Source organism: Cynocephalus volans, chromosome 13, assembly GCF_027409185.1.
Source record: "Cynocephalus volans isolate mCynVol1 chromosome 13, mCynVol1.pri, whole genome shotgun sequence".
NCBI lineage: Eukaryota > Metazoa > Chordata > Mammalia > Dermoptera > Cynocephalidae > Cynocephalus > Cynocephalus volans.
Genome location: NC_084472.1, coordinates 27,312,254 through 27,384,342, shown reverse-complemented (window position 1 = coordinate 27,384,342; position 72,089 = coordinate 27,312,254). Strand labels below are relative to the sequence as shown.

The 72,089-nt window shown below is 35.1% G+C and overlaps 1 protein-coding gene and 1 non-coding gene across 3 annotated transcripts; both read left to right on the top strand.

The window, feature by feature from the left end:
* Window positions 1-29,969: 29,969 nt before the first annotated feature.
* On the top strand, window positions 29,970-62,567 carry DSC1 (desmocollin 1). Of its 2 annotated transcripts, none has more exons than XM_063076879.1 (16): window positions 29,970-30,038; window positions 32,768-32,852; window positions 34,114-34,316; window positions 35,649-35,768; window positions 36,668-36,823; window positions 39,526-39,670; window positions 41,762-41,928; window positions 43,100-43,234; window positions 44,702-44,887; window positions 46,456-46,715; window positions 46,867-47,009; window positions 57,974-58,189; window positions 58,640-58,882; window positions 60,174-60,295; window positions 61,043-61,297; window positions 62,036-62,567. In XM_063076879.1, the coding sequence occupies exons 1-16, from the start codon at window positions 29,976-29,978 to the stop codon at window positions 62,231-62,233; spliced, it is 2,697 nt and encodes an 898-aa protein (XP_062932949.1). In that variant the 5' UTR covers window positions 29,970-29,975; the 3' UTR covers window positions 62,234-62,567. The 2 variants fall into 2 exon arrangements, with proteins under 2 accessions (XP_062932949.1, XP_062932950.1); XM_063076880.1 differs by lacking the exon at window positions 62,036-62,567 and adding an exon at window positions 61,909-61,944.
* LOC134362253 (U6 spliceosomal RNA) lies at window positions 56,746-56,849 on the top strand. The gene has a single exon (XR_010021534.1). It is a non-coding gene; the product is annotated as a U6 spliceosomal RNA (small nuclear RNA).
* Window positions 62,568-72,089: the final 9,522 nt, after the last annotated feature.

Sequence of the window (72,089 nt, the reverse complement as noted above, 5' to 3'; positions counted from 1 at the left end):
CATAATAACATTAAGAAGGAGAAGAATGGAAGTATGGTATTGCTCTGAGTTATTCGGGGTGCAAGGGAGATTAATGATAAAGATAAAAGTTTAAGAAATGATTTATAATTTTGCCTCCTGAAATTCTAACAATCACTGATGAATATTTAATGTACAGCCACTTTCCAATAGGACAAAAAGTGAATGTGCTTAAGTCACAATTTAAGAATAATAAAATAAGAGAGCAATGCAAAAATTTAGACCCTTTTCACAGGTAATATCCTTAGGTTGAAGACAATCCAACCAATGTGAGGTTCTGGGAGGTTAGAATGTGCTTCCAAAATGGGATGTTTCTTTTGAGAAACAATATCTTAATCTACAAGTTTTGAATTTTATCTCTTCCCGTGAGGGAGAGACCAAAGAGAGACAAGCAAAGGTATGTTTCAGTTGAGAATGTGCCAAATACACAGTGACTCACAGCGTCCTAATCAGACAGGTGTGACATCTCACTGAAAAAAAGGTTCACTCCACCCACCCTGGAAACTGTTCTTTGCCCAAGCTCAGCACACTGAAAACTACTTTCTAGACATGTCACCATGCTTATTCTGGATTGAGAAGGAAATTACATGAAAATGCTGATCAAAGGCAGGGGTTAAATCATTATATGACTAAGGCTGGCCTTTCATATAGATTGAAAAAACCACTGTGAGTGTGGTTTTTTGTTTTCTCTTTTTAAATTCAAGAGCTAAGCTCTTTTGATTATGGCTTTTTGATTTGCTCTACATTTTTATAGCAATTTCTGTGACCCGTATGCTTTTGATGAAAATTATAACAAACATTTCTACTCACATTCTTTTTTCACATTTAATTTTGTAGGACTACATTGATAAAATAAATTCATGGCTTCAAAGAACTTTAAAAATCATCTCATATAAACTCTTCATTTTAGAGATGAGGAAATAGAGGAGTTATCTACCATTACATAGTATTAGGCAGTGTCCTATAACTACTAGGACAAAAATCCAGTCTCCTCTTTTTAGACACTGGTTTACATGAATTATAAAAGAAAAATATGCTTTGCAAATTATTGCTTATGAAATCTGTAGGAAGATTAGACATTTGGGTTTAAAGTCATGGCTTCCCAACATGGCTGTACATTCAATCACCTGAGAAATTAAAAATATAAATAAATAAGAGTTAAAGAACCCAACACAGACTTATTAACCCAGAATCTTGTAAGGCTGGGCCCAAACATTAGTACATTTAAAAAATTATCCAGGTGTTTCTGAAGCAGGGTGTGTGGACCAGTGTTTGAGAAATGCTGTGTGTTAGATAGGCACACGTTTTCTTTCCAAGCTGGTTGGAAAGAAATTAGGCTAAAGTATTTAAGTTAAAGTAGCTAAAGTATTCAGCTACTTAAGGTATGCAAACATAAATGTTAGCTTGGGGAAACCCCGATAATGTTCTATTTCAAGCTGTGCCTTTACAGGCTGTTATCACTATTTCATTTAAAGTGTATGTTAAGAGAACCTCTGAGCTTCTGGTATTATTAAAAGGCATGCCTGTTATTTTTTATGAAGGAATTTATAACTGACCCCATGACCAAAATGATTGGTAGAATATTTTAAAATGGAAACTTAGTGTTTTCATAAATCTTGCATAAATAACCAATAGGAATTAATGAAGTTTACTTTTTTTAGTATAAGGAGATCTGTAGTTGGTTGGTGTCCGAGAATAAAGGAGTGCTAGTGTTCTTGAGGCTTCCTGGAGTTGTGTGAAATTCTGCCCCTATGCACAATATGAGAAAGTCCTGTCTTATATCAACTTCCACTTAAGAAGTTTTCCAGTTTTTATAAGGGACGCATTTTCACTCTGATTCACTTGGGTTCCTAACAAAATTCCAAACAAAACAGGGCTTCTCCAACTCTCCCAGGACAATAGTCACGATTGCACTGTGCCTGCTACTCACAGGGCAGGTCACTTTCAGCCTCCCATTCAGTTTCTTGAGGACTGAACAGGTTGGGGCTGTTCTTCGACCCTTTGCCCAGTCCTCTGGAGCTGCTATCCCTACATACCTCAGGAAAAGGTGAAATTAGTGTTTGTAGAATCCCTTTGAAACTCTTGGTGAAAGATGATTTGATAGTATAAAGTATTATTATAATAAACAGACCATGGGATTGTGTCCTTGGAATTATAAACTATCTCTCGATGTGAACACCGTATAAGGAGATGAACTTCAGACATCCACTTGCTGGTATCTTCTAATGACTTTCATTATTTGGGATCAGCGAAAGTTTTGTCAATCCATACTGAAAAATACTCTGTGTGATGATTACTTAACAAGAAACTAAAACTTGTCCTACCTGCACAGATAGACTGAATCATATTAAGAGTTGGGATAAGCACTAATAGTACAGGTAAAAACTTGTTCAATTATATGCTTTGGAAGAGTCAACTACCAGACAAAAGAAGACTCTAAATTTGTCAGCATTATCCAAAGTACTTCTAAATTTGAGAATGTCAAATCAATAGAACCTTGCCCAGTTTCACTTTATTACTTTAAAATTTACAAGTCTTAAAAGAAATTTTAATCATTGTTTAAAGTTGAATGAAGCTGACTTCATTCTACAAAATAAATTAATTTTTATGCAATTAAAAGGTATAAAATTATAAAATTCACTATAGAAAAATGATTTGACCATTCAGTTTGTCTTTTTTTCTTAATTCCCATTAACTTATAGTTTTGCACTATTTTTCTTTGGCTCTATTATATTTGGATGATCTGAAGGGTCTTGTTGCTATGTAAAGTAGTAGAATTATAACATGTCATTTAACTTAGCAACAAATATTATGCTAAGAACATGTTTTATAGGTTGGCATTGGAAAATATATTTTAAACCACAAATCCTACTTCAAAAAAAAAAAAAACTTGATTACAAAGGTGTACAGTGAGATGGTTACACAAATAATTCTTTTCCTTTTTTTTTTTTTAGAGGCTGTACAGGAATCAAACCCTGATCCTTGGTGTTGTCAGCACCATGTTCTAACCAATTGAGCTAACCATCCATACCTCAATATTTCTTATATAAATTAAGAAACATACTTTAGAGCACCTAGAAATACTAGCAGAAGATATTATAAGTATAAACTAATGGGCTTTTTATTTTGTAAAGTTCTCTGAATATAGATTCATTAGGGTTGGGTTAGTTATCTTTTTGAGATATGATTTGGTTATCATTAGCATAAAAAGAGATTATTGAATTTTCCAACCTGTTTGTTTGCCAAATCAAAGGAAAAATTGAGCTGTAAGGTAAACATGCTCATTATTCTTGTTTCTGTCCTAGTACCCAGGCTTGAAGAATCTAGGTAAAGAGCATAGCTTTGCAGTCCTCTCACTACTGTAAGTCACAACAGAAAATTCACGTGCAGTAAGGTTGTAAGGCAATGGTTTGCAAACTTTTGTGTGCATAAATGCTGTCTGTGGTGTTTGCTAAACATGCAGTTTCCTTGATCCAACCCCTTCCCCCATCCTGGTCTGGAATGAGATCAGGAATTTCAGGTTTACCAAGCACCTGGGTGTTTCCCGATGCTTATAATCCAGATGACACTCTAAGAAGCAGTTGTCCAAATTATCAGGGGAAAGAACAAAAGAAATTAGAAGTTTAAGATAAGTATGGTAAAGATAAAAATAGGATGTTTCTTGTAAACCTGTCCAGGGTGGTAGAAAGGTATGGGCAGAACCAAAACTACACAATTTTATTTTTTTGCCACTTCACTTACTTTCTTATAAGCTCCTCCCTCAAACCCACTCTCCACCCATATATCTTTCAGATTACACACTGCTTATCCTCATCTTTCTAGGATGATACCTGATACAAGCTTACAGCGAGTCCTTTTCCCAGTGGGTATTTTAACTATGACAGGGTTTTCTTGAAATATATCAACTACTCCTCTATTAGTTACAGAGGAAGTTTAGTCCAGTGGTTAAAGACAGATTACCTGGATTCAAATCCTGCCTCTATCATCTATGAGCTATTACATCCTTAGATAGTTACTTTATGCCTTTGGTTTGTTATCTCTAAAAAAAGGATAATAATAGTGTCTATGTCATAGAATTTTTGTGAGGAGTAAATAAATTAACAGATGAAAAACACTTAAAACAGCATGAAGAATTTGTTAGAGCTGCATACATATTATTTACTATTTGTTGTGTTTAATCCAGTGGACAAGCTACCTGGGCCTAAACTTGGTGTGAAACTTGAGTAAGATTTTGAGTATTGGGTTTAGGGAAACAAAGAATATTCCTTTCACTAATCTTAAGGAGCCATTGGCTATTCTACCTAAACATAAACAAATACATAAATAGGCATAGTAATCAGCTTAAAGAGGCATGGGAAAACTGGCAACACAAAGTTGGATATTTGTTAATGAAACCAAGTCTTTCTTATCAATGTATAAAACAGCAATAAAAAATTGTTTCAGAAGATACTCATTTGACACAATTTGGCAGCTATTCCTAATAATAATATTTTTCTTTTTTTTTTTTAGGTCTAGGAAGAGATATACTTTGTCTTAACAAAGTTCTCTTAGCCTAGCAGGCAACCTCATACCTGTCTGATTGCCTGATCAAGGCTTCTGCAAGGTAATTGACAGTGTAGTAAGGTTACCTTTGCATTTGGCACCAGAGCTTTGCTTTAGGTAGGCAGTGCCATTGTTTAGGGAAATACGTTAATAAGCTTGTTGGTGATAACAGATACAGACTCCAAGAAGCAAGGACTGGAAAGAGATAAGGAAACAAAGAAATGGGTAAAACCACTAAGCATTCTGCATTAGAAGTAACTGTGAATTTATAGGAGAATAGAGAAAAGAGTAAGAAGAGAGAAGAGACTCAAGCATTATTCCATGGACCAGGGCCTGAGAGTGACAGAAGTCACCAAAAAATACCTACCACGTAGTGGGGTAAATTATAGAATTTTAAAAAGTATTTCTAATATTACAAGGTTTCATTCTGCTGTTTTTGCTTTCTAGTTCTCACCATCCACTCTAAACTTCCAGTAAATCCTAATATACCCCTATATTTCTGTAGGGTGGTTTTGTGGTCAATAAAGGGCTAGGACTATAAAGTCACTGTGACTGCAAACTTGACACACATAAAAAAAAGGAGTCCAGGAATTCCAAGTGGTGATTTTCATGAAAGCATATGACAGGATATGGCAACACTGGGAGCATCAATGAAAACCAGCTGCATGGTTGTCCCAACTTCAGCGTGGGCAGCACCTTCTTCTCCCTTCCCAGTTAAGTAAATAATATATATTGAGGATAAACTAAATGTCACATATTAATTATGTACTTTACATAATTATCTACATATTATCACTTGAGCCTCAAAAGAACCTATCAGGTAGAGGCTATTATTATGCCTGTTATACAGACAAGAAAACTGAGGCATAGTCATACTACTTCACCTGTCCAAGATCACACAGCTAAGTAGAACCAGGATGTGAAGCAGGACTGCCAGATTTAGAGCACAGTATGACACTCTTAACCACAACACCACAATGCCTTGGGTGACCTCAGATACGGGAGGATGATAGCTTGGGCTGTGTATGAGAGCAGCAAAGTCAAAAGTTTAGTGGGATGGTCTGAAAGTTGGGACCTAAATAACAGGTGTACAAAAAAGTCTCTGAGCTGAGACTTAAAGCCAGTGATGACAGTAAATGGCCAAGGCAGCAGTCTGTGGGAGTCCCAGAGATGGAGCTTTCTTCATTTCTAGGATTTTGCCACTCATTGTGGCATGATATGTATAAAGATCAGTGCAATGTAAAGCATGTAGAGGTAGAGAAAATACTTAAAGGTGAGACATGGATGTCCAATTAAAATTGGAAATGAAAGAAAAAGGCTTAATCTCATTACTCCTTAACATTATTCTGACAAGTGAAATGAGACCTAAAACAAAAAAGAATTAGAAAATTGGAAGGGATTGGAAAACGAGTAGAGAAAAATTGTTGCTATTTGTACATAGCATTTTAAACAGCACATTACTAGGTAGGAAATTAGTAAACAGCTAATAGAGGGTTGTTTATTGGTGTTTCACAGGAACCTTTGTGAAACACAGCTTTATAATTTATTTTATACAAATATTTAGTCAAGCAACTATAGTTCTGATTACAGAATGTAGGTTTAGTCATTCTTAATAAATCCTTTTTTCTTCTTTATGAGGTTTTGAGTATAACCCTTAAGGTATTGTTAACTATAAGTACAAGGTCTTGATGGGTCAAAATGTTGACCAGCTAGTATTTCTGCCTCCAAGTGGACCTTTGTCCCAAGCAAGTGTGCTAGGTTTTCATGGAGAAAGAATAATAAAAAATACTGCTTGTTAAAATGGATGAAAAGGAATCGCAGCACTCTTTCCAAAAATGGATGAAATGGAATCGCAGCACTCTTTACAATAGCCAAGAGTTGGAACCAGCCCAAATGCCCATCATCAGATGAGTGGATACGGAAAATGTGGTACATCTACACAATGGAATACTACTCAGCTATAAAAACGAATGAAATACTGCCATTTGCAACAACATGGATGGACCTTGAGAGAATTATATTAAGTGAAACAAGTCAGGCACAGAAAGAGAAATACCACATGTTCTCACTTATTGGAGGGAGCTAAAAATTAATATATAACTTCACACACACACACACACACACACACACACACACACACAAACGGGGGGGGGAAGAAGATATAACAACCACAATTATTTGAAGTTGATACGACAAGCAAACAGAAAGGACATTGTTGGGGGGGAGGGGGGAGGGAGAAGGGAGGGAGGTTTTGGTGATGGGGAGCAATAATCAGCTACAATGTATATCGACAAAATAAAATTTTTAAAAAAATGGATGAAAAGGAAAAAAACGTGTAAAAATTAACATATTTTAAAATATAAATATTACCATTATCAGATTATAACATCTCCTCCTTCCCAGGACATGGTGTCTAGGAGGTGCTTTTGTGTGAAATAGAAAAAGAAACTCTTTCTGCCAGGGCACAGAGCACACAGCTTGATGTAAGAGGACTACGGCCAGATTTCATCTCCCACTTCCTCCATTCCCATGTACTCTTTCTTACTGAAAGCACAACCTGAATGAGCATATGCAGTAAATTTGTGGAAAGACATCTTATTAGCAACAACAATAAAATACAATATAGTTAGGAATGATCTGAATAAGATATTTGCAGAATCTATATAAAGAAAATTGCAAAAATTTACTGATAAATATAAAATAATAAATTTAGAGTCATAGCTTGTGCCTGAATTGGAAGATTAATTATTTTAAGATATCAACACGTATGCAAATATCTACAGACTTTAGAAACTTCCAACTAAATTACTGTGTTCTGCAGCAGAGGGCAGGGAGAACCCAAAAGGTGTTTTTCAGGTCAGAAAATTCATTTATTAACATTTTTTTTGACCACAACACAAACCCACAGAAATACATGTTCTCTTCAACTCTCCAAGGATGTATAAACAGCACTGCCTCTCAGATGGAGAAAGATTATATGGAAGAAAAGGGGGAAGAAAGCTGAAAGGCTGAGCATTTATTACAAATAGACCAAGTTAAACAAGGACACTGGTTCAGATGTTGAGATGGAACTAATAGCAGCAGATGGGTCTAAATATCATTGTTTATTTTTACCACTGCTATTACCACCACCACCACCACCACTCTTTATTCCAGATTTCCCCAATCTTCCAATCTTGTTTCTTTTAGGACCCTTACCAACCAGACTAGCCATTCATCACTATCTAGGAGTTCACTATCTATAATTCAGTTCACTCTTCACTCCATACAAAGTGAAAACTAGTATATTGCTCTTGGTTTCACCCATTGGGAGAATTTCCCTTCACCTCTGTATCTGGGGCCACCCTTGAGTGGGGCTGTGGTTCGACAGCAGTCCATTTACAGCTAGCTCCAACATATCGTGCAGACTCATTTGTGAGCTAGGGGCAGACTCTTTCCTCCCACTTCATCTGTTGATCACAGTTAATCCACATGAGGTTACATATATTAGCTGGGGAAGAGACATGGATACAAAAGAAGTAGGTGCCATGAGAATGTGGGCCATCTAGTCATGTAATATCCTTGTGTCTTCTGAGCCTTGTTAGGCCCAACCCTAAATGTACAATTTCCATAATCTAATAAATTTTTCATTCTCTCACTTGGTCTTATGTCTTGGTAGATTTTATAATTCCCAGATCATGATGCAAAGTCTTGGTTGCATTACAGGGTCTTTCCTCAAGGAGATCCAACTTACCCTTCAATCAATGGACTCTGGGTCTATAAGCCCACTTACGTCTGGAAACTGGATGAGGAAGCATGATGTCTATAAGCCTTCTGCTCACCACCTCTTGATAAACAATACCTTGATGGCTGATCATATATTTCAGCCCTTAGAACATCATCGTCTATTATCCATCCACAGATACAGATGAGTCCAGGCACGTTGATTATCTAGACTTTCTACTCATAATGACTATGGCAAACTTACATCTGGCCTCTGCCATTCTAGAATCTCATTATCCCCTTTGCTACAGGGAGATGTGGCAGCATCTTTTACTGTCAACTCTAGCCTGTAGAGGACAACTACTACCAATCTCCTGAAAGATGTTATGTCCCTGCACAGTTCATTCTTCCTTTTCTTAGTTTGAGTATTGCTGTTTAGGCCCACTCAAGGAACATAATCAGATAATGGGTTCTACCATAGCATATAATAAATTCATTCAAATATTTCCACTTCTCAAACCTTCTGGTCCTCTACCCCAATATCTCCACTTCATATACTGTAGACCATTTCCATGTCCAAATTTCAAGAAACATTCTCGTCAGTATATTAGCACTGGATCCAAGTGTTCTTGCCAGCCCATTATCCTCACTCACAGAAGAGTGCTCTCATATAAAAAAAATTCTCCCTTTTCCAGTTTTTTATTCTGCCCTCTTTAGTCCAACACTAACTCCCATATGTGGTCCCATAGTTCCAGACAATACAAGTAGACTAGCCCTTCTGATTCCTTTCATGTATAAACTAGTTCTCTCTAGAGCAGAGATTGTGTTCCCCATAAGGCTGTGTTGAGACCAGTGATGGTTAATTTTATCTGTCAGCTTGCCTAGGCTATGTAGTCAGTTGTTCAGTCAAACACTAGTGTAGATGTTGCTGTAAAGGTATGTATTAGATGTGACTAGTCAGACTTTGAGTAAGGCAGACCACACTCCATACTGTGGGCGGGTCTCATCCAATCACTTAAAGGCCTTAAGAGCAAAAACTAATTTTCTCCAAATTAGAAGGAATTCTCCTGAAGACTGCAACACTGAAAGCCTACCTGAGTTTCTGGGCCGCTGCCCTATGGAATTCAAACTCAAGAATACAACAACTTCAACAAGACTATAACATCAACTCTCACCTGAATTTCCAGCGTCACCAGTCCCCACAACTTAAGGAGCCAATTCTTTAAAATCTCTCTCTCTCTCCCTCAGCTGCTCACTTCCAGAAAGGAGCATTCTATCCTGATGATTTGCCTTCCAGGATACTTCCTATTGTCTTAGTCTAGGTTCTCCTGGAAGCAGAGCCTGGGACAAGGCAGAGCCTTGCATGCAGGTTGTTTATTAGGGAACCAATCCCAGGGATCAGGAGTGAAAGGCAGAGGAGAGATACATGGGAGAAAGAAAGACTGATACATGGGTACATTATCGAGTTGGTCACCACTGCGGGTGACTGATGCTCAGTTCCTTGTGAACTTCCGAGGAACATCATGAAATGTCTCCAAGGGTTCTCTGGCCAGGGGATAAAAGAGAGAATCATTCATCCATCAGCTTGCACCCTCCGTTGCTCAAGATTGTGCTCCATATTGTGCATACATGGGCACCCAGTGGATCTGCTACTTCCACAATGAACCCTGAAACTTGTCGCCCAGAATGCCTTGAGAGGTAAAATAGTAAACTCAAACATTCTGTCCTCTGGCCATAACTAACCTCCTGTAATTCAATACTCTCCTTTACTTTTATTTTACCTGCTTTCCAACTCCTAATCTTTGATTTTTATATTTTACCCCATTCACAGAGTCCTGGCTGGTGTCGTGTAGGTTAGAATCTGATCTCACCACTTACTGGCTCTTTGGCCTTAGGGAAGTTACTTAAACTCTCTACATCTCAGTATTCTTGTCTATAAAATGGGATAATAACAATACCAACTTTATGGAGTTGTTATGAGTGTGATTTGAGATAATGCCTGTTAAGCACGCAACAGTGTGTCTGATGCATAGAAACCAGTCAAAAAATGATAGCTATTATAATTACAATGATGATTATGATGATGATGATGATACTTGCCTAGCTCAGGTACTACAGTCTATAACTTCATCTACTCTCTTACCTTTTGACCCTTGGGTTTCTGTTGAACATGATGGATAAACTCAAACCCAAACTTAACATTTCTTCATTTCAATTGGAGTGCTTGAATAGAGATAGATATAATTATCAAATCAGAGAAGACGATTGCTTAGACCTATTCATGGTACCTAGCTTTAGCTAAGGAATCTGTTGTTTTTCACATAGTGGTTATTGCAAAAACTTACCATTTGCTGCTGGCCACTATCCTTATCTTACTTCTTTGAAGTGATGTTCTTACTTGTTCTGAGCAAAAATTGAAATCAAGATCCGGAGTACCTCAAAGCCATCCTTTCTTTTTTGTTTGTTTTTGCTTATCTATACATACTTTGGCATCTCCATCCATCCTCTCCTCCTTTCCTCAGATCTCAGAAGATACTTTGTATTATTATCCAAGTCTAAGAATTCAACATTTGTTCTGGAGCCCAAGCCTTCTGCATTTGACTGCCTGAGTTTGAGTCTTTGCTCTGCTATCTTCTTGCAGGGAAACATTTGGCAAGTCATTTAGCTCCTCAATTTCTCCGTTTGCCTTCTATTCAGATGGAAAATAATTCTTACCACATACAGTGGTTATAAGAATTAAATAAATTAATATCTTTAAAGTGTGTAGAACAGGGCCTAGATTATAATAATGGCTGTATAGAAAGTGCTGTTATTCTTGATATAGGGGATACATCTGTCGAGAGGCTTAGTGGGTGGCAGAGCAAAAGGGAGAAATCCTCTGTCCCTGCCTTCTGGCATTCTAAGCTAGGAAATTAGATCCTCCTCCTAGGGATTTGAACTTGAGCAAGGGAAATGAAGGCTGAAGGATAGGTGAGATGATATGCAACGTTTTACCAGGCCACGGCTTTGAGAACCTATGAGGGTGGCACTGTCAAGTGTCCTGGGGTGGTGTTGCCGGTGGTAGCATGCTAAATACACAGATCCTGTGACAGGCCCTTCACTGTTCCTTGTTATGGCCAAGTTTCCCTGGTTCCTTCCAGTTTTCTGAACCTGTCATCAGCTTTTCTGTTGATTCTGTGATGTACCTAAAATTATTTCAGTAAATTCCTTTTCTGTCATGTTAGCTGGGGTCCATTTCCTTTGTCTGAATCCAGGAATTCCAACGACTGCAGTGGCCACTAATGCTGTTTGGAACTCTTTCTTCCCTTGAGGGGACATTATTACTTTATTCTTACTCAAATGCTCCTCAGACTCATATTTCTCTGATTTCTCTGTCAAACTCTTTAAACTGTATGTTCTTTCTCTGTTCCCTTCTTGCATTTCCTTTTTCTCTCATTCTAAACACCCCTCCTGTCTGAGCTCGTTCATGTCAACATGTCCAACTAGAGTCATGTGCTGCCTGATGACGTTTTATTCAATGCTGTACCACATATCTGATGGTGGTCCCATTAGACTATAATGACTATACCATATAGCCTAGGTGGTAGTAGGCTACACTGTCTAGATTTGTGTAAGTACACTCTATGACATTCGTACAATGACAAAATTGCCTAATGACACAGTTCTCAGAACATATCTTCATCATTGAGCCATGGGTGACTGTACTTCAACTTTAATGTTAATGGTTCTGACATCTATATTTCCATTTAGGCCTTCAGTCCTAAATTCCAGATGCAAGTTTTGACTTCTGACATATTATATAACTTGAATGAACTGACTATAAAATCTTCTACAACTGAATCAGCTTATACCACTGTACTCTCTTGGGAAGAAATAAAAATTTCAGATAGTTCTACATTTTTCTCATGTCACACAAAGTAATTCTAATCAAATTATTTTATTCCAAAGCTATTCAACTAAAGGATCTTTTTGAAAGCCTTACTATAAGGTATGAAACACTAGAAATGCAAAGATACCTACACATGATTCCTTACTCTTAGCTCAATGTCTTCTGGGAAAGAAAATGGTGGTGCATCAGACACAGCTTGTGTTCCCCTGTAGGTCTCTCAGCCTTGTCTTCTGCCTCTCTCCCAGATCTGCATGGCTCCTGACAGACTTCACACAGACACAAAGAGGCCCTGGCCCCCTGCTCACACAGAGCTGCTTGCTACTCCCTTTCATATCACAGTCACCACACAGTATTGGGGTGGCATGAAGTCCTCAATAAATTATATTTTCAGAGAATGTAACTTTAATATTACAACATTTAAAACATACCAGCATCAATTATAAGCAGAACCTAAATAAGAACAACTTCATGTCATGCATGGAAGGATAATTGAGGATTTATATCCTATATTGTTTAGATCATCTTTAAGACAATTCTTGCTTATTAAACAGTGGGAGGTATCTTTTTAAAGAAAATTCTTCCAGTAAACCCAAAGACTACTTTATTAAATTGATTACTTAAAAAAGAATGTAGTTGAACTTTATTTATTGGAGATTCTACTGTCATTAAGTTAAAGCTAGAATTTAACATTTAATATTATCAATAAAATAAAAATAAGTCAAACAACTTTTAATAAAATGTTCTCTCTCTTACAAAAATAATGAAGTAAAAACAAAACAAAACAAAACAAAACCTTCTATCCTTACCTCGGGAGGGGAGGGTGTTTGATGTAAAATGAACTTACTTTCTAAGGGTGCTCTATGAATATTTGCTGAAAACATCAAAAGTTTTGACTCTTTGGCTTGTGTACTAATAATTCAAGAAATGCAAGACATTTGTGTCTCTGCTAGTTTTGTTTTTGATTTTTGAAATTTTTTATCGTGAGATAAATTTAGACTTAGAGAAGAGTTGTGCAAATAATACAGTTCTCTTCACCCTGCATCTGGCTTCCCCTTGTGTTAACATCTTACATAACTATAGAACCATTATTGAAACTAAATTTATCTTGGTACAATAATATTAACTAAATTCCAGAATTTTGGTGGTTTCACCAATTTTTCCACTAATTTTTCTGTTCCAAGATCCAACCCAAGACACTATGCTGAATTTAATTGTGCTGTTCTCTGCTTCCTCCAAAGGGTAACAGTTTCTTAGTCTTTCTCTTTCATTGCTTTGACATTTTGAAGAACACTAGTTATTTTGTAGAATGCCTTTCAATTTGGGTTTGTCTGATGTCTTTTCAGGACTGGATTGAGGTTCTGCATTTTGGGGAGAGATATCACAGAGATGATATTTCCTTCTCACTACATCATATCAATGGGTACCTGAGGTTGATCTATATTATTGAAGATGTGATTATTTTGACCACCTTGGTTATGTGATTAAAGTGATCTTTGACAGAATTTTCCATTATGAAACCATCATTTTTCCTTTCATAATTAGTATTTTGGAGGAGATACTTTGAGGCAATGGAAATATGCTGTTTTTCTCTAAATTTTCCGTCTCACATTTTATCATCCACCTGTGGATCTTGCCTGTGGCAATTACTATTGTGGTATTCTAAAGGTGATTTGCTATTTTCCTCTGCACTTACTATTTGGAGTTCCACTACAAAAAAGAATTTTCTTATTTACTCCCAGTTATTTATCTAGTTATTTATATCAGTATGGACCTGCAATGTTTTTGTTCTTTGGTTATAGTCCAATCATACGTAATTATTTTGTTGCTCAAGTTGGTCTAACTTTGACCATTGGGAACTCTTTCAGGTTGGTTCTTGTTCCCTTTTGGTATGCTGCTATCTTTTCTTCTTTTTTTTGAGCATTTCCTTACTTTCTGATATCATAAGATGACCTAGGCTCATCTTGTATTTTTCCTGCCCCAGACCCACAATCATTCATTTCCCAAGGATTTCTGGATTCTTTTATTGGAGAATGATAGAAATTAAGATCAGGTGTGATCACTGCTACTGGGGCATCAGAGGTTAGAGAAGAAATGAGACATATGTAGAGACAAAAGTGACAAGTGAAATTCATATGATAATGTCAAAGAGAAGTCTCAAGATATCAGTTTTGCTAAGGATTTGAAGCTCAGGCTGGCCAGTAGGTCAGTTGGTTAAAGCGCTACCTTGTAGCACCAAGGTCAAGGGTTCAGATCCCCATACTGGCCACCATCCGAGAACAAAGATTTAGAGCTTCACAAGTCCAGCTTGGGGAGGAGGAAGGAGATACTCAGGAAGAATGCCTGAGAGATATAAATGGAACTGAGCGATTATTTGGTACATCTAACCTCACTGAGAGTCTAAATAATGTTGAAATTGAGTACTGATTTAACCAAAATTTGTGAAGGAAATTAGGTGGAAGATGAAGATTTATGTACTGGAAAAGGAAGGTTGTAGAAGAGCTAAACACTGATTTTCTATAGTACAAAGTCAATAAATAATTGTCTAAATTTGGAAAATCATAATTTCTGCATAAGCACATTATTTAGTAATATGGTTGCAAATGACAGACAAAGTAGAAGAGTTGGATGTAGTTTCTTCTAAGGAGGGAGAATTGAGATTTTGGAGGAGTGAGGCAACAAACTGCAGTAAAAAGAAAAGAAATCAGTGGATTTAATATTTACATACTGAATTAACTCTAAATTAAAATTAAAAAGGGGAAAAGAACACAGCCACAAAAATTACAATACATAAAAACTGATGAGATGCCTCTCTTCCAGGAAAAATAGAGACCTGCACCTAGAAATATACTGGCAAAATTTTTTACTTGAGGACAAAAAACATTAAAAATGTGCAAGAAGAAACATAAAAATTAAAACAAACTAGAACAAAATAATTTTGAGAAAAATAAATAGATGCTATAACCCAAGAGTATTATACCTTAAAAATTGTCTACCTTGTGTGAAGTTAATAGAAATCCAATTTCAAATATTTTCTAGTTTGTGAAACATTATCCATGTACCTACTCTGAAAAAATGTATTTTCATATTAAATAAAGTCAACAGCAAATTTCACAGATTAAGTAACTGATCTGCAGTTTTTTAAGGTACTCAAAGTACATAAGGGTAAGAGGCAGAACCAGCTTTTAGACTCAGGTGTGTTTGACTGTAGCCGTTATGCTAGGTGGAGCATTATTCCAGGAGCCTGGCAATGTTTCCTCTTCCTTCTCCTTTTTCCTCTTTTTCTCTTTATTTCTTTTTTCTTAAAAAAAAAAAAAAATTGTAACAGATTCTTGGACAAGAACTTCCAAATTCAGAATACAAAAGTTTATTAAACTTTTCTAAAAAGAGGAGAGAAATAATCTATTCATTACTTTTTTTCCCCAATGAAACACAGCATCAGCAAAATGGACAAAATCTGTGTGCTGGACACTGTGCTGGATTCTGGGGATACAATGACACACAAGACTGACATGGCCTTGCTCTAATGAGGACACATTTTAAGGGGGGAAGACAGACAAAGAGACAAAGAAACAAAAATAAGTGAAAAGTATTATGTTGTAATAACATCTAAGAAGGAAACTTTTTTCTAAAAAGAAAGCTTCTTAGAAGAAAACTTCCCTCTAATAAAGAAATGACTAAGAAGGAAACTTTCTTCTAAAAAGTAAATTTCTAAGAAGGAAACAGCCACATGCTAACGGTTAGCCAGACAGAGGGACTTGACGTGACCCAGTTAAGACAAGAATGACGATGACCAAAGCCCCCAGTCTGGTGTGGACAAACACCTCTCAATACCTAACCTTATTATTTTTTGTTTTCAAATATTTATTTGGTTCCTTCTGTGTGGAAGGTATAATTCTAGCCACTGGAATTAGTCTTTGAATACACAGAACACAGGAAGAAAAACTTGCACGTCAACTGGAGATAACCAATCAGTGCACAGAGGCTTTACATGAAAAGAGCACCTGATCTCTATTTGGGTGGGAATAACACGACCAGGAAAGGTTTGCTCAGACAGGTGGTGTCTAAGCAGATGTGACTAACGCAGCAAGAAGATACAGGGCTTATAATTAATTGTCTATTTGCATTGGATAGAAAGAGTTAAATAAATGACTTCAACATTGTTATGGGTTGAATAGTGTCTCCTACCAAATTCATATATTGAAGTCTTAACCCTCAGTACCTTGGAATGTGACCTTATTTGGAAACAGGGTCTTTGCAGAGGTAAAGATGAGTTCAACAGGGTGGGCCCTAATGCAATATGACTGGTGTCCTTATAAAAAGGAGAAACTCAGACACAGAAACAGATACAGAAAGGGAAGTTGATGCGATGAAACATAGTGAGAAGACGGCCATCTACAAGCCACGGTGAGAGGCCTGGAACAGATCCTTCCCTCACAGCCTCAGAAAGAACCAACCCTGCCAACACCTTGATTTTAGATGTCTGGCCTTCAGAACTGTGAGACGATAAATTTCTGTCATTAAAGCAACCCAGTTTGTGGTATTTTGTTACAGAAGACCTAGAAAATCAATACAAACATAAACTCAGAAATATGTACAATATTGTGTTAAATGAATAAATACAAGTGTATACACTCACCTATAACTTGGCAATGCATTCTAAAAACAAACAAAAAGCCACAAAGCAAAAATGCTACACTTTGTTTTACAGAGCCTGTAAATTAGAATACACCACAGAGTGTGCAAAAGCAAAATAAATTTTCCTAATTTAGTAAGAAAGAAAAGAAAGAAGAAAGGAAGGAAGGAAGGAAAGAAAGAAAGAAAGAAAGAAAGAAAGAAAGAAAGAAAGAAAGAAAGAAGGAAGGAAGGAAGGAAGGAAGGAAGGAAGGAAGGAAGGATGGAAGGAAGGAAAGAAAAAGAAAGAAAGAAAGAATCACAATAATACATTAAACTTTCAAAATAAGAGAAAACAGAACTGTGGTTATTAGAGGTGGGAAAGGGGGAGGGGAAGGGGGTGGCGAGAAACTTGTTAAAGGACACAAAAATTGATTATGTTTTGTACACACAAGTATACTAATTATCCTGATTTAGTCACCACATATTGTACACGTGTATTGATATTTGATTCTGTACCCCACAAATATATATAACCAATAAAAAAAGAAAAAAAATTGATAATAAATTAAAAATAAATAAATAAAAACATCCAGAAATACCTCAAATTTGCTACTTTTTCTTCTAAATTTCTATAGATATTCACAGATCGGACAGTAGTTGTGCACTCACTATTATCTCATTGGTTTTAGAGTAGTATTCTGTTAGCATATTATTTAGGTAGACCAGCAGGTCTCAATCTTGGTAGCACATTCAACTCATCTGGAAGTTTTTTTTTTTTATTATTTTTATTTTATTTTTTAAATACATGAGCCTGAGCTCCAGTCCCAGAGCGTTTGACTTAATTGGTCTGGTGTGGGGCCCAGACATCAGTATTTTTTTTAAAAAAAAAACTCTACAACTAATTGAAATGTGCAGCCAAGGTTGAGAACCCCTGGGGTACTTGTTAGATATAAAGATGCCTTGGCCATTTCCTCAAGAATCTGATTCAGTAAGTCTATGGTGAACCAGGGGAATCTGTACTTTTAACGAGCACCCCGGGGGCTTCTGACAATTAGCCAAGTTTGAGAAACACTGTCCTAGGACATCCAATAAAATGCAAAACAAGCTAGACTGGTCTGTTTTGGGCTTAAAGGCAAAATTTTTTCAGACTCATGTTAGTGCTACCTGTTATTGAAAAAAAAAATACTTTCTTTAAAAAGTTTCCATTTTTTCTGTGTGTGTGTTTGTGTTTGTGTGTCTTATTTGGTTTATTCATTAATCCCTTTCAAAGAATTCAAGAACACACAAACACACACAGAGTCACACATGAACATAGCATATAAAAACAACAAACTGAATAGTGGTAAAATATCTGTGCATATTTAATCACTCTAAACACTAGAAAGATCTTTTTAAATGATATTTTCTTTGGGGGAGTATCTCTTTCTTTATAATCAGATGCTACTTTCCTCACCAATTCTGAACGACCCTCTTCTATTCAAATGAATTTGAGATTATTAATTGACATTTTTAGAGTCGGACGCCCTGGATCTAGAATGCTGTCCAATCAAGAGTATTTTCTTCAGTTTCCTTTATATCTTTCCGATGGATACCACATCCTTATCTCACTTGGGAGTTAACTGGGGTTTGCAAGGGAACTCCATTTTGCTGATTGGCCTTTTCAAGTGGCCCCGCCCAGTGAGACTCCATACAAAGCTGCTTCTTTTTAGACAGGTGTCATTCAACTAGGGAACAGATTACAACTACCAAGTACAGATGGGTGAGGTAGGGAAATGGCCCCATGCTCTTTTTGTATTTTCATAGTTTAAATATTACATGTAGCATTCTAATTCACAGTGTCTGTCATGCACATCTGTACTTCTCAAGTGAGCATGGGGCTCTAAAAATACATTTTTCTCTTTGCAACTTATATTGAGGAGGTAAATAATGATTTCTGCTTCAGACGTAGTAGGTGTTCCACATTTAGCAAACAAACAAACAAAACAAACAAAAATGAATAAAACAACACCATCATCAACAACAAAATAACATTTTGGGGGATAGCAACCTATAGGGTTCTCATTTTTTTTTTTTACTTAGATCTCCAAACCATCTGCAGATAAATTTTTTACTTAGGCTAAACATGATTATTTTGTTTTACCTCTACAAGAAAGCAAAATGTGTGTGTGTGTGTGCGTGTGTGGGTGCGTGTGCGTGTGCGTGTGTGTGTGTGCGTGAATTTTTAAGTTCATGATTGAAGATAGAATAAGATTATTCAGGTCTAAAAACAAAACAAATAGAACAGACAATCAATGTTATATTGGTCAATATTTAAAAATCAAATTTTTAGAAAAAAAAAATTAGAGAGAAACCCTAGTTCAGAACATTTGATGATTTCTGTGGTGTAAATACTCTTCCTATGGCTGATTTCGAGCTACCAACATGAGATCTCTGAGTACAGATTTCGGGAGGCATGTGCAAAGTCGGTTCTTACAAACCAGGACAAGCAGCTTCAGCACACAACTGATGGGAACATTATGGGCACTGGCTCATTTAGTATCCGTTATAACCCAATGAAGTAGACAAAGAAACAATACATTGGAAATCAGGACAATCAGGTTTGAGTCTTGGCTTTGCTGTCTGAACTCACACAAGTAACTTCATTCCTCTGATGCTGGGTCCTTCTTAATAATGTACTTAAATCTTTCTCTTTAATGACCTTCTTTTGAACGTTTTTCTACTTAGTATGTTTCAAAACAAGTGTAAGATGTCGTGTTGATAGTATGCACCTTTGAAATGATGTGATGAAAATGGCACTATTCTCCAGTCTAATCGTGAGAAAAACATCAGACAGATCCCAACACAACATACAATATCTGACCAGAACTCCTTAAAGCTGTCAAAGTCATCAACAGCAAGGATACTGTTATAGTCAAGAGGAGCCTAAGGAGACATGGCGACTAAATGCAACATGTTATCTTGGATGGGATGGTGAAGTAGTAAAAGGACATTAAGTAAAAACTAAGGAAATCTGAAAAAAAACCAAAAGGGCTTTAGTTAATAATACTGTGTCAATATTGGTTCATTAATTCTAACAAATGTACCACACTAATATAAGATATTAATAGCAGGAGGAAGTGGGTGCAAAATGTATGGGAACTCTTTGTATTGTCTTTGCAATTTTTCTGTAAATCTAAAAATATTCTAAAATATAAAAACAAGAGCAAAAAATAAGTATAAGCTTTCCCCATGTGATAAATATTTGAAAACAACTATTATATAATGTCAACTTTGAATCTCCTTTTCAGTAGGATAAGAACTCTCAGTGTTTTTATCCATCCTTTGCACAATACAACTTCAAGTTCTGCCTCCAGCCTAGGAGTTTCTCTTCATTTCCTAAGTAAATGTTGCTCTTTCATGCTTTCTTGGTGTTGGCCACGCACATCTCTGAAGACTGTCCTTCCTTTGGACCCATTTACCTGGTTGACTGACTCATCTTTCAAGAGCCACTAAAATATCACTTCCTCCTTTGTGACAAACAAAATCTAACAACATTGCTTTCCTAATCCATTCTGCTCAATTACTTTCTCCCTTCTCAGTACTCTCATGATGTGTGTACATACCTGTTATTTCAATATGCTGTGTTGTCATCTTTTTCTCATCTGTTTCTTTTATTACACTGTGAGTAGAGGCCATGTCCGTATCCTGAAAACCTTGAAAAGCACCAGACATATACAAGGGACATGCTAAATATCAATTGAATAAAGTTGGTCCTATGTGGACTAGCTTTTCCTTCCAATCCATTTTGCTCATTCTCCTGTTCATGTATATCTCTGTGCCTCTTCTATTTCAGGTGTTTTCAATCCTCTCTTCTGCTTATCTAATTCCTATCTATATTTCAAGTCTCCATTTACAGGCTGTACTCACCTCTTTATGAACCTCAGTTTCATTTACAGGCAGGAGGACAGCATTTGATTTGTCTCTCCTTGTTCTATGTACTTTGTCTGAGCTCATATCTCTTTTTGCCTTGTGCCTATTTTCCCCAGATTTCATCTAGCACTTGGTTCACTAACGTGTGGATTGTCTAGCTTTTGAGTATACGAGTTTACATTGAATGCCCCTCCTCTGAATGCCTGCAAAGCTTAAATTCTATACCAATATTTAGCAAGTGATTATGTAATTTTTGTTCTGTTCTCTCTTTAATGTATATACATTTTTGTCTGCTGAACAATTTTGTACCCATTTTTAGGATACAATTGTTTCCCCCTATTCATTTTGTTTTTCTCACATTTTCTAGCAGTGTACTAGATACATAATAGATACTTATTAATAAATAGCAGATTTATTCTAGATTAGCAGTATCTAAAGACCTGGCAAAATATTGTGCCCATTTCAATCTGAATCCAAACTCTGAGAATGAAATCTGGGAGTTCCTAAACTCAGCATTTTCGTGACTAATTTTCTCTGAATTACTCCACTGCAGGAGAATTGTCTGTTACCAATTGATTGCAGAAGCACTGTAATGCAACGATCATTTGAAGCCGGTGGCTAATTGAGACTATTTCATAAAGGGAGTATGCTTTAAAGGGTGTAGCTTCTTTTGTTTAATTTAATCACCTTAATCTATTTACATAAAGGAAACTACAGTAAACACAAATGTCAAGAGAAGTGTGTTCGTAATGTAGTTTAGTCTAAAAATATTCATGGGTTATTATTTTCCTTTTTTTCTCCATCCTATATCTATTCCATATATATGCTACATCTAAAAGTTATACAGTTTATTAATAAAAATAGAAATATAGATGTCTAAGAAAATGTTTCTTTCTAATGTATGTTTTGCCTATTTTTTGTATGGTTCAACTAATAATACTAAAGATTTTCCCGGTGTTTGACATTACTTCTAACTGAAGTTTACTAAGAGGTTTGTAGAATTTAGACATCTGAATAATATGCGGAGATAATAAAGCACCCCAGCATCTAATTCTAAAAACCCTTATTTTACAGCTTTGATGTTTTTTTAATTTTTCACCAATTGATCTGCTCAGACCAGTAAGCCAGATCCATGGCCTTGTTGGCAAAGACCTAAATCCAGGCTCTATCCAAGATTAATGGTGTGAGTTTGGGCAAATCTTTTTTCTCTCAGAGTTTTCTCATTTAGCAAATGGAGGATTAAATGACATAATATACATATGTGAAAGGGTTCTATAAACGTTAATATAGCATTTCACTATTTTAAAGAGTAAAATATTTACTCTAAATCATATTTACTCTAAATTATAAAATTTGAAGAAAAATGAGTAAAACCTGAGTAATTAATAACCTCAGGAGCACCATTGTTTAGTGTCTTTAGCTTCAAGGACCTAGAAAATCAATTTAATGCAATTTTCAGTCCTTTTAGTTAAAGGAAATCTTGTTTGTTTAGACCTCCCCACGTGGGTTAGGACACATGTGAAGTTGCACAGCTTAAAAGGATTATTTAACGTTGATTTATAGTATTTTTCTATAAGTCAGCTCTCACAAGCATCTCAGTTTTATTGCTTCCCTTTATTCTAATGTGCAGAGCTGCTTTAATCACATTGCAGATCTTGTCCTCTGGCTCCTTTGGGCCACTGTTGCATTATCAACTTGGAATTCCTTTTTCTCTTTCCCTCTTATCTGACAAATTCCTGTATGTCCTTCAAGACTCACTCCAAATGTAAACTTTCTGGAAAGATCTCCCTGTCCTTTCCACTCTGAGTTGTCTGCTTGTCACTTTATTGTGCTCCCATCATGCCCTGAGCTTACTGTAATGACATCATTTTTTGCTTTCCTTTGAGCAGATCCTGATATGGTGCATAGCACATAATAAACACTCAAAAAACCAGCTGAATCAAATCATTCTTTTATCCTCTTTCCTTTCAGTTTTTCTCAGACATTCTCTCTCTTTTTCTTGCCTCAGTCCTTTCTTGCCTTTATTCATTTTTAATATTTTGGTTGAGTCTATTATTTGAAATTTATAATCTGGGTATTCTTCATTAATTTGTTTACTATCGCCACTGTCTCTAATTTTGTGCCACAGATTTTTAAAAAATCTTGAGTGTTGTGGCTTTAACTGTTTTAGTTCATTGAGAAGTGTGCAATTATTTCATTAAAAAAAATAGAACAGAATTGTAAAATGCTTCACTTTTTTCAGTAGTAACAACTCATACATTCCCTCAAACTATATGCACATATTTTCATTTTCTAGAATATTAGGTAAATAGAGTGTTTCCCAGGCTACTCAAGAGCCAGAATAGGTTGCAGCCTGCTTCTTTTCAATGATCTGGTCCCTCCTATAATTCTGTCCATAGCTGTCTCTTCTCTCTCTCTCTCTCTCTCTCTCTCCCCTTCCCTCTTCACACACACACACACACACACACACAAACACACACACACATATGCACACACACAATAATGTACCTTCTAGAACAATGACAAAGAAGGAAGTCAGCTGAGCAGTCTGGGCTGAGCTTAAATAAAGCTCAACTTTGTCATTGTACCTGAGACCTTCGATCTGTCTTAGAAGCAAGACAAATGTGCAGGCACCCACACACATCTCCAAAGTACAGGCAAATATGCTCAAAAACGGGCCGGCCCGTGGCTCACTCGGTAGAGTGTGGTGCTGATAACACCAAGGCCACGGGTTCAGATCCTATATAGGGATGGCCGGTTGCTCACTGGCTGAGCATGGTGCTGACAAATATGCTCAAAAACATTCAAGTGCAAATTTATGTAAAGAAAAAGAAACTTTTACCAAAAGACAACACAATCTGCAGTCTTCTTTATCCACACAGGAGAAAGTGTTTTATGTGATCATGCAGAACAGTTTCAGTTTCCCATTTTCATCTTTCTAATTATTTTCCAGTACATGAGAAATAGTAGTGGTTTACAGTGACCACTGGAAAGACCAGCAATCTAACACTTTATCTTACCCTTAGGCCTGCAAAGCAGCATCAGAGCCCATTGAGATTACAGTCTGTTTGTTTGATTAACCTTAGGTAAGATCAAATTCTTTGGGGTATTTCATGAAACACTATTCAGAAACCAATCAGTACATATATATTTGTGTTACATCCAAAAAAGATGCAGGGGCCTTGAGGAATGGTTTAGCTCAATAGCAAAGAAATTGGAAGTGGTTCCTTTGAGTATGCATCACATTTTCTGTAGAAACAACACTTGCATTTCAATTTAGCCAACAAATCAATTTATAAAGCTCTGGATGAGTTTTTTGGTTGTTACTTTAGAAAATACCAATAGTTACTCAGGGAAGATTAGAGTTTCAATGCACTTATAAGATAAAAACACTATTTCACCGTCATCAGATTCAATCACAAAGATATAACAAAAGGCTAGAAATTTAAAGAGTAGCAATTTTCTCATCTCAAAAAGAAGCTCCATTGAAGAATGAGTTTTATTCATTAACTTAATTTTAAATGTGCTAATTTCCTCAAAATTCCATATATGTGCTGACATATTTAAAGTGTATATACTTCATAAAAGAAAATGCAATGGCTTGGCAGTTTTGGAAAAGTGCTCAACATCAAGACTAGGCAATAATTCAAATCACAACTACAATTTCTTGCTTATCAAAATAGTAGGATTTTTTTAAATGAAATGATAATATTCGATCCTTGCTAGGATATCTACTGTCGCATTCATTGTCAGTAAGAACGTACACTAGTACTCTGCTTCTGTGATGCAAGCTGGCCTTACATACCAAGAGCCATTCAGTCCTTTATATTTTGACCCAGAACTTCTACTTGTGGAACTCTATGTCAAGAAATAATTGCCAATATAGAAAAAGGTTTATGTGTAAAGATGGTCTATGTAATAATGAAAAATTGAGAACAACTTAAATGCTCAATATCAGGAAGTGGTTAAATCAACTGTGATGCATATATTTGAAGGACTTTGTTACAGTCACTAACATGATATCTCTATAGGGCTTGCATCACATAGGCCAAATGTCATGATATAGGACAGATTTCTTGTTATTACAGGGAAAAGGCATGCTACAGAATTACATACATAGCATAATAATGTTAAAAATTCTATACACAGAAACTAGACAGGAAAGATATATTTACAGTGAAAGATTAGATCATGGGTGAAGTTTTTCTCTTAAAGCTTAGGCAGTCAGTATGTATACTCACATTCAAAAATCAATATTTAATAATGTGATTCTTGATATATAAGGTAGATAACTGATAGTAAGATTTCATCCACATTAAAAAAAAAACAAAACAAAAACCACCTTTCAAACATTTCACTTTGAAGCCACCAAAGAAAATAATAACTGGAGGAAATGGCAGAAAATGAATAAAAATCTAAAATATTTGCTACATTCATTTCACCATGATTTTAATTCTGACTGTCATAGAAACTACTTTAGCTAATTTTCAAAGCATATAGCAGATTGTAATCTCCAAGACAGCAAGGATCATATCTTCTTCAGTTTTCTATCATCAGCACCATGAATAGTACTTAATGTATAGAGAGTGTTAATAAATAGTTGACAGATAACTAACAGGGATTATTACAATTTTAAAAAGTCACTTTGTTGGACATCTACTGATTTGCCTGTTTAACCACTATTCCTCCTTTTTGTGTTTGTAGCCCATGGTCAACTTTGGGCAATGATTCTCCACCACCTTTTGCTCATGATTGGCTCACCCTTTGACTTTAGGCTCATGTATAATATTCAGGCAAAAGGAATTGTGTTTTACTCAAACTATTGTGAACAAGACATGCTTTTCCAACGATGAATTGCTAAACCAATACAATGTAATCTTGAAGCTTCTGTTGCCTATCTTTGCATACACATTTGGAATATTGAATGATAATTAACCCAAAACACAGAAAGGCAAAGTTCAAAGAGGGAGAGAATTTCTGTCCTCATCTAGGATATCCTTGGGCTTTCCAATCACATGACCTAACAAATCCCTTCATCTGCAACAGTTTTGTTTGTTTTGTTTCTCTTAAGACAGTTTGAGTTAGGTGTATGTGCTGAACAGTGAATTACCCAGAGATGTATGCTGGCATTTCTTTTCGTAGGTCTGCCAACAGTTTGATAATAATGGAGAGTGGTCATTTTACGTAAAATTAATCACTATTTTCTGCAAATAGCCTTAAGGAATCATTCCTGGTAATTATCAGTGCACATGAGTTCACTTCTAATTTTCAATAATCTTTACCCAGACAAAAGTCTATGAGTCCAGTGGAATTGAAGGGGCTTTCCACTAGTGGCAGTACACTGAACTCATGGAACCCAAAATATTTTCTAATAGCTAACACTTTTTTCTTTGTTCGTACATTCCTCCTACACTAAGATCACACACCCTGTTTTTAACCCTGTAGTTTTTGTAATCTTAAGTTATGTGTGTTTAACACAAAATGCCTTGTTATGGCTTCATCATTGTATATAACATTCCTATTACTCTAGTCTTTCAGAATAAATTGGGTCACCTGACAGAGATATCAGTTCTATCTATCTGCAAGTGCCTGTTTTGAGGCCTTAAATTTACTCATAACCAGCCCTTTCTAGAAGTTGGCTGTACATAAATATCTCTTATGAACTTTGTCACTGTATTTCTATAAAACACATTTTTAAAATTTGTAGAAAGGCATATTTTCTTGATGTGCCTTAAGCTAAAAATTATAGAAATGCAAGTGTCATGTGGATCTTTACATTTAAATCTTTCTCTGTGTGACCATAAATCTGTGGTGGAAAACAGATTATGCAATATTTCCATATTTAAAATAAATTCGTCACTTCTATAGGAGTCTCTGAACTAAGAATTTTCATTGTTTATCATAAATTTCTCCCTAAATTGCTAAGATATTTAAAATTTTCTACAGCACCTCTTTTTACCCAATCTTTTGAACTGTAAAGACAACTATATCTGTTTTCCCCTCTACAAAGTGAGCCTTTTTTTTTTTTTTTAAACACCGTAGGATTTCTGTCTTCTTTTTTCTTCCTACGTGATGCTTCTTTCCTAGCAGAAGCCAGAGCTCAGCATATGGACCCTTAACTAACTGTTCGGTGAATAAATGTGTTGGCATATCATTAGGTAGCTTCTACATAAGAGACCCTGGATTTGCAATAATTCTGTGTTTGTTTCATTTGAAGTTCAGTTTCTTTAACGTTTTATTGCACACCTAGGCAATCACATGGTATAGAACATTAGTGCTTGCTCTGAGACAGACACTGTTGGAGGTGCTTTCTTTGCAATATCCCATTTAATCTTCATAATAACCTATGGATTAGCAGCTATTATTACTCCCATTTTATAGATGAAGAGATTGAGGCACAGAAGAGTAAAGTAACTCTTAACTCTTTGCCTAAGGTTATATTGCTAAAAGGCAGTAAAGTCAGGATTTGAACCCAGGCAGTCTAGATCCTTAGTCCAAGCTCTTAACCACTGTAGTATACTATCAACATTTTAATTAAGCCTGTTAATTTAGACATAGGTCAAAACAAACAAAATGCAACAAACATACAGATAAAAATTAAAATAGAGATCTACCTGATTAGCCTAATGGCAGGAAATTGAAAGAGATAAATCTGGTTTTCATTTAACTTAATTTTAAGGTAGAGTCAATTTTATTATGATAATAAATTTTTCTGTACCTATAAAGTGCTTAGATTTTTTTTTTAAAGAAAACCTTTGTATACACGTAGCAAATATATAAGAAATATTGTTAATGTTACCAATTTGCAAATCAATGATTCGAATTAGCTTTTGTCCAAGTTTTTCTATTACTGTTGAGAAAGAGAAATAACAGAAGAGAGCACATAGAAGGTAGGCTTGAAAGAAGCAGGATCAAGAAAACCAATTTTCCACTACAATGGAGAGTATTCTGGGTGTACTTGAACTTAGCAGTGCCTGGCACATCTTCAAACAACCAATACATGCCAATTTTTTTCAGTATTAGCACTTTGATTTTTGTTCTTGCATTCTTTCTTATTTCCATGGAGAATGTCATATTATAGGAAGAGATAATAACTTCATTAGCTGGAAAACCCCACTTCCCAGGGTTGGATTTTTAGCTCCAGTCTTTGAATTATTTAATTCAAATTTAATTATCTATCTATCTATCTAGATATATACTTAGACAATTATGTTGAAACATACACAGAAGTACACTTGGATCTACAAATATACACCTCGGTAATTTTTCCTATATGTGTATTCCCATTCTTTTCTCTTCTCTAAAAATACAAAATGTAAAAATATTCAACAGAAGTGATTATATTTTCTGATTGAGAAATCAAATTCCAATGTAGACACAAAATATATTTATTGGCAGGTATATCCTTGGCAATAAAACACTACAAAATATCTTTTAGTTTTGTCCCAGGGTCATCTATCTCCCAAATCTTTCTGGCCTCTAATTCCACCTATACCTGCAAGAAGGAATTGTCCCCACTGTCAAATAAGCGGAAGAAAATCGTTTATTCTTCCTTTCTCTGCAGCATGGGTGTTGGGCTGTACCTTTACTTTTTAGTTTAACATGAGGTAGAAATGTAAGTAGCAAGAGCAGAAAGAATAATTTCACATGTAAAAATATATAAAATAGATAGCTTAGCAGCCATTTTATTTGACTATAGAATAACTCTCACAAAAGAGGCCAGAAAGTTCACAGTATTCTAGAATGATTGGCTGCTATTAAGAGTCATAGGTTATAATTGCTTCTAAATACATTTTATTAGTCTCAAACTGGATTATTGCTCAGCAATCCAGAAGTCTCACATACCTGATCATCATTTTCTTCTCCTGTTCAATATATTGGCATACATTTGTCATAAAAATAGCACAAGACAGTGAAAAGAGTAGCACTTTGGTGGCAGCCAGACCTGGGTCCAAATGTACACTTCTCCACTTTTTGTGGGTCCCTGGGCAAAAGGCAATTATGTACTTACCTGTGGTTTCAATAATCTCCTAAAAGGAGTCCTCACTGTCCTGTTGGGCAGATTCACAGAAATCCCTGTTAAGACTCCTGTTTCATAGCAGTGGCTCAGTAAATATGAATTTTAGTTCTATTTCTATACCTGAAGTTAAGCTATGAACATTTGAAAATATTTATCTTCCCCCCTCCCAATTTCCATCAGTGCTGTTGAGTGCAATTGATGCACTGAACTCACTAAGTTATGATGGGAAAAAATAACGCTAAAGTCCTCATTGCAAGAGTCATTAATGTTTAAAAAAAACCTAAACTTGATGACAGTATTGTACCATTAGGCTAGTATATCTTCTGTGTGATGTACAAGTAATTAGGGTGAATGGAGTGATTTTAAAGAGACTTGGTCTCACAGATTGTAGTTATCCTTGAAAAAAGGATAAGAATAAAAACACAGCTTCATGCATAGTAAAAACAAAGCAATAAGAAAATTATATCCTGGCTATTATTTTTTCCCTTTTATGAGGTCTATACACTCTGGTAAGTTCCCTGTGACATCTAGAGAACAAACTACAGCGGACAGACCGTGTGTAGGGAGAAGACAGAACACATCTCTAAAGTTGCTGCTTTACACTGGAATGCCAGATGTCTGGCAGAACTACCATGCTGTATGTGACAGCCTACACCTAAATGCTTAGATGGGGAGATAACTTCTGATGGATATGATTATGCATACTTATGTCCCCTGGATTGCCAATGGCGGTTGACGAGGCATCACTTCCTTGCATGGAGTTGGTACACATTTTATGTTTGTACCCGGGGGCAAGACAGGTTAATAAGGCCAAGAAGGAGGGGAGGCCGTGGGAGTGGGTAATAACTGGGGAGGACTTCATAGCATCAACCTGGGGGGAAAGGGAGGAGGGCTGAGGATGGAGGGTGTTCCCTTCTACTTCTGCCTATGTGTTAAGTGGCAGGAGAAATTTTGAAAGCTGCTGTGAGGAGGAGCTAGTGACTGAGTTTTGGGGTGTTTTGTACCCCACCCTTCCCACTTGTAGGAAAATCTCTTTGCATTCAGAGATAATTGAATTGGAAGAAGGAAGACTGGCCAGGGAATAGGAGGGAAGCGATTCTCCTGCTGCTCCTCCCCCTGTCATTTATCACTTGCCTCCTGACCCTCTTCCAAACCAAGCTCAGCTGTGTCAAGGTGGCTGCCAGCTATCCTGCACAAGTGCCAGCTTCTGCTTAGCTGCCCTGTGCATCCCGGGCTACCCTATTATCTGGTCACCATCCCTGGCCATTGGGACTGCTTCTGATGGCTGTGGCCTCCACTGCCCCAGGGAGCATCTTCTGGAAGCAGCTCCTTTTCTCTCTCTTGGTGAGTAACAAACAAAGGCTTAGGGAATTCAAGCATGTTACTACCTGCTTTCTCGCTCCAGTTTGGGCTTGAAAGAGAGTAGGGGCGGGGGCAGAAAACATAGACTGGGAAACAAAAACAGATCTGAGAAAAATTCAGGGAAGAGTTGAGAGACTTATGATCCAGGATTGGAAGGGTTCAGCTACTCTTCAAGTGCCCACTGCCAGATGTTAGTTTTTCAGGGGAATCCCCTGTTCAGTCCTGTTGTGGTGTTTTTCTAAGTGGAATGAATTCATTCCTTAGGTATTTGACCCAGAAGGGTCTGAGGTTTGCTTTTACTGCTATTCGTTAAATAAGCTCACGTTATTTAACATGCTTAGTTCCACTGAGCTGCAAGAAGAGGAAAAGGATTTGGGGTGAAGATGCAAATTATCTAGGACTTTCTTAATTTTACCTGGGAAATGCTTAGAGAAAGGCAGAACTCAGTTGAAGCAAGCAGTTGCACTTGCGAAAAATAACAGAAAAAATGTGACAGTCATTAAAAATACCATTGAGTTGTCTTCCACTTGGGTTTTTAATAGCTTTGTAACTGTGTATAAGATGCTGTTTTTCTTTGGCAGGGAGGGTGGAGAGGGGAGTTGTCCCACATCTCCATCTGGCATTTCTGAGCTGTGAATTTCTTTTCTGTTTTTTATTTTAGCAAAATATTTTAGCTTCAAATTATATTTTTAGAATTTGAAGGTTTTACTGCGTGGGGATAAACATGTTCTCCATATAAATAATATGCAATGCAGGGTCTATGGCCAATTTCTCATCCTGTAACTGCTTGAGGAGAACAAAACTCAGAGACTATACTGAGGCAGTATTAGTCGGGTAAAATGTGGTGAAAATTTTCCAAGGAATTCCAGCCAGATTTTTTTTGCTTTTGGTCCCAGCTCTGTTCAGTATTCTTTAATTCATCCCCTGCCCCTTTGTCCTTGATGCATATAATGACTAAAAGGGCATCTGACCCCAATTTCCTCCAAATCCCTTGTCCACTGAGTTAACATGAAGGCCAGGGCAGTGCTTAATGAATGGAAACCTTCATTGGCTCTGCCTGCAGAGGGAAGGTCCTAGGACTGGGAGGAAAGTTGAGACTGAGAGTCAGTGTAGGAATATATCCTATAAGAATGTTGCATATATATGTATATGTATGTATACACATATACATGCTGTATAGAGGTATAGATATAAACAGGTATCTGTATATATGTATGTGTATATATGAGGGTACCTCAAAAAGTTCATAAAAAGGTTTGTATTATCTTTTAATTCTATTTTTCTGCAAACTTTTTGAAATACCCTCATGTGTATGGTGTTTATAATTTATAATGAGAAAATGCTCTTTCCACATTACATATTTAGAATCACCACTAACAAGGTGCTTTTTGCTCAGAAAGTTCTTTAGATAAAATTTAGCACATTTGTTGGCATTAAGAATGAACACAATAAAAAAGGTTAAATAAATAAGAATATCTCACGATTTTTTTTTTTTTTTTTTTTGGCAACTGGCTGATAGAGGGATTCAAACCTTTGAACTTGGTGTTATAACACCACACCGTAACCAATTGAGCTAACTGGCCAACCCCTGCCTCATATTTTTAAAAGTGGATATTTAATTAAAACTGAATGCAAATGTGATTTTTAAAATTCTAGCTTTTTGTACTATCTGCCTAACATAAATTTGTAAAATTACACAGTATTTTAATAGGCTGCTAGTATTTATCCAATAGACTTGAGTTGAGTTGAAAGAGAAATTCATATCCTTAATACGGATTTTAATCCCTTCTCTTTCCTCCTCACAAGTAATGAGTCCCATCACTCCAGAAATGTGTCTTCAGAGAAAAACTGATCATAAAATGGACCTATATGTTTCTAGGAAATCTACCTCTGCTCTATTTTATATTTAAATAACCAAAAAACAGTCATTTTGATAAAAAGACAAGAAAACAAATAAACAGAAACTGCCAAGAAAAAGAAGCAAAATATGTTTTGAAATTACAGACACCTTCCAATTGGTAGATTCTTCTTTATTTTTTAGATAGTATCTGTCTTCTTTGAACTGCCTATCTTTTTAAAACCATAGTTATGTCTTGAACTTAATTAAGTCTTTACCCATTTGAAGGCTACTCTCTGTATTTTGAAATAAACTTCTTTTTAATCTAGTTCTGTGATTCGAGATCATTTAGACTTTGAAGTTTTTGTCAAATCAGTCTGAAAAATGATTTGTGAACAGTGAATATGTGCAGGTATTTTTTTTATTAGTTTTAAAAAAGTCTCAAATATTTTCTAGACTTTATCAACTATACCCTCAAATAGTAAAAATGAGGATTTGAGAATTAGTGCAAATATATGATTATTGTCATCTAGAGTTAAGTACTTTCTTCATGCTAAAAAATCAGAGTGACATTTACAAATGATCTTAGAGATGATGACCTCTTTATAAAGTTAATGGTTTGTAACACATTTTCTTGCAAAGATGCAATATGATTTAGGCTCTAAGAACTACTGTTCACTTAATTTTTTCATTGATACTAAATGACTGTGGTATTCTTAGAGCCACTTTATTCGTCCTTTTAAAATGGACAAATAATTGAAGTATTAAAAAATTAATTTGTTTCCAAAATTGACAATATTTTTAATCAATAAGACAAAACTGTAATGTGAAAATTTGTGATCAAATGTAATTCCTGATTTTTTTTTCTTTTGAGGTTCTAATATTATTTTGCGATGCGTGTCGGAAAAGTTCTCTTCAAGTTCCTTCTCATCTTCAGGCTGAAACACTTGTAGGCAAAGGTGAGAAACTGTATTAAGAATTTCATAGTCGTGACTTGCTCCATTTAGCTTCAGGCTGCTCTTGTAAAGTTTAGCATAAAAGTCATATAGTAGCTACCTGGCATTGAAATTGGACATACAATGAAAGCTAGGCTATTTGTTTTCTGGTAGTGGTTAGAAAAAATTAAAATACCAAAGGTAGTTGTATAATTTTCTTGCCAGAAAAATTAGCAAACATTGGAGGGCTAAATTAGCTTAGTTCAAACAAAGCAAGGCACCAAAACCAGACACGTATTTTAATTCATATCAACTAATCTGCTGCCAAATTTCCAAAGCCAAGTTTCTTTAATTGTTTAGACATGTAAAGGATGTGTCAAAATGTAAATGCCCCAAATAAAATTTGTACTTGAGGTTGATTACAATGAACAGCTATCCACCAATAATGGATATGATCTGTTTCACAGAATAGCTTGTGAAAGTCAAATAAAATTTTGGTGAATCTTACTACCACAGCCATCCCTGAAGTATAGATTGGCTATTCTGAGTCTAAAGGTAATATTCCTTTCATCAGGGTTTTTCACTGGCCTTGAGTTTACATTCAGAAAAATACATTTGAATACAGAAATGGTATCCTTTCCAAGATAGACACTATTTTCCCTAGAGCTTTGAGGTTTTAAGATTATAAACAGTCCATACTCTAAAGGCACATATAGTAAATACACTAAATGTGTTAAGCATGAATCTGTAAAGGAAATATTTTTCTAACAACCACAATGCATATTAAGCATTGGGTTTATTACATCTCAAAAGGTATTGTAGAATATTTATAATATTATTAAGAAATATTACTTAAGAATAGGTCAAGTTTTCTTATTTGTTGCAAGATAGTTTTAACCATCAAAGATTGTTGCAAACAAGTTCAAAATCTACTGACAGCATAGTTATACTACATAGATAAAACAGCAAATTTACATATTTACTCTCTCTACATACATGTACAAACCCATAACTAAGCATTAAAGTGGAAACAATAAATCTAGTGACACTAAGAAAAAATTTTATTTCTTAAATTAGTTTATGATGAAAATAGTGGAAAATGTAACTCCATTAATTTAATTGTTTTTTCATAGCCCCTAAATTTTAGAATAGCAGGTACTCAACACATTGCAGTGTAACCTCCCTCTTTCTGTTTCTCACACACTAACTCATGGTAGTCATTCTTGTAAAACTTGTTCTAGTCCTGTTTCATCTGACAAATTGCTGTGAAATTTCTTCCCTGCAGTGAATCTGGAGGAGTGTCTCAAGACGGCCAGCCTAATCCTGTCCAGTGACCCTGCCTTCCGAATTCTAGAAGATGGCTCAATTTACACAACACATGACCTCATTTTGTCTTCTGAAAGGAAGAGTTTTTCCATTTTTCTCTCAGACAGCCAGAGACAGGAACAAAAAGAGATAGAAGTTGTACTGGCAGCAAGAGGAAACACGGTATAATAAGCAAGGACTCACATAGACTAGCATTTTAATCTGCTTACGAGAGTCCCTCATTTCTTATCTTTCCTTTCAGGTTAAAATCATTGTTCTTGAATGACCTCTTGTTTGTCCTCCACTTATAATTAATCTAAATAAAGACTAGACTCTTAAGGAGTGGTAAAGCTATTTACAAAATTGTATAAAGATAAACAACTCTGTAGCCAGAGAGCAAAGGCAGAATATCAAAGGTTTCAGAGAGTGTTTTGAAGTGTGGCAATAAAACAATCAACCTCAAGAACAAGGACAGGGCAGGGGCGGGTGTACAACTCAGTGAAAAGTGAATCAGGGTGGAGATGTGGCACTTCCTCCTGTGAGGCTCTCTCCCAACTGACTGTGGGTTTGGGTCTCTCTTTAAAGAGGAGGAGAGATTATCTAAAGCTTATTCCCATCTTAATAACAAACTCCATGGGGTCCTTCTCTTCAGAAAGTGGAGGTGTGGCCATTCCACAGGAGTGGTTTGAATCTTTTGATTCTAGACTTGTGTTCTTGCAGTGAGTGCTGGTGATCCGCCCATGGAGTGGGAAGGGAGAAGGCTGCTGGAGCTCACATCTGACTAAGCATTCCCAGCACAATGAATTTGGTCTTATAAAATCATTTGGCGATAAGAGATTCCATTTATAAGAGGATTTCCCAGCGAAATGGCTTTTGATTACAAGAGCTCCTCTTCACTGAATTCGGAATATACTTAAGACTTGCAAGATTTTATTTCATAGGGCCAGCCCATGGCTCACTTGGGAGAGTGTGGTGCTGACAACAACCAAGTCGAGGGTTAAAAAAAAAAAAGATGTTATTTCATATCCAAATTGTAGAGTCTCCACATTGCATAAAATAAAACATACTTGAACAAATGTTAACCTATGTCTTTAAATAGATACATAAATGCTTGCATTACAGTGAGGGCTTTAAGAGATTTTGGTTGAACTACTCATAGTGAAATAAAATTAATTTGTAAATATTTGTTAATGGATTATCTATTTTTTGGGTGGGCTCTATACTTTTTCGAGATGGCATCTTTCTCAGTGCCTTATTAATTTCTGGTTGGTTAACTGGTTAAACCAGGAAATAGGATGTACTGGGAAATACAATGCAGTCTGAGGTCTCATGAGTATTGTGTATGTGTAGGTATGTGTGCTTGTCTTTTTCCTAAAAAATAAAAATGCTTTGAGCATTGTCCATGATATTTTTATGTATAACCCTTGATTATTTCCTCCATGTTGATGTATATGTGAAAATCCCGGTTCTCAGAATGTTAAGCAATGCTATATTTCTTTGTTTTATCAAATGTAGGCTCGTAAGAAGAGACACACCAAAGACACAGTCCTCAAGCGCAGCAAGAGACGATGGGCCCCTATCCCGTGTTCACTGATGGAGAACTCATTAGGTCCATTTCCACAACACATTCAGCAGGTACATTTCATCTTATTTGATTGCATATGTGTTAGAGTTTTGTTGTTAAAACTTTCCAGTTATATTGAATTAGGGCTTTAAACTATTGGTACTAATAAGGATTGTCTGTTCATCAGAATTAGAGGCACATAAAAATGATTCAGTATATTTTATCACTTTCTTCCAAAAATGATATTTAGACATGCTACACTTTTTAGCAGTCATGTACAGAGGGCATGTCTACAGATTTTGCATGATTCAACTCCTGCCTCAATTAACACTTACCCTCCAAAAAATGGCCAATATTTCTGTTTAACAAGTAATTTTGCTTCACTAACACATAGCTGGAATACAAACATAGGACAGTTTTGAAATTATGCAATTCTTGAAGAATTAATTGTGGAAGGAAAGCTGCATTATGTCTGCTTTTTTTAATCACATAATTTTCCATTCCAAGTAATTCAAAATCACTGAAACTGTTGCTGTACTTTACATAGGAATAAGAATAAGTGAATAGAAATTGTAAAGGTATATTACTCCACAAGTTTTATAAATATGCAGACAACAAAAGAATTTGGGATCAAATAAGTGACAGAATTTGTGGCTTTGCATATCGCAGAATGCAAATAAGAATTTGGAAAACATGCAGATGGTGGGTAGGTAAGCAGAGAAAAGAAAGAGTAGGTGAGTAGGAAAGAGAGCAAGTGATAAAAAATAAACCATCACAGGAAGTTAGGTTAAAGATGGCTGGCCAGTTAGCTCAGTTGGTTACAGCACATTGCTGTTAACACTGAGGTCCAGGTTTTGATCCCCGGACTGGCCCAGCTGGCCACCAAAAAAGTAAATAAATAAAAAATTAGGTTAAAGATATTTATCATGACATATTTGTTCTATCTCTAAATTTTTACTTATTGTTACAGATCCAATCTGATGCTGCGCAGAATTACACCATCTTTTATTCCATAAGTGGACCAGGAGTGGACAAAGAGCCCTTCAATTTGTTCTACATAGAGAAAGACACTGGGGATATCTTTTGTACACGAAGCATTGACCGTGAGCAATATGAACAGTTTTCGGTAGGATTACGGAAATATTTACTCAGAAGTATATCTTTATTATTGGTTTATTAATATTTTTGATTCTGCTTGTTTACATATTACAAGGATCAAATATTTGACTTAATGTTTTAAATATTAATATGCAATATAAACTTTACATTTCCACTGGTGCCATTGATAAAGAAAGTGAACATAATAAGGAGAATAAAGGCATGAGGGAAGGTATAGAAAATATAATGACAGCATTTTAAAGGTCAGATTTTGATCTGTAGAATCCTGGGAAACAAACAAACAAAAAAATTATTAAGTTCAAAGTTCGCTATAATAAAATAGCTCAATTATTTTCAACTGTGGCTGTGCTTAGAAAAAAGAAAATATACTGATGCTTGGTCCCATGCCCAGAGAGCCTGATTTAATTGTTCTGCAGCCCAGTCATCCAAGATGATTCTAGATGTATACAGTTGGGTCCACTGCCTCAGCTCCTTGTGTAGCATTGTACTTCTTATTGTGATCCTTGCCAGAGGGAAGGGGAAAGAATAGTTTAAAATTAAAATAAGTCACTTTGCTATTTTTAACATTTTTTAAAGGACGAGTGAATAAAAGAGTTCAGAATTTATGTTCAAAGTTAGGTTTTTGAATACTTTTTGCTTCAGACTTATGAAGAGAAACCTGTTTCTCTAGTTCCCATTAACATAGTTATGACTGAATTGGCACCACTTGAAACACTGCTTGCAAATTAGTAAAATGCATTAAGTGAAGTACAGCAACAAGATGTAAACATGGTGCAAGTTATAAAATCGCTTGAATCAAGATGGAAGAGAAGACTTCTCTGTCAATGGAGAGGTTAAAATTAAAATAATATGCCCTTAAAATAATATACCTTAATAATTTTCCATAGCAGGATGGACTTAGGTTACATAGGGAGACATTTCAATGCCACCGTTTTGAGGTAGAAGAATTCACTACAAGAGGTGCAATATAATCTTTATAATTTTTACAGAGGGCAAACTACTTTATAGAGGAGTAGTTTGTCTTCCTAAAAGAGATGGGTGGAATTGAATGCAAAAAGCTACTCATATTTATTGAAGATTATTCCACTATAAGGCACTATATTACTGTGTTTGGTGCTTTGTGGATACATACATCAGTAAGTTTTAGGCTTCATGTCTGAGGACAATTATAATCTCATAAAACAATTTTATAGTATTCTCTAGCCAAAAATCTCAAAATGGCAGCATTTTAAAAGAGAAAAATTCACATCACCTGCACAAGGAAAAACCAAGGGATTGTTAGGAAGGCTGAATAGTGTGACATCTGGATGTGTTGGTAGTGATGATGATGATGGTGGTGGTGGTGGTGAAATGGTGTTAATATACCTCTGAATTCCGCTCGTGGACTTGGAATTTATTGAGTAGTGAGATATAGAGACCAGATTGATAGAAATCAAAATATAAGTTTTATTACTGAAAAAGCCCACCTCTCAGTTGTTTGAGGAATCGTAAATAAAGGACAGGGAGAATATGAATGGTTATTTTAATACTTTCCATACTAGAGTTTGGAATGGAAATTCCTTCCCGCTCCAGGTTTGCATAAAGAGTGTAAACAAAATGTTGCCTTTTAAGACAGTACTGAGAATTTTGTGGTTACATTAGCAGATAATGAGATCACTGAAGAGTCTGATTAGGAAGTATCATGATTAAAATTGTGCTTTATGAATATAAAATGTCACTTTATAGATTGGAGAAGAGAAGGCCAGTTAGGACAATTGCAGGAAAGTTGGTGAGACAACATGTAGGATACTTTTGGAGTCACCCGAGGGTATTAGCAGTGGGAATAGGAAAGAGAAGGTGGATGATAGAGACACAAAAATGCCATAATCTCTAAAATTTGGCAACTAACAAATATGGCTAATGAGAGAGGGGGGAATTTGAGGTCTGGGATTTTAATCCTAGCACATTTTAGAAATGGTGAAGAACTGAGTTAATACAGAGTTCACTTTGGGCAGGTTTAGTTGGTCCTGTCAGTGAAGAACATCCGTTTAACTCAACAACTATGTATTGAGCACTTGTAATGCACAGACCACAGCAGGAGAATGCAGAACTAATTTGATGAAGTTTAAAGGGAAAGGACATTAAATCCTGGCAGTTAGAGCCAAGATATATCATTTTGAGGTGGAGTTTGTGATGTGTATATACCTTTTTCAGCATTTTTATTACAAAAAATACATGTTTATGATAGAGAAAAGAGGAAATATAGGTAAATAGAGAAAAGAACCCATAATTGAATCACCCAGAGATAGTTGTGATACACACACACACACACACACACACACACAAATACATATATAAATAGAATCATATTTTTATAAACTTCCAAAAATACTTGTTATTATCATAACTGGGGGAAGTCGACATGCACTCTGACAAGTAGAACAGCATGCAGTTAATTCAGAGAGCACCTGGAGTGCATGGTGCTTGGTGCTTGGTGCTTGGAGTGCTGGGTACTTGGTGGGTGAATAGTGGTAGTAATGCTGATAGGGGATCGAAGCCATATGGCAGGCATAGATTGTGCTGTGCGTTATCTCTCTATTGCATTTTTCTTAGTTACAGACACCTTTGTGGATGATTTTTAAAATGTCACATTTTCCCCCACTGCTAGGCTTACTTTTGTGCATAATTGGTTATTTGAGAGCAAGGTGATGGTGTTTTTCTTCCTTTCAGCTATACGGCTATGCAACGACCACAGATGGCTACGCACCAGAGTATCCGCTTCCCTTGGTGATCAAGATTGAAGACGATAATGATAATGCCCCATATTTTGAAAACAAAGTGACTACCTTCAGTGTGCCTGAAAATTGCCGATCTGGTAAGTTCATAACTTACAGTGGTATGATAAGATTATTTGACACTTAATAAGTGTTATAATTTAAAATGCTTAATTGTATCATTTCATTTCATGCTTTTTTTGGTATTTTTGATTATGTACACATTTTTCCCTTTAGAAATTGATGTTATACGAAAGTGTTATTAAGAGTCTTCAACTGGAGCAAATTTTCTTAAATTTAAGCGTATTCATAAGACAAAATTTCATACATTTTTTCCCTTTTCTATCACGATTTTATAGTTCTGGAAATATTTATTTGACTCAATTCTTTCTAGGGTGGGGTTGTTTAAGTTGGTGTTTGCTTTACATGTGTGTTCTCAGGAAGTCTGTAGTCAAGGGTGTGTTGCTGTTTTCCCATTGGGAGAAGTCAGTTGTTCAGTATGAAAAGGACTAGCCAGGACACTGTAGAGAATCTGAGTTAGTGGGCCAAGAACCATTTTGTCTTCCAAAAAAATAAGTTATTTTTTCATTCATTCATTCACTTATTCATTGTTTATTTTTTTAAATTATCATGAGCATGTGTCTAAGGATATGTAAAATGCTAAGTTTAGAACAAAATTCAAGTTTCCCTTCTAAGCAAGAAAAATACTCCAAAGGAGATTAATATAACAAAAGATATAAAAAAGTTATTTTTATTGTGCCAAAGAATATTTTTTTTTTTCAAAGAATATTTTTTTAACAGAGATTTGCAATTCAAAGGGTTTGACTTTTCTGATCTATATTCTATGTGTAGTGCCAGTTTTTACTGAAATCTTGTTATATCAGTGTTGCTTTTCTGAATTCTCTTTATTAAATGACTGTTAGTTATTGGCTTTTATTTTAGCCTAAGCTTGTAACGTGTGTCTAGTATAATGGCAGTTTTAGGAAAACACTACATTTTTGCTTCAGTTGCATTTCTCATTAATGTTTTAAACATAATTATGTTAAGCATTTTAAAATGCTTGACTTTCAAGAGAATACTATATAAAACTTTCTAGTTTTATAAAATCACACACTTTTCAAAGGTAAATCTTTTTGTGCTCACTTTGCTATGCATGTTTAGAAGCTAGCTAACTGATAGATAAAGTTACTGACTAGTTAGATTAATCCACAATGGATCTGAATATGCAACAGACAAATGCTGTCTGTATTCTCTATTTTTACAATGTACATATGTGTCACAGGTACACTTATAAAACAATACATAATTTGAATCTTTATGAACTTTTAATACTTTCAATAAAATTTTCAGGACCAGAAATATATCATGGCATGGAAATGCTGATCTAATTTATAACATGTACATTGTTTTTCTTGGCATATCTTCCAGACAAATTGAAAAAAAAAATGTTAAACCGGTTTTATGTTAATGTGCAGCCAAGATTGTAACCTAGGTCTACCAAGGGACATAAGACTGTCTATTTTCTTGAAAAAAATTTTCAAGAAATGATGTTAGTTCTTATGGCCTCCTCCTTTCTGTTGTCATGTATGTTGTGTGTATGCAGGCATAATATTGCTAGCTCACAGCAAGTGAATTACTAAAACAATATTTTTAGTACTGTCATGTGTGGGGCATGAAGCTTGTCCAAATACTATTCAGACTCGTGCATAATGTCTGTGTCTTGCATATATTAATAATTGCTTGCATATGTTAATAATTCAGCACTTTTATTAAAATATTAAAACATAAAATCTTTGTTATCGTATGCCAAGATGTGCTATTCCTCTAATTAACATTATCATGTTGGTCTATAAAAGAGACAAGGTATAGAGAGAAGTCCCCATCCAAAAATGGAGTAGTGAGTTGGGGAAAAGAATTTGAAAATTATTGTTATCAAGGATAGGGTGGGAACTGTCCTAATTTATATAGAATACAAATCAGGTTCTTCACAGTAGACATCTAATTGAAGTTCCCAAGTAAAGGGGACTCGGAGATGTTTTGGAGAATATTCACATGTCCCCAATTTATCTGTTAAACTAACGTACATGTGGGTTTTGGGAGAATTTGCTGCAGCAATGTCTTGATTTTATTTTTGTTTATAATTCAATTATCACAATTTAAATTTTTTGACAATGTTGGATTTATCTAAACAGGAACTTCCGTGGGACAAGTGACTGCTGTAGACCATGATGAACCTGGCACTCTACATACTCGTCTGAAATATAAAATCTTACAACAAATCCCTGATCAACCAAAGCATTTCTCCATACATCCAGACACAGGTGTCATCACCACATCTACACCTTTTCTGGATAGAGAAGTAATGAATTGATTAATTAATTTCCCAGTCATTAAACTATATTTTTAAACTGATAATGAACGCCCAAGAGAAATTACGATAAGGCCATCGTGGCCAGCTCTCTAAGCATACTTCCTTCCGTAGGTGGCTGTTAGGGCTTCTCTGGAAACTTCCTTCGTTTCTACAGAGATGTTGGGAAAGTACAAGGGTCTCACCTGAGGTCATTAACCTGATTTGATCTGCTGATGCTAAAATCACTTTAAATTTAGTGTATTTTGTTTTATTTTAGTTTAGTTTTATAAAAAATGCTTTCATTTGGCTTCAATATGTGTAATTAAAAAATCAATAAACTTTATTTGTTAGAGCAGTTTTAGGTTCACAGCAAAATTGAATAGAAAGTACAGAGGGTTCCCAGGTACTCCCCATACACCCCCTGTCCCCACACACAATCACAGCCTCCCCTACCGTCACCATCCTGCACCAGAGTAGTACATTTGTTACAACTTATGAGTCTATTTTGATACATCATTATCATCCAAAGTTCATAGTTTACATTGGGGTTCACTCTTGGTGCTGTACATTCTGTGAGTTTGGACAAATGTTTAACGACATGTAGTCGTCATTATAGTAACATGCAGAGTAGTTTCACTGCCCTAAAAATCCTCTGTGCTTCCCCTATTTTATCCCTTCCTCCCCTTTACTCCCAGAAACCACTGATCTTTTTACTGTCTCCATAGTTTTGTCTTTTCCAGAACGCCACATAGCTGGAATCATGCAGTATGTAACCTCTTCAGATTGGCTTCTTTCACTTAATAATATGCATTTAAATTTCTTCCATTTCTTTTCATGGCTTTATGTCTCATTTTGTATTAGCACAGAATAATATTTCATTGTCTGAACATACTAGTTTATATATCCATTTACCTACTAAAAGACATCTTGGTTGCTTTCAAGTTTTGGCAGTTATGAATAAAGTAGCTTTAAATTTAGAAATATTATAATAGACACATCAGCTTCCCATTGTACTGATTGGCCAATCTCTTATTTTGTATTAGTATTTATAATTTTTTAAAATTATTGAAAAAATGAATATTTATAAAATAATCACAGTCTGAAGAGTAACTATGAGCATTGTAAAATAGGAAATAGAAGTGGTCATCAATATACCTTTATCCTTTTTTTTTTTTTCCAGAAATGTGATACTTACCAGTTAATAATGGAAGTGCGAGACATGGGGGGCCAACCTTTTGGTTTATTTAACACAGGCACAATTACTATTTCGCTTGAGGATGAAAATGACAATTCACCATATTTCACAGAAACTTCTGTGAGTATTTCTCTGTATTCATTGACCTAGATTCATTTACTTTTTCAGAAAACAAATATGGAATTTGGTAGCTCGGTGAGATCACACATTTTGGTTTAAATAGCTACCACTTACAGATAACCTAGGGAGAAAAATGTGATTTCTGTTAAAATAATTGAAGTGCCAGCTATTTCTAGATGCTAGGAAAATAACCATGTTCTTGGCTACCTAAGACTTGGTTAGCCCTTGACACTGTTTCCTTGGTTGTTAAGCTCCTGTATCAGATTCCTTGGACTTAAATTCTTTTTATAGGGTAAAGGAAAAAAAGGCCCTCTACATTTCAATTTCTTAAGATGAAAAGAACTAGCTTTCTGTCCTCTGCTCCAGTCCCCTGCAGTGGAGTCGTAGGACAGGCTGGTTCACCACCCCCCGATGCAGGATCTTCTGTTTCATGTATGCACAGACTTTCCCATAGGCAGTAACAATGTAAGATATATGAGGGGGTGCTTTAAAAAGTTCACAGAAAGATTGTGTTATCTTTCAACTCTATTTTCCCACTCATATGTTTATGTGAAGTACCCCCATATATATGATGATACTTCCAGGAAATGGTTCTTCTTTCCTGAACTTTTGATGAATAATCTTTCATTTTTCAAATTAATCTATACCAGAGTACAAGTCAAAGAAGGAAAAACTCACAAGTACAGTGATAGGCACATTAGTGTCATTTTTACATTAATCCTTACAATGTGTGAGGACATGTTTTATCCCATATTTCATGGGAGGAAATGGAAGGTCTGTTAAGTAACTTCATACATATAGACCACGTACAAGGAATAAATAGGATTTGAATCTAGACCCATTATACTCCAATGTCTGTCATCCTTCTATGAATTCATCTTACATCTCTAGCAAACTCTGGTTTACTACGTTTTGTAGTCTTTAAATATATTATGCTTCTTTAAGCATATTTTTTGAGGGAAGCTATGATTTAATTTCTCAAAAAAGGGAAAACTTTTCCCTCAAAGTGTTTGCTAGTGAATCAAAAGTAAATAAAAAAAGTTTAGTGTGAAAACAAGTCATCCAGTAATAAGAAATCAATATATGTTATCACTATCTACAAATATTGAGTGCTTAACAGATTAATATGAAGCATTTATTAAGTGCTTATTATGTCTAAAAAGGGAAGATAGGCTGTAAATATTGTAGAGGCTCAGAGAAGAGATAAATATGAGGGATAGAATGATTAAGGAAATTGCCTCAGAGAAGTTTAGAAATTAAGACATGAGGTAGTCTTTGCAGAATGGGAAGGACTTGAAAAGGCAGTTTAGGAGGAAAGAAGTAAACTATGCATTAAATTTGTAAATTCTTTCCTAATATGTGAGTGCACATTTCCACATCATTTTGTTTTCTTTTTTTTAAAATACAGGTTTTAAAGTAGAAAACCATGTTGTTAAGGCTATAAATAATAAGACACAATTTCTTCAGTATTTTGCAGAAGTAGAAGAAAACAGGATTGATGTTGAGATTTTACGAATGAAGGTACATGACCAGGATTTGCCAAACACTGCTTACTCAAAGGCTGTGTACACAATCCTACAAGGAAATGAAAATGGAAACTTCGAAATTAGCACAGATCCCAATACAAATGAAGGAGTATTGTGTGTTGTCAAGGTAAGCAAATAAAATAATCGAGCTGTGCTTTAAAGCATTGTAACTTATGTTTAGGCATTGATATTAAAAAGAAAAATTCCTATTTCTATATAATTAGAATATTGCAATGCAGTGCTGAAATGATTTACATTGTTGTATAAACTTTTTTTTCCTTATTATTTTACCCTCATTTTCTCTCTTAGAGGAATGTCATGTCAGGTACAAAGCTCATGCTCTATATATGAGGAAAACCAAGGCTGAGAAATATATATATATATTTTATTGGTTATGAATATTCATGAGATACAAAGCTGATTGTCACCCCTTGTGCCCATGATGTGAGAGCTAGATTCATACTGGCAGCATACCCATTACCACAAATTGCATTTGTACTCTGTGTCCCCCACCCAATTATCCCCAACTTTCCTCTCCCTCCCCCTTTCCCCCCACTCCACTTTGTAGCCCAGGGAATGTTCTCTCCCAACGCAGAGAAATATTGAATAATGAGTGTTGAGTCAGATATTAGCCTTAGGAGGGGTCACAGACACTCACTCATCCAAATCCCTATTTTTTAAGAACACACAGCAGAAAAAAATGGAAGCATCTCCATTTGAAATCAAACTTCTTGACTTAACTCCTTTCGTGTTTACATTATATTTTACTTTTACCTCTCTGTGATATATTTTGTAAGATCGACCATAGTACTAAATATTCAGCAGCTATTCCCATTAATTCCCCTATATTTTAGATAGCCAGTGATTTTGGATTTTTAAAATTTGATTGCAATGACTGGCTCCCAGGATGATTAACTGGACCTGGTTCCTTTCTGAGCCCTTCTGCTCATAGTTCTTACTAACCCCTTCCATATCTTCTCTCATTAATTTCTTAGAGAAAATATATGTTCTTAGAAGCTCTATGATGAAATTATGTTTTCTTTTTAGAAAATGCCCTTTCGTTATTATACTGCCTATTCTCTCTTTCTCTTTTCTTTCTTTCTTTTTATTTCTAGATTTCTTTCTCTTGGAGCTCTTCCTTTGCTATTTAACTGTTGTTTCAGGATTCCTTCTAATCATTCAGTTTAGGACTGAGCAGTTTGATCAGGAACTAAGCAGACCTAAATACAATGTCTTTGAAAAGGTGCTGCTGAATAATACCATTAGATCTTTTGACTCAGATATTCTGAATAACTGCTCTATTATAGCTAAATCTTTATCCAATTATTTTATGTACTTAGCTTGGAGTGACTTTAGTTATCACGCTTATCCTATATGATAACTAATGAAATACTTTGAATTTTTCAAACACTTATTCTGTATTTTTATTAATGTTTAAACTTGTAAGGAAACATGAAGGCAGAATCTTCTAGAAGAAAAGTGAGGGAAAAATTGGCTAAATCTTAAAATCAACAATTTATCATTTGACAGTTTGTCATTTTAGGAAGCTAATTATCAGTCTTTAATAATATTAGCACCAACTTCTGATAACATTTTAAGTGTAAAAATGATATTGCCTTTGTACGAAAACAAAAGTATAATCATAAGTCTTCTATGGAATGTATATTGACTGATTAAAATATGTCTATTGAACAGCCATTGAACTATGAAGTCAGCCGCCAAGTTGTTTTGCAAATTGGTGTTCTTAATGAAGCACAATTCTCTAAAGCAGCAAACTCACAAACTCCTACCATGTGCACTGCAACTGTCACTGTTAAAATTAAAGACAGTGATGAGGGTCCTGAATGCCAGCCACCAGTGAAAGTTATTCAGAGTAAAGACGGCCTCCCAGCTGGCCAAGAGCTCCTTGGATACAAAGCATCGGACCCAGAAACACGAAATGGCGAAGGCTTAAAGTAATTACTTTTTCAAATAGCTTCTTAATTTTAATTGTGATGTAAATTGATTTCAAATTTAGGAAAGTTGTATGTGATTTTCGGGTGACAAGATTTTAAGATTATGTTTCCTCTTTGGTTTGATCCTTTACATTTGATTTCTAAAAATTAGGTATCAGAAGTTAGGAGATGAAGATAACTGGTTTGAAATTAATGAACACACTGGTGACCTGAGAACTCTGAAAGTACTAGATAGAGAATCAAAATTCGTGAAAAACAACCAATACAATATTTCAGTAGTTGCAATGGATACAGGTGAGTGCCTTTTTCTTTAAATAAAGTATAAATATAGGATATGTTTTTAAGAAAACCTTAGCGTGAAATTTTTTAAATTTCAGAATGAAATTTAGTTCAAACAATGTTTGCATTATGATTGCTCGTTTTATTTTAGAACACCCAATTTATGCCCCAGTGTGCTGGTAATGCAAAGCTAGGAAGTGGTGAATGGTCAAAGTCTAAGTTTCAAGGACCATGTTGTTTGATTTCTGCTGCAGAGACAGTGGCGTATGCAAGAATCTTCATTCTTTTCAGGAGTACAGGTTTAGATTATTATGATTTGAACTTGCTGAAAGGGTTCAACCCCGCCTAAAACAGTTGGGTTCAAGATAGGTTTGTTCTGAGCTTCTCTTAATAGAGAACAAATCGTTTATACAATTTTCTAAAGAAATGATCAAACCATGACTGAAATCTTTTGCTGTGGCTTACAAGTTCTCTCAGAGGTTAATTCTAGAAACCATTCTGAAAGGAATGTCCTTCAAATATAATAAAGTAGTGATCTCAAAGCCCTTTTGAACATATGATCCTACCAGTAAACCGTTTGTTAATGTGTTTAAACAGACGTTTCTAAACACTTTTAAAAATGTTTGCTTGTGTCTTTATTTATTTACATGTACCACTATGCTAATGTATTTATACACCATAAAAATACACAAAATAGAAACTAACAAAGATGATAAAAATATAAATAGAAGTTATACTATTTTATTTCATCGCATCAATGACATACTTACCTACTTGAGGCAAATTGTCAGAAATAACAAAAACAAATGGACTTGGATTTTTGTAACAAAATCTACTTTGTTGACCGTCTGCCTGATCCAGGAAGGTTTCCCCTCTTTTTATTTATATATGTTGGATGCTCAAAACAAACTAGCTGATATATATAGCAATGCTATAGTCTTTTTCTATAGAATTATCGAATTTCTTTAGATTAAATGGATGAATGTGTGAATAAATACATATCAGATCCCATGGAAATGAACACAAGTTGAAAGTAAGTGAAACTTTTTATGTTTATACATTTTGTCCCTTGATACTTTGATAATAAAATACAATGTTTTCTGAGATATTATGCCCCTACTTTTTTCTATAGTTTTAAAACAAAAGCCACATCTACTAAAAGAGAGACAAAGGGTTAAACTAATGAAGATGCCAGCTGCTTGTAGTTTACACGGGAGGGGCAAGCTCATTCACACACAAATATGCCCCTTCAGGTTTTTTCTTACTTCTTCGCTCAGCCTTGTCCTGTCCCTTTCACCCTTGCGGTGGAAATACTGTGCTGCACATTCCAAATAGTGAGATGACCAAGCAGTTTTAAGAAACTATTTCCATGAGCCAAAACATTCAGGTTTCAAAAATCTGAAAATTACTCTGAAAGAAAACCTAAATATGAATATCATTAAATAATTATTTGCATATGATCTTCCTTTGCTCTTGATACCTCTCACACCTAGTTTTAATATAGTTAGGAAAAAACCCTGCTAAAGAATGGGGAAAACATTAGCTGAGAAATGTAGTTAATTCGCCACTACTGTATTATCTGGGGTGATTTGCTTCTCTTTTATAAGTAAAAATGCAATTTAAATGGTTCAAGAACACAATTATGATGGCAAAAGGATTTATATTTACTCCTTTTTTCCTCAAACATTGCTTGTCTTAAGTTCCAAGTACGAGGCAAGATGCCATGGAAACAAAGAATCATAAGATAAGGCTGATTTTTCACATAATATCAATTAAGTATTATTATAGTCTCATAAAAGATTCTATGGTATGAAAACTTTCCTCATAAAACAATATATGGATATTATTGGAAGTGTAGATCATAAAAGAATGTATGGATATTATTGGAAGTGGAGTTAAGAGCTGTCCAGATTAAAGGATAAAAGGGAGGGGAGTTGACAGAGCTTGATGAAAGAACAATGAAATATTGTTTGGAGAGGAAGAAATTATAGGGAACAAAATATAAGAAATCAACTTTGCCTTTTGATGCTAAAGGACAATGTCTATAAGTATCGTGATCATAGTATAAAAAGAAATACAAGCAAACTTTGAATGTATGAATCTATGTCCCAGAGTCATAGGTAACTTGGGTGTGCTCAAGAAAAACTGAAAATAAGAATGTTATAAATTTTAATGGAAAACCATGTGATGATATGAAGGATTTTGTTTCTTTGAACTTTAATCCGTTGATATATATATATATATATTTCCTTGTATTTCTTGTGTTGATCCACTTTGTCAGTTAGGATGTTTCCCTGCTGTTAATCTAGAAAGCATTGTTCTATACACCTTCTTAAAATAGCGTCCCTCCTGTTTGAAATTTAAGTCTCTTAACTCCTTCGAATCAATGGCAATGACAACTTCTGTGATTGTTCCCCTAGTCTTGTTCAGTTCTTTCTTAATACCTTTTAAGCACTCCTGTGAATAATATGTTAATTATCTGGAAATATTAATTACTGGGAATGTTATCGCATATGATGTATCTTCTCTATAAAAGGGGGGTTTTATTGTTTCTCATGTTTATTCTGTTTGTCTAACTAGATTGATTCTAAATTCAATTTTGTGTAAGGATGCTTTTTCTTTGGTAAACCATCCCCAGATGCTGTCCTGAGCATCTGGTAGAGAACTGGCACGTTTTCTTATCACTGGTGCTGATATTTGTCATTCCTCTGTTGTTTGAGAGTTCCATGAACTTCCAGGTCCAGGTTGTACATTTTAACTGCCAAGAGCTTTACAATTCCAGGTGCATAATTGGCATTTGGAACAATTAGTTTTAATGTAGAAAACTGAGATTAAAAGTTCACAAAATGCATTTTTGTTTTGGGTTCAATAAGAAGAATTTTCTTAAAATAACAAATATTTGAGTTGTCATGTAAAAATACTTTGTGTGTATTGTTCAAAAAGAACATGAACAAATTGTTGGAATTATTAGGAGGCACATTGTAGCTTAATAAGAAAGAATATAAAAACTTTCCAACAATTAATTAAAGGACTCTATGTATGAAGTGGGCTGATTCATAACGCAGTGAACTTCGGTTACTGAAAAACATTTAAGTTGCAATGGAAACTACTATTTTTCAGAGTTTACTGTTGAAGCATCATGAGTTTAGATTTTACTTAAGCCAAGATGCACTTTACAGCTCTGATAGTGATGCTTCTGATTGTGATATTACTCATTGATAATAAATATCACAATATTTCTATTGTGATATTACTCATTGATAATTGACCTTTGCTATAATTTAAAGTAAGGTTTCGAAGTAGACATACATACCCAATTACCTTCTCACAATGTTCAACATGTTTTTGGCTGTATTTCCCAGCGGTAAGGTGTAAACTTATCAACCTTTTGTACTTTTAGAAACCTTCTAAGGTTTCATTTCAGCTCTGGCTTTGAATGCCATTCATTTAAATCATTTCACGCATCTTTCATTTTGTCTTTATCACCATGCTTAAAAGAGACAGTGATAGAAGTTAATACGTTATGTGATAAATGTTGGTTGCATAGAAGATTAAATGTATTTTGCTTTGCTTTCCTGTGGTTGCTATATTTTCAGTAGCTTTTTAAAGTGTGATTTCTGTTTATTTTTCCATAAAGAGAAAGTTTCTCCACTTAAATTTTATTTTTTTAACTTTTTAAAAATTCTACTCTATAACTTTTTTTTTAATTCCAAATTTTATTTTATTTTGTCAGTATACAATGTGGTTGATTATTGTGGCCAATTCCCGAAACCTCCCTCCCTCCTCCCTCTCCCCCCTCCCTCCCAACAATTTCCTTTCTGTTTGCTGGTCATATCAACTTCAGGGAATTGTAATTGTTGTGTCTTCTTCCCCCCCACCCCCCGCGTTTTGTGTGTATTTATTTATTTATTTTTAGCTCCCACAAATAAGTGAGAACATGTCATATTTCTCTTTCTGTGCCTGATGCATTTCACTTAATATAATTCTCTCAAGGTCCATCCATGTTGTTGCAAATGGCAGTATTTCATTCTTTTTTATAGCTGAGTAGTATTCCATTGTGCAGATGTACCACATTTTCCATATCCACTCATCCGATGATGGACATCTGGGCTGGTTCCAACTCTTAGCTATTGCAAAGAGTGCTGTGATGAACATTGGGGAGCAGGTATCCCTTTGACTTGATGATTCCCATTCCTCTGGGTATATTCCTAGCAGTGGATAGCTGGGTCATATGGTAGATCTATCTGCAATTGTTTGAGGAACCTCCATACCATTTTCCATAGAGGCTGAACCATTTTGCAGTCCCACCAACAATGTATGAGAGTTCTTTTTTCTCTGCAACCTCGCCAGCATTTATCATTCACAGTCTTTTGGATATTAGCCACCCTAACTGGGCAGCTTGGTTTTGATTTGCATTTCTCAGATGCTGAGTGATGTTGAGCATTTTTTCATATGTCTGTTGGCCATTTGTACATCTTCCTTTGAGAAATGTCTGTCTAGCTCTTTTGCCCATTTTTTAATTGGGTTGCTTGTTTTTTTCTTGTAAAGTTGTTTGAGTTCCTTGTATATTCTGGATATTAATCCTTTGTCAGATGTATATTTTGCAAATATTTTCTCCCACTTTGTTGGTTGTCTTTTAACTCTGCTAATTGTTTCTTTTGCTGTGCAGAAGCTTTTTAGTTTGATATAATCTCATTTGTTTATTTTTCCTTTGGTTCCAGTGCTTTTGGGGTCGCATTCATGAAGTCTGTGCCCGGTCCTACTTTCTGAAGTGTTTCTCCTATGTTTTCTTTAAGAAGTTTTATTGTTTTGGGGTGTATATTTCATTATTTAATCCATTTTGAGTTGATTTTAGTATATGGTGAGAGGTATGGGTCTAGTTTCATTCTCCTGCATATGGATATTCAGTTATCCCAGCACCATTTGCTGAAGAGGCAGTCTCTTCCCCAGTGTATAGGCTTGGTGCCTTTGACAAAGATCAGATGGCTGTAGGTGTGTGGGTTGATTTCTGGATTCTCTATTCTATTCCATTGATCAGTGTGTCTGTTTTTATGCCAGTACCATGCTGTTTTGGTTATTATAGCTTTGAAATATAGTTTAAAGTCACGTAGTGTTATGCCTTTAGCTTTATTTTTTTTTGCTCACATTGCTTTGACTATGCGTGGCCTTTTGTTATTCCATATAAATGTCTGGATCGTTTTTTCCATTTCTGAGAAAAATGTCATTGGGATTTTGATGGGGATTGCATTGAATTAGTATATCACTTTGGGTAGTATGGACATTTTCACAATGTTGATTCTTCCAATCCAAGAGCATGGGATATCTTTCCATCTTCTTGTATCCTCTCTAATTTCTCTGAACAGTGGTTTGTAATTCTCATTACAGAGATTTTTCATATCCTTGGTTAACTCATTTCCTAAGTATTTTATTTTATTGGTGGCTATTGTAAATGGGCAAGCTTTCTTGATTTTTCTTTCTGCATGTTCACTATTGCAGAATAGAAATGCTACTGATTTTGGGCCGAGCCCGTGGCGCTCTTGGTAGAGTGCTGCGCTGGGAGCGCGGCGACGCTCCCGCCGCGGGTTCGGATCCTATATAGGACGGACCGGTGCACTCACTGGCTGAGTGCCGGTCATGAAAAAACGACAAAAAAAAAAAAAAAAAAAAAAAAAAAAAAAAAAAGAAATGCTACTGATTTTTGTGTGTTGATTTTGTATCCTGAAACTTTGCTGAAATCATTTATGAACTCCAAGAGTTTTTTGGTAGAGGCTTTAGGCTGTTTGATATATAGGATCATGTCATCTGCAAACAGGGATAGTTTGACTTCATCTTTTCCAATCTGGATGCCCTTTATTTCATTCTCTTCTCTGATTGCTCTGGGGCTAGTACTTCCAACATTATGTTGAATAGGAGTGGTGAGAGTGGGCATCCTTGCCTTGTTCCTGTTCTTAAAGGAAAAACATTCAGTTTTTCCCCATTCAGGATGATTTTGGCAGTGGGTTTATCATATATGGCTTTAATTATGTTGAGATACTTTCCATCTATACCTAACTTATAGAGGGTCTTTGTCATGAATGAATGTTGAATTTTATTAAATGCTTTTTCAGCATCTATAGAGATGATCATATGGTCCTTGTGTTTGAGTTTATTAATATGGTGTATTGCATTTATTGATTTGTGTATGTTGAACCAACCTTGCATCCCTGGGATGAATCCCACTTGATCGTGGTGTATAATTTTACGTATGTGTTGCTGTATTCTGTTAGCTAGTATTTTATTGAGGATTTTGGCATCTATATTCATCAAGGATATTGGCCTGTAGTTTTCTTTTTTAGTTGTATCCTTTACCTGGTTTTGGTATCAGGGTGATGTTTGCTTCATAGAATGAGTTTGGGAGATTTGCGTCTGTTTGAATCTTTAGGAATAGTTTGTAAAGAATTGGTGTCAATTCCTCTTTGAATGTTTGGTAAAATTCTGCTGTGAATCCATCTGGTCCTGGGCTTTGTTTTTGTTGGGATCCTTCTGATAACAGCGTCAATGTCCTTTATTGTTATTGGTCTGTTCAGATTTTCTACATCTTCTTGGCTCAGTTTTGGGAGCTTTTGTGTGTCCAGAAATTTATCCATTTCCTCCAGACTTTCAAATTTGCTGGCATATAGTTGTTTATAGTAGTGTCTAATGATTCCTTGTATTTCAGATGTATCAGTTGTAATATCACCTTTTTCATTTCTAATATTTGTTATTTGGATCTTCTCTCTTCTTTTTTTAGTTAGCCATGCTAATGGTTTGTCAATTTTATTTATCTTTTCAAAAAACCAACTTTTTGATTTGTTGATCTTTTTATTGTGTTTTGGGTTTCAATTTCATTCAGTTCTGCTCTGATCTTAATGATTTCTTTCCGTCTGCTAACTTTGGGTTTGGATTGTTCTTGTTCTAGTTCTTTAAGGTGAAGTGTTAGGTTGTTCACTTGCCATCTTTCCATTCTTCTGAAGTAAGCATTTAATGAGATAATTTTCCCCCTTAGTACTGCTTTTGCAGTATCCCACAGGTTTTGATATGATGTATCATTATTTTCATTACTTTCAATAAATTTTTTTGATTTCCTGCTTGATTTCTTCTTGGACCCATATGTCATTAAGTAGAATGATGTTTAATTTCCATGTGTTTGTATAGTTTCCAGATTTTTGTTTGTTATCTAATTTTAATCCATTGTGGTCTGAAAAGATACATGGGATAATTCCAATTTTTTGAATTTGTTGAGACTTGATTTGTGACCTAACATGTGATCTATCCTGGAGAATGATCCATGTGCTGAAGAGAAGAATGAATATTCTGAGGTTGTTGGGTGGAATGTTCTGTAGATATCTGCCAAGTCCAATTGGCCTAGTATGTTGTTTAGATCTCGTGTTTCTCTGCTGATTCTTTCCCTAAATGATCAGTCCAATATTGACAGTGGGGTGTTCAGGTCCCCTGCTATTATGGTATTAGTGTTTATTTCCTTTTTTATGTCTAATAGAGTTTGTTTTATAAATCTCGCGGCTCTGACATTGGGTGTGTATATATTTGTGATTCTTATGTCTTCTTGATGGATCAACACTTTCATCATTATGTAGTGGCCCTCATTATCTCTTTTTATGGTTTTTAGTTTAAAGTCTATTTTATCAGATATAAGAATAGCTACTCCAGCTCGTTTTTCATTTCTGTTTGCATGGCAAATCTTTTTCCATCCTTTCACTCTTAGTCTATGTGAGTCTTTACAGGTGAGGTGGGTCTCTTGAAGGCAGCATATAGTTGGGTTTTCCTTTTTAATCCAGTCAGTCAGTCTGTGTCTCTTGATTAGGGAATTTAATCCTTTTACATTAAGAGTTGTTATTGAAAAGTGTTGATTTACCCCTAGCACTTTATTGATTTTTGTTTGGATGTCTTAAGGGTCTTTTCTTCCTTTCTTTCTGATTTACGGTTTGTCTTCTGTATTTGTTGGGTCCTTGGGTTGTAGATAAACTTTTTTTTCTCTCTTCACTTTTAGCATTAGTATTTTACTAATGGGTTTTGATTTTTCTTGAGTTTTTATGGCAGTGGTAGTTATTTTTCAGGCACCAAACCCTGTACTCCTTTGAGAATTTCTTGTAAGGGTGGTCCTGTGGTAGTGAACTCCTGCAGTTTTTATTTGTCTGAGAAATATACTATTTGCCCTTCATTTCGGAAGGATAGCCTTGCAGGGTAGAGTATTCTTGGCTGGCAATCTCTGTCTTTTAGTATTTTGAATGTATCATCCCATTCCTTTCTGGCTTTTAGGGTTTGTAATGAAAAGTCTGATGTTAGTCTGATTGGGGCTCTCTTATAGGTGATTTGACGCTTCTCTCTTGCAGCTTTTAAGGTTCTCTCTTTGTCTTTGAGTTTTGCCAATTTGACTATAGCATGTCTTGGAGAAGATCTTTTTGGGTTGAATACATTTGGGGATCTTTGAGCTTCCTGAATCTGCAGATCTGTGTCTTTTCCAATAACTGGGAAGTTTTCTGCCACTATTTTGTTGAATATGTTTTGAATGCAATCTCCTTTTTCCTCCCCTTCTGGAATACTGATGACTCAGATATTTGAGCACTTAAGGTTGTCTGATATCTCTCTTAGATTTTCTTCAATGCTTTTAATTCTTTTTTCTTTTTTTTGTCTGCCTGTGTTATTTCAAACAGCCAATCTTCAAGGTCAGAATTTCTCTCTTCTACTTCTGCAAGCCTGCTGGTTAAACTCTCTGTTGTGTTTTTTATTTTGTTGAATGAATTCTTCAGTTTGGCAAGCTCTGCTACAATCTTTTTCAGGACATTGATTTCCTTGTAAATTTCTTCTCTCAGATCCTGTATACTTTTCCTCATCTCACCATGTTGTCTAGCTGAGTTTTCTTGTATCTCATTCAGTTTTCTTAGAATTATCTCTCGAAATTCCTTGTCAGATATTTCAAGGGCTTCTTGTTCTATAGGATCTAGAGTTTGATAGTTATTACCCTTTGGTGGTGTATTTTCTTGAGTTTTCATATTTCTGGTATCTTTCCTTTGATGTTTAGTCATTGTGGCAGGGGGTTTCACAGGCCACTCGTTTGACACTACTGTCTGGCTAGGATGTTTCTGGGGTTCCCAGTTTGGTATGGCTACCTCAGTGTCTGCTCAGTTGGCCGCTAGTGCCTTGTGTGTGTGGTTACCTCGGGTCTTGGGCCTCTCTGGGGAGCCGCCTCTTTCGTCAGCATGCACTTGGCCAGGCTGGGGATGGAGTTGGGTGGCGGTGATGAGGCCTACCTGCTGGGTCGCGTGCTGGCACCACCTCTGCTTAAATTTTAAAAGGCAAAATTTAAAAAGGCAAAATCATGTCAAGTCATGTGTGGTGTTTGCAACTACATTTTTAGTTAAAAAGGCTTCTATTTTTACATTACTCATTTCTTTGTTAGTTTGCTGAATTTTAAGTTGTTACTTGTATTTAGAATTATTTATTGCTTTCTGGCCATCTCAAAATATTTACATGCTTTTACATATTTCTTCTTCTAATAGCTATATCCCTCTTTTATTTCCAGATATTTAAAAACTTGTTCAGATGAAATAGCTTTAAAATAAGTATACTAAAGTAGTTACTTTATATAAGTAGTTTAAAAGTCACTTTGAATAAATTAATTTTATAGTTATCCAATATGAAAAAAAAAAGAAGTCCCTGAAATACACTACATGATGTGGTTTAGGGGTTTTTTCAAACAAAATAGAAATAAACTGTCTTATCAGCAGCACATATGCTAACATTGGAATGAAACAGAGGAGATTAGCATAATCCCTGCACAAAGATGACAGTCAAATTTGTGGTGTTCCATTTTTTTTTCCAAAGATAAAAAAAGATTATATTTGCATTTGACTTATAATATTCTTTATGATAAATTCGACTTATATGTTTCAAAATTTAGACCAGTATTCAAAACATTAAAAAATAAGAAATTGCATCAATTACTTTCAGTTTATTTTAGTTTTTGAACTTTACCATTTGCTGTAGTTTATTATACTTTCACAAGTGGTAGAATTTGAACATGTTTCTGAACTTCATTATCTCTTAAACACAAATTATGGACACTATTTTAATTAAAAATATTTATCAAGATTTATGTAGGAAGTCTTAGGCCAATAATAGTGGTGAGAGACAGATGAATAAGAGACAGTTTCTATGGTCAAGAACATGGTGATTGCATTAGGATGGAGTTGAAAATTTATTTTTCTGGCTTATTTCATTACATTTTCTCAAAGTATAAAAATAGTAACAGCATTATGTCTAAGGTATCAGTATTAAGTTAGCCAAGAAGTAATGAGCATATCACAAGACTCTCAAGATGAATACAACTTAGTATGTCACTATTAACATGTTCACAGCTCAGTGTGAGCCAAGGTATGAGCAAAGTATTCTGAGAAGTCAAAGAAGAATATGGGTGCCATTGTTTCTAGAAGTCACAGCAAGGGTTTTAACAGGCAAAGAGGGAAAGGAAAGCATTCCTGGCAGTGGTAACAGAATGCACCACAGCAGACAGGAAGAATGGCATATAGTGGATTGAATGAGAAGTTTTACAAGATTTGCGCAAACAGTATATGAGGAAAATGAGAAGAAGCTGAAAAGGTGATTGATGAGCAAATGTAAAGTATTTGTATTCTGCGGATGAATGTATGCTCTTCACAAAGAGAGATATAATTCAGCATATTATTCTGCAGTGAAATTTCTCATAATCTCATACCTTTTAGTTTTGAAAAGCACCTGAAGAGATCATCTGATCCAGCCACCAGTCTTCAAGGAAAAATGACGTGTCACTATTTTGTAGTAATGGTGTCTGAGATCCAGGAAACATGCATGTGAACTCAAGTTAGACAGCCAATAGAAAGCAGATGTAAAATGTGTACTATATGAATTGTTGAAATAGAACACATTTTTAAGTGAATAAATAACCTATTTTTAATTGATCTTAGTTGGCCGATCTTGCACTGGAACTTTAGTTGTTCTTCTGGAGGACGATAATGATCACACACCGCAAATTGACAAAGAAGTGACCATTTGTCAGCATAATACGGATTTTGCTGTTCTGAAACCTGTAGATCTGGATGGGCCTGACAATGGTCCACCTTTTCAATTCTTTCTGGATAATTCTGCCAAAAAATTTTGGACTCTAGAAACAAAGGAGGATGGTATGTAATTATGCTAAACCTTGGAATCAATAAGGGCTAAAGATGGTTGATAATCCTGGCTTTCACCTTAGTTCATCAAAATGAACACATATTCATTTTATTGATCCTACAAAAAGAATAATACCTTGCTTTTAAAAAAATAAATATATTTATGTTAATCTCAGACTTATTCCTGAATATCTTTAAAGAAAATATATGAATCCATTCAAGTGAACATTTGAGTAACATGTTAAGTATAGATTAGTCCAACATGAACATAAAGCAATATTAATTATTTTTCCTGGTTTTCTGAGAAATCAAAATCATTTTTAAGGAAAAAAAGTGAACCATTAGAGCTTAGAGTTTTTCTTTTAGATTAATTCCCTCCCTCCTCCAGGATTACCATGTAGGAATAATATTGCTATTGAAAGGTCATACCAATACATATTTTCTCTGTTTTTTTTACTCTAGGTCAAACTGCCGTTCTTCGTCAACAGCATAATCTTGATTATAATTATTACTCTGTGCCTATCCAAATAAATGACAGACATGGCTTTGGTAAAAAACATGTGTTATCAGTAAGGGTGTGTGACTGTACAACTCCATCTGATTGTAGAATGAGTGTTAAAGGCGAGAGAGATGTTAAACCATCAAATGTAATACTTGGAAGATGGGCTATTCTTGCCATGGTCTTGGGTTCTGCATTGTTGTTATGTAAGTATAATCATCTAGAATGTATTATCTAAAATTTTATCTAATATCTTAAAAATATTTGGCAGTTTTTTATATCAATGATATTTGTGACCTTCGACAAATGTGTCCTTTTTAAAATCTCATATCTACTTTGTGACTTGGGGCTCTGAGTCATAGAATAAACACCAGTAACAGCAGGTTAAATTTAAAGTAAGTTTCAGAGGAGGTAGCCTCAGTTCTTCACTAATTAGCTGTGAGACATTGAGTAAATCATTTCTTCTTCTTTGAACTCATTTTTTTATAGGTAAAATGAAGAGATTGGATAAAATGATTCATTCCCTCTCATATAAAACAGTATAGTCTTTCAAAATGCCAAGTTTATGTAGGGAATACATACATACAAAAGAATTAGTGAAAACAGGTTGTTCCAAAATTTGCTGTGATATTAATGCTCCATATTATTGATTAAGCAATTTAACAGACATCACAAGAAGACTCCTGTGAGTGGAAAATGATTGTATGGGTCACTGAGGAAAAGTAACGCATGCAAAGGATGCTAAGCTGTTGCATTCTGCAAATTGTTTTCTGGAGATGCAAAAGTTATGGAAACATTGCCCACACTTAAGTCTTTATTTCTTTTTCTTTCTTTTTTTCCCTTTCCTTCTCTCTCTCTCTCTCTCTCTCTCTCTCACACACACACACACACACACACACACACAAAACCCGTTTGCATTTACAGACTCTTCCCATAATCTGTACTATGTCCTATTTATTGATTTGAGTTTCAGATTAAACTGGATGTTCTTCCTAACACTGCATCAGTTGATGTACACTTTCAAAACCAGACACTGATTTTATGCAGTTGCCTTTCTTGTTTGTATTTAGGTCTAATGTTCTTTGTTTTGTTATTCTAAGCCTGTAAGTTTTTAAGTGTGTTCTGCATGATTTAAAATACCAATAATATTATCTTAAATTTCAGTCAAACGAAGTTACTGTTTTAATGTAGAGGAAATAAGAGACACATAAATTAATTCTGGACCTGGAAAGAAAACTATTATTAATCTCATTAAGACATATGTATATACATACATATATATATATAATCACTAAGACATATATATATATAATGTCTATATATTAATAAATATTAAAAAATATTTTGTTTTAAATTTTATGATTCAAAGAGATCTCAATTTATAAGATTAATTTTTAAAAGTTCTGCAAAGAATCTTTAAAAAATCATATAATTAAATGATTTATATATAGCAGCATGAAAAAATACTATTTTATATCAACTTTTTTTATTTTTTAGGTATTTTGTTTACATGTTTCTGTGTTACTGCTAAGAGAACAGTAAAGAAATGTTTTCCAGAAGATGTAGCCCAGCAAAATTTAATTGTATCAAATACTGAAGGACCTGGAGAAGAAGTGATGGTAAATCAGATTTCACGTCCCTTTGAGTTGTATGGTGATCCAATAATGACAGTTGGATTATTACAGAAAATTAGAAATAATAACAGCTAATATTTATTGAGTGTTTTCTATGCACTCAATGAAAGTTCCAAGTTCCTCGCATATTTTAATTTATTTAAGCTTCACAATCCCATTGTATTAGGGCTGCCACAACAAACTGAGAGACTTAAACAATAGAAATGTATTCTCTCACAGCTCTGGAGGCTAGAAATCAAAGATTAAGGTGTTGGCAGGGCCATGCTCTTTCTGAGGGCTCTAGAGAAGGATCTTTTCCAGGCCTTTCTTCTAGCTTTTGGTAGTTCTTTGGCTTCTGCCAGCATATATCAAGTCTTCACATGACATTCTCTGTATGTGTGTCTCTGTCCAAATTTTCCCTTTTTATAAGGATGTTGGTCATATTAGATTAGAGAACTGCTCTAATCCAGTATGACCCCATCTTAACTTAATCGATTACATTTATGATGACCCTATTTCCAAATAAAGTCACATTCTGAGTCAGTGGGGATTAGCACTTCATCATATGAATTTTTAGGGGACACATTCAACCCATAACACATAAGATATGGGTACTCTTATTATCCTGGTTTTATGTATGGGAACCGAGAGGCACAGCAGGTAAGTAATTTGCCTGTGGTAGGAAAGACATGAAAAGTGAAATGTTAGTTTCAATTTGATTCATTCATTTTATAACTCTAACTTTATTTTCAGGAAGCAAATATTAGACTCCCCACACAGACATCCAACATTTGTGACACAAGCATGTCTGTTGGTACTCTTGGTGGCCAAGGAATCAAAACACAGCAAAGTTTTGAGATGGTCAAAGGAGGCTACACTTTGGATTCCAGCAAAGGAGGTGGACACCAGACCTTAGAATCCGGCAAGGGGATAGGGCAGGGAGTAACAGATACCGGCAGATATGCATACACCGACTGGCAGAGTTTCACACAGCCTCGGCTTGGCGAAGTAAGTCCCAGTGTCTTCAAGTTCATATTAAATGAAAGTTAAACACTATTTATAAATCAGGATTTCCTGAAGTTTTATTCCTCATACACCTGGAAACCATCACTTTTTTATTGATAAAAGACTGATAGCATCTTATCTAAAAATTACCAGGGAAATCATCTGGAGGGACATATTTGTTATAAAGTAATGAATGGATCATAAATTATAAACATTTTTCTGTGTGCTTGAGTTCTTCATGTGATTATGAAGTCCTGGCTATCAAAATCAACTACAGATTGTTAAATTTTATTTTGGGTTTAGTTCCTTGTTTTGTCTTATGTTCAGATAAATCAGCATAGGTTAATATTAGCCAGTTTAATATGTTACACTATTGTAGCTATGTAATAGTGTATAAACATAAGAACCATAATCTATGTGGTTTTCTCCAAATATCTGAAGAAGTTACAGAGGTAAATTTCAACTATACATATTCAAATGGGAAATTTTGTTAATTGTGTGATATATGTGTAGCAATAATTTTCATAAATGTGTTCACTAAGAGCATTTATTTATTTGCTATATTTTAAGAATGAATATGATACAGACCAATCATGTGCATTTTTTATATGTAGGAATCCATTAGAGGACACACTCTGATTAAAAATTAAACAGTAAAAGGTAAATCAAAGACATTATTTTTATGCTAATATGTTTAGGTGTTTTTAAAAAAATAATAAAATGTGCTCTTTTTCAAAACAGAAAGTGTATCTGTGTGGACAAGATGAGGAGCATAAACATTCTGAAGACTACGTTCGTTCCTATCACTATGAAGGCAAAGGGTCTGTGGCCGGCTCGGTAGGCTGCTGCAGCGATCGGCAGGAGGAAGAGGGGCTGGAGTTTCTAGATCATCTGGAACCCAAATTTAGGACATTAGCAAAGACATGTGTAAAGACGTAAATGTGCCTTTTAATAGAGTAACATCTACAAATGCATATGTAGGAGTTTATTGAATGTAAAATGATAGATAGCAGTATCTGCTAATGTTTTTGTTTATTGGAGGTAAACTTCAAGTCATGTATAGGTAAGGGTATTATAAATATGAGGCTCCCCTAAATTCTCCTTCTCTGATTTAACTTCCATGGTCTCTGAAAATAAAGGTTTTCCTTTTCTATGCATGTAAATTTTGCCCTTTTCAAGATTGTTCTGTATGCTTTCTTGAACCTTCAATTTGTGTTTGAAAACTTGTGTTACTTTGTGTGCAATGCAAAAGTATGTGGGAGACTTGGGTATTGTGGAGACTAATGGAAAATAAATTTTCATATTAGATGTACCAATTAATATTTTCTTCTAAATCTTGGGGAGAATTATGCTTCTAGAAATATTTTCTTTGGTGCAAGAGAATTGCTTCCTCTCTACCTGAGTGGCTTAAAAGAGTGTTTTAAATATTCTCAGCTGAAGTCTTCGGTTTGGTAAATAAGCTCATTTCTCACTACATTTTTTACTCCTTGGAGGTGCTCCTAGCATTGTTTTCTTTCAGAAGGCTTCAGAGCTTGGTCCTTGGATCTCTGCTTGTGGGGGTGTGTTATCAGTTTCCTACAGCTTCTAGGATTTTTGGAAAGACGTGGTGCAGAACAAGCTCGCAGCAACTTGAGCTGCTGAGATTTTACAAGCATTGCATGAGAGTATTTCCACGAAAGAATTGCACTCCTGAGGCCCATGGGTTGACTTACACTCATAGATATGTTTGATTGTTCAACATGATTTACTACTAACTTTTTAAAAATATAAATACTTTGGCAAATCATTCACTTTCCAGTTTCACATAGGCCTACCATCTTTGTGGCTTTCACCTGGCATCTCCAAGCATTTGTAAAAGCAGCCCTAAAGACATTAGGCTGCAACCCTGATACACGGAGCTTGGCACTTTGAATATGCCACGGATTGAATTACCATCCATATTGGAACTTAATACTCAGTGCACACTGGTAATTACTTTAAGAAAATGGAAAATCAGAAACAGTGTCTGGCATGTATGTTAAAAAATTTAAATCTATTACAGCAACACATACCAAACATGTGTTGAACAATGGACAAATAAAAAGATACAGGAATAAATAAAATATTTTGAAAATATAACATTTTAATAGGATATCAATTTTATTAATCTAAAAAGAAACTATACATTTAAATGTTTTAGTAGTCATTTGTGGCAAACTCTACAAATCTATAAGCAATAACATGCTACATCACATTGAAATTTCTCATCCAGAAAAAAACTTATTGTTGTTTTTTTAAAAAATCTATTAACTAGTTAACTACGAAAAAAAAATAAGTGTTTCTTTTAAATTTGTGCCTACTCTTCTTATTCTTAATTACAATTTCTAATTAAAGGCGCTTCTTGATATAAATTTAATACTGGAGCAAAAGAAAAAAGTGATTTTAATAAGTCAGATTTCATCTTATAAGGTATACATAATGTATGTTTTTTACAGCCGTTGTAAGATAATTTTTTAGGATAATTCAATTTCTGTTGTCTGATATACATGTTACTCTGAGAATGATACCAGTTCTGAAATTTTAAAATATAATATTATAAATTTAGAAATATATTGTAATATAATAAATTATATTCTTGAATGTAGTTATGGAATGTTCTAGAAGCAATTAAAAATCATTAGCTGAACTTTCACTTATGTGTTTATTTGTCTTCATATTTCTCTTATACTTGCTTAAGTATGAAAGAGAAAATGCATATCTGAACATAAAAGTACAATTAATGTCCAAAGATAGATTTCCCAGTCAGCAAGAGAAGACACTCTAAAAGAATGAGAGGAATTAATAGAAAATGTGGGAAATGAATTTGTATTAAGCAGTTAGGGTTATTTAAAATGCTTTCAAAACACCATTAAAATTTATCTCACAGGGAAACTATCATTGTCTTTCATTTAAGCAATAAAAAGTCTTTGTCTACACCCCAAATTCAATGCTAATTGTATGATTGATTAAATTTATGAAACTCCACTGGACTGTTTACAAATTTAGTTTGTTAATAAAACAGTGTATTTCATGGATTTATTTTGTATAAGTTAATTGTCAATAAGTTAATAGTCATAAATTGTTTTTCTATAATTAAATCTATAGTGTGGAAAATATATAATAGATGTGCAACATAACCAGCGCCATTTTAGACAAGCCCAAGTACAAAATGGCACCATCCACCTGCTCCCCTCCCCTCCCCCATTCTCTTTTTACAAGAACCTTATGGTTTTGGAGAAAACGAAACTTTTGGCATTTCCACGTGTGCAGAACTCTCCATCCCCATGACCTAACTCAATCCCCACCTCGGAATTACATCACCCAGCTCTTGGTGCCAACATACCAATATAAGCTCCCACCACCCTAGGTTAGCAGCTGTCCTCCATTTTCAGGGCAGCCTCAGGCTGCCCCCGCCCCCACTTTGGGTGCAGACTGGCAGATATTTTTCCTTTAATAAAGCTTGAATGGTACCCGGCATCCCGGCTCACTTTCTTTCAATATACAATTTAATTTTCCTTATCTTCATTCAAATCTCAAATATTTATGTGAAAAAAATTCATGGGAACACCAAGAAACATGAAAATCTCCATATTTTTGTAAGTGATCTTTATTAAACACTTCCTAAGCTTACTGAACTTTTAATTGCTCCTGGGTTTATTAAAAGTATTTTATAAAACTTGATATCTATGCATATGTTTACTTGTAGAAAATTTCATATGCTATGTTATTTGGAAAATGCTCAAAATAGAGTTGAAGATTTTTATTATCACAGAAAAGCTAACTCCCTTTTTATGGTATGTTAGTTATAAAAGTCCGGCACTAGTGGAAAATCCTAAATGAAATTAGGGTAATGAAGCAATGTACGTGGCTGCATTTCTTCTTGTCTGTTTTATATGCTTTTCTAATAAATCTGAAGCAACATTGTATTTGGCCAGACACTGCATTTGTCTTTTTCCTTATGTAGAAAAAAGAAATATAGCATGAAAAAGCATGACTAAGAATAGATAGACCCTTATGTATTCTGTAGAGCCTAGTAAGATTGAGCATAATTTTGTAAAACTCTTTGAAAGGATAGTGTTTGCATAAAAAACCACACTTATATTACCCCAAATTCTTCCTACCAACAATAAATTAATAACCATCTTCAAATATGCATAATTAGACAAAGTATGAGAAGCATTATGAAAACAGATGTGTGAAGTATATTAATATACATTTTATTATTTAATAAAATAATTTTTTATTTTATTTAAACCTAAATTTTTTATTATTATTATTTTAAAATCTCCACCTCTTAAACTTACGTTTTTTGATTTATGGGAAAAAATATCCTTTGATAAACCAATCTACACAATTTAAAGTTGTTTATTTGATAACTTTTAGAAAAAAACAACTAAAAACAAGTGTGGCCTTCCTCAAGTCTGCATTTTTTTCTGGGAATACATATAATTTCAAAATTTTTAAGATTTAGTTATCAGTCTGCAACAATTAATACCTGTAACTGTGGAGTTTTATTTACCCATGTTTAGGGAATTTTAAATGATATAATGTGGGATTACCAATTAGTAAAAATAAATTTCAAGGCTTCATTTGAGATATATGAGGTTTTCCCTAGAATTCATACCTAAAGTTCATGTAGAGAATTTTCTACCAGCAACGTTCAAGAAAATCTAAGAGAAACCCTCCAATCCAAAGTGGAAATTAAAGGATTTCCTTATTTGGCTTTGCCTCTCCTAAAATATATAGAAAATTAGGAATTAAGGAGCAGATGACATTTATATAGTTCAAAATCTCCCTTAAAATCCAAGATCATGAATACATTCCATCCACAGTAGGCATCTGTCCCACAAGAGGGATGTTTTACTCTTCTATGCCCACCATATTTCTCATCTCTGTGAGATCCATATTAAAATTCTGAATCTCTGGTTCTGGAGGTGTGATTCCTGGACCAGCAGGATCACCATCACCTGGGAACTTGTTAAAAATGCAAATTCTTGGGTCCCTAGCCCAGTTCTACTAAACAGGAAACTCTGAAGGTGAGAGCCAGTGATTTGGTTTAAAAAAGCCACTCCAGGCTTTAAAAAAAAAAAAAAAAATTACTGTCAAGTTTGAGAATACCTGTGCTTATTACATATCTTCATCTCAGCACTAGTTTGTTGGTACTCAAGGCTGTCTGCAAACCAGCAGCACTGGCATCACCTGAGAACTTGTTAGGAAAGCAGAGTCTCAGGCCTCACCTCAGACATACAGTGTCCAAATATGCATTTTGTTGCTTTGCCTCACATGGGTGACAGAGATGCAAAAAGGATTACTCAAAGCCCATTTCTTCTGAGCAGTGAGGCATCCCGAAGGGGTTAACTTCCCAGAACCCTCAAGAGAGAGGCATTCCTCCTTGGGAAATTAACCCTGAACTGGGGTTCTGTCTCAGTATTTATTCTCCAAACCAGAAAGTTACAGAAAAGGAACATAGGTGGAGTTATGGCTAAGTATAGTTTAACAATAGAAGCTGGTAACATCAGTGAAATAACAAAGTGACATTCCATAATGCAATTTGCAAAAGGTTAAGTCGGTCCACCAACAAAAGCTTGTTCTCAGCAAATACTGTGTTTTCCTACAGCAGTTTCCTCAGTATTTTTACATGACAATAAAGCAACTTTCTTAACATATCTGTCCTTGAGAGCTAGCAACTTTGCTCTGTTACAATTCTACATCCACAACAGAGACTTTAGCCTGGGGAAGGTTTCCTGTTTGCAAGCTTAACATTTCTATATGTAATTTTAAAAAGTTAGGTTAAACCTGAAAGTACAGGGCTTCGGAAACTAGGCACTGTGAAATATATTTGCTTTATAAATGATAGTATACTCCACATCATTTTAGCAGGATCCCCAAGAGATCTCTATGCACGGAAACTTTGATAAGCACTGCATAAATGATTAGGTGAGAGGAAAGACAGCAAAAACTAATAGATGAACAACACAATTAGTCAATCAGAGTGAGCAACACAGGAAGCTTCAGGCAGCAGGTGCATAGCTACCCTATGGTAAGGGAATTTGTCCCAGCTCAGTTGTTGACCCAAATTCAACTCCTTCCCACACCACCAACAAAGCAGTGACCTTCCACTCAGTATTACATGTATCTAGATAATTGTATGAACTTTGCATCTAACTGTGACATAATATGAGTATTGGAGTATGTGAGTGAATTAACCTTTTTGTGTTTAACCCATAGGTTTTCTGTTACATGTAGCTGAATCTAATCTGACATGGGGAGAGAACAGAGATTGGATGGAAAGGATTGTTTTACCCAAGTTACAATTCAATGGAGTTCATCTGCTTTGGGAACTCATTTTCCTCTGGTTAAGAGCTCAAAAATGATGATCCTTGAATCCAGTGTTTTCTGATCAGCAAAGGAGAATATTAATTATTTCATGAAAATAAAAAATGATAATGGGTCACTTGAAAATCCTCTCCTCCATCCTTTTTTTTTTTTTTTTTTTTTTTTTTGTCGTTTTTTCGTGACCGGCACTCAGCCAGTGAGTGCACTGGTCAGTCCTATATAGGATCCGAACCCGCGGCGGGAGCGTTGCCGCGCTCCCAGCGCAGCACTCTACCAAGTGCGCCACGGGTTCGGCCCGTCTCCTCCATCCTTAAAGCCTGACTTTGTAGGAAGCCACTGATCTAGCAGTCAGGAGAGCTGGATTCTTCTATTAACCTGATGTCTGATCTTCATCGAGTCATTGGATCTCATTTACTTCAAACCTTCAGCTCATCCACTCTAAAGAAGATTTTATTTGTTGGTTTTATCAACAGTACTATGATATTGTTTCATGCACAGATGATGTTGCATTTATCATTTTATTTTCTCTTATATCCGTGTTTAACAGTGGTTTTTATTTGCTTTTTTATATACATGGCATTTAATATTTAATTATTCCATTAAATTAAAAATTTAGATAAAAACATCTCTTCTAAATACACACATTCTAAAATTGATACACTATTTCCACCACTTTGTCATCTATTTCTATACATAGCATGATCAAATAGACGTATTTCCTTAAGTCTGAGAGATTCAATATTTGGTTGCATTCTAATAGCCTGTAGGATGTTCTCATTCTTCAGTTAATCAATGTAAAGCTAAATAAAAGTAAATAATTTTTTTCCCTATTAATTCAATGAATTTCCATCACAATTCAAAACTTTTTTTATGCATACTTGAGTAAAGGTGAGTTAACAAACAGAAAGTTGTGGTGGTTTCAGCATGTGACAAAGAGAGTTTTGTGGTTCTGCTGTATGATAAATGCTGATTTCATATTCCAATTGACTGAGTTGGAATTCTGTTGTTCCACATTATAGACTGTATAGAAAGGTTTTTTTTGTTGTCTTTTTTTAAATGATCTCAATGAATCATCTAGGACTAGTGTCAGCCTGCTGGTAACAGAAATAACAGTAGCTTAAATAAGGTAAAAGCTTACTTTTCTTTAATATAAAACAAGTTTAAAGTCTTAGACTCACATGGAGGCTTCTTAATGCCATCAATGTCCAAGGAGGCTTCTCTGTTTTTCTTCAACTGTTTTTTGTACAAATCACAAGATGACTAATGCAACTCTAGCCATCATACCCGTGTCTAAAGTAGAAAGGGAGAGGAAGGGTGGAGCCTTTGTTTTTAGAAATCTCTTCTAGAAGATCCCCTCAACAACTTCTGTACTTACTACATACCTTTGGGAGAAAGTCATATATACATGCCTATCTGCAAGGGAGAGTGAGAAATGTAGTTTTTTAACTGAGTATGCTAGCTGAACAAGATCAGGGCACTGTAACTAAGGAAGATGTTTAATAATGATGTCAGATAATCTGGGAGAAAATATGCAAATACTCTCAACCAATGTAATTCTGTTCCAGGTCAATATTATTCCTTATATAATAGTTAAGGAACTGTATACTTAAAGTGGAGAAGTATGCTCTTTTACTTGCCAAGTTTTATTAAATATAACAGAGCAAAAACTTATTTTAAAAGTCACACGAATAAAACTTCGTTTTTTTGGCCAGATATGGTCTGAATTTGGGGGACAGAGTGTGGAGGGAGCAGAGACTTTTACAGCTGAAAAAGTTATGAATAAATTGCTACATTAAAAATCAGGACATTTTACCCCAAATGCAAATTTGTGACTTCTCTTGAAAAATTGGAAGGTCTGGTAAAACTGAATCTATACTCCTGAAGGCCACCAACTGGCTGGAGGTGACAGGCGGCTTTCCCTTTAGAACGTGCCCTCTGCAGTTTGCCATCATGTTGTGAACAGGAAGGCTGTGAATTGCCATTTTATCATGACACTTCTACAATGGTTTTCTGAAGGTAGATTTAAGGCCAAAAAAGACATTTTCTGTACTATTATTTTTCTCAAAAGTAGAATAATAAAAAAGGGCTGCTTTTTTCAACCAAACTGACATTTATTTAGATTATTTTCCTGACCCCTGAGGTAACTGACGATCGTGACTACTTGTGCTATGTGGAATGTATTATGTTGCCAGTTGGCACATAATACAATTTGCTCCTTTATTATGTTCATTACTTATTGTTTTCTCTCCCCTCCCCACATTAGAGTACAAGCTCCATGAGAGCAGGGATCTTTGTGCCTAGAACAGTGCCCGTCACATGGCGACAACTCAGTAAATGTTTGTTAAAGAAACTTATTGAGCACTTACTATGTGTAAGCATTACAGAATGCTCTCACAAACGTCATCTCTTTTAGAATATTAATAACATACTTCCAAGTTTAGGCATTATAATTCCTATTTTCCAACCAAAAAACCGAGGCTGAGAGACGTTAGCTGACTTAAACAAGAGCAGACTGCTAGGTTTTCACAGAGCCAGGATTTCAACACAAGTCTATGCAATGATGGCCACTTGAACATTTCTTTTGAATGACTTTCTCATATCCATAATACCATGGAATATTTTTATAGCTTCTCAATCATAAAAGAAAAAAATGCTTTCTATAAATTTGTGTTAAATATTTTACATATTCTCATCCTTCTACAATGTGAATTCTGATCTTCAGTGATAAATTTCTGTGAGAAGGAGGACATAGTCCTCCACCCATTCTCAAAACTCTCCCCGAGAATGTAAATTGGTGGAGTCATTATGAAAAATAGGTGATGTACCTAAAAAAATTAAAAATATAACTACCATGCAACTCAGGAATTCCTATGCTGGGTATATACCCAAAGGAAATGAAATCAGCACCGTGGATATCTGTACTCCGATGCTCATTGCAGCATTGTTAAGAATAGCCAAGACATGTAAATGACCTAAGAACTGATTGATAGATGAATGGATAAAGAAATTATGGTGTATATACACATATTATTCATCATTTAGAAAGGAGAAAATACTGCCGTTTGCAACAACATGGATAAATCTGGAGGATGTTATGCTAAGTGAAATAAGCCAGACGCAGAAAGACAAATGCACATGATTTCTTTTATATGTGAAATCTAAAAAAAAAAGCTGGAGACGTAGAAACAGAGAATAAATGGTGGTTACCAGGAACAGAGGGGTAGGAAAAGGGGAGAAGTATGTCAAAGGGTAAGAAGCTGTAGTTATGTAGGATAAATAAGCCTAGATATCTAATGTATAGCACCAGAACTATAGTTAATAATACTGTATTGTATACTGAAGACTTGTGAAGAGAGTAGATTTTACGTGCTCTTACCATACACAAAAAAGATAACTATGAGAGGTGATCGATACGTCAATTTACTTGACTGTAGTAATAATTTCACTATGTATATGTACATCAAAATATCATATTATACACCTTAAACATATGCAATTGCTTGTCAATTAAGAATAAAATTTAAAATCAAAATAAAATCAATAGGTTCAACAGGTGGATTTTTATTTGGAGAAGCCCTGACTATCCATACATTGATAATGTCATCACGTTTTCATGTGTAGACTGGATATCTCTTTTGAATTCCATGTCTACATTGCTTATGAATTATTTCCAGTTTGATTGCCCACAGAAATCTCAAACTCAGTATTTTTAAAAGCAATTTTATTTAAATCCTTTACAAGTTAGCACTTTCCTGCTGTTCCGATTTCTGTTATTAACAATATCATCTACCAATTGCCCAAATATCTAATTTAGAATTCTGTAATTATCTGAGCATATGAAGACTAGGAAATTAATGTACTCCCCGAGAGACAGATTTATAGATAAAATAATTATAACACTTGGGTCAGTTGTAATTACAGAGGCACATACCAAAGACTGTGCACACAGAAGATTCAAGTGCTTCTTCCTACATGGAAAAGCCAGGGGCAGCTCCCTAAGCACTGCAGAAGGGGCAGTCTAGTGGAAACAGAAGCAACGACCCTCAACCAAACAAACCCAAAACTACCAAAAGCAAAACAAAACAAGCAAGCAAGCAAGAACCACTAGCATTCAAAGAAACACAATTTGAAAACCAGTATTAAGAAGGATGGGGTGGAGGAGACCAGTTAAGCTGGGAGACCAATTAAAATGGTCCAGGCGAGAGATGAGGGACTGAGGACAGCCGTGAACTTAGAGACTGACGGATGTGAGGGGGAGGCAAAGGGGGTGTCCAGGATGACTCCCAGCTTCTTCCTTGGGTAAGTGGGAGGATCATGATACCATTAACTACAATGAGAAAAGCAAAGCAGTTTTGTTATGAAAAGACAATGGCTTCAGTTTGGGATATTTTGAACTTGAGGTATTTGTGTGAGTTTCAGACAGGTACTTCCTATTTAAATT

Coding starts and splice junctions, on each gene's coding strand:
- DSC1 (XM_063076879.1), top strand. CDS start 29,976: ATGGCTGTGGCCTCCACTGCCCCAGGGAGCATCTTCTGGAAGCAGCTC. Junction 30,039..32,767: donor AGCTCCTTTTCTCTCTCTTG/GTGAGTAACAAA, acceptor TTTTCTTTTGAG/GTTCTAATATTATTTTGCGA. Junction 58,190..58,639: donor TCTAGAAACAAAGGAGGATG/GTATGTAATTAT, acceptor TTTTTACTCTAG/GTCAAACTGCCGTTCTTCGT.